Consider the following 71,811-nt stretch of genomic DNA (forward strand, 5'->3'; position numbering starts at 1 on the left):
ATAGTACTTCTTCACTCTCTGCATGTGCAGCCTGTTTAACATATTCATTGTACCCATGCAGGGATTCAGGGTTCCTGTGAGGAACCCAGGCATACAGAGTGAGTGGGCTACCCAGTGCTGCCAGTTCCCAGGAACCCCGCCGCCGCTGAACCAGCCGCTGACTGGGGAAGCAGCTGTCCTCGCTGGGTTTGGCGTAGCCACTGGGTTTCCCAGTCTTTGACCCTGGCTGCCAGAGCCTCGCTGTTAGCTGTCCTGCACCCTGCATCCTCTCCTAGCTGAAGAATCACCTTGGCCCAGGACTCACTCAACCCTGACCTTGACTTTCTTTGCCTGCTCTCTCTGGATTCTTGCCACTATCATCTTAGAGTCACATTTTTTTCCTTTCTTAAATTTCCTCTTGCAAAATAGTAAAATGTTCAGAAACATTTCAAAAAAGAGATCTTTACTATCCAACATTAATCATCAGCTACTTCCTATTGTTTTTGTTATTTTTTCTTCTTGTGAAAGTGATACATGTAGATGGTAAAAATTACAAGAAATCAAATAATTTTTTTCAGCCAGAAATAACTTCATGAATGCTAGCTAAAACACCTACCATTTTAGGCATGTATAGATGTGTGGATATACATAATATATATATATATGGTTGATAGTTAGGAAGATTAAATTTATTTTAAAATATTAACTTCAGGACCCTTCCTGGTGGCACAGCGCTATGAAGCTAGTTGCAGCCACTTCACAAATTCGATCCCTGGCCAGGGAGGTGATCTACGTGGCATGGCAGACCTCTGCTGACCCGCCTGATGCTCCCCTCAGCAGTGTATTTCGTGGATCTGCCTGTCCTGCTTCCCCCTGTGTCTCTGGTGAAGCCTCTTACCGTCCATGTACCTACGGCCTGTACCCCAGTTCTGTAGGCATAAATAAATAAATCTTTACAAAAATAATTAACTTCATAGCAGGTCTTCAAACATTTAAAGTATTTCTTTTACTAGAAAAAAAAAGGAAACTCACATGAAGACGGAGCAATATTTTAATTCCAAATATTTCTTTCCCACATGAGATATTTTGTTTCCTAAATAATTCTGCTATAGTTCAGAAAAGAGGTGATGGAGACACAGAAGGGCACCTGTTTTATTTGTAGCTTGCTCCTTTAGTGTGCAGACAGCCCCTCCCGTGAGGTCAGCAAGCTGCCTCCCAGCACATCACCCTTCGTTAGCTGCATCACCGCCTTTAAGCTGCTACCCCCCAATCTGTAGCTGTAGTTCCCATGGCTGTTGAGGATTGGACCTATAATTAATTCTGTAATTAGAGATCATGTCATGCTCATCGCCAGTCTCTCCCTACCCGACATTGGCTTCCTTATCTCCAAAGTGCCTCCATTTGCTTCTCACACAGTATGGAGACCCTTCTAAGTGCCAGGCATGTACTAGCCCCTGAATCTCCATAACGCTCCATAATCTGACTACCAAGACAGGCACAGCTAGAGGCGCCGGAAACAAGATCATCAATCGTTCAACAAAGGCGCATTGAGTCAGACAGGCAAACAGTTGCAGGCCTCACTTTCTACTGGGTCAGGAGTCACGTGTCTGCTGCTCACTGTTGCATTCCCAGGGTCAGCTCAGTAAACGCACAGAGAAGCAATGGCGGGAAGAAAGGAAGGGACATCCTGGCTTTGTAATAGCAGGATGAGGAAGGCAGAGACCCAAAGTGCTGGCGGCATCTCTTTGACACAGGCTAAGAAGGCTTGGGGGTAGGGAGGGGTCAGGGATGGGGGGAGAAGCACACTGAGCTGAAACTCCAAAAATAGGTTGCAGTTTGCCAGAGAGGAGAATGGGGTGGGGTGGGGGTGGGTACTTGGTGTGTGTCATGGGGGGGGGGGCAAGGGAGGAGTATTTGAGTAAAGAGAACATGTGCACTTGTGGAGTTTGACAAACTGCAAGTGGCTAGAGTGAGAAATCACTGTGTGATTCAGCCTTGCTGAGTGATGAGGGCTAAGACTCAGCCGTTTCAGTTGGTAGAATGATCACAGCCACTGTCCTGCAAAGAATGGTGTCAAGAGGACCTGACAGGAGGCAAGAATACCCATTGGCAGATGGCAGCAGAAATTCTGATGAAGCATCTGAACCCCATTGGGGATGGAGAGAAAGGCATGTAGACAAAGGAAACCACCAGCTCAGCTGAGCAGGTCTAGGGGAGGGGGGAAGGAGGAACTGTGGGTGAGTGCCAGGTTTTTTATCTGGGCACTTGGGGAAGTGGAGGAGAGCAAAGATCTGCTACGCCAAAGGTTTCATCGAAGTGAGAACCTCTGAGTTCTCGTCCCAACATCTATCCGGTGATTGGGGCCTATATTCAGCCACTGACTTTCATGGCCATGGCCACCTCTCTGGAATAAGCCTCCACCCTCCTTCTGGAACCATCCTAACGGGTCCCTCCAGCTTCAAGTTTAGGTCATGAAGTCCCAGGTTTCGCTTTGCCCTCCCTAGCTACCTGACTTCCTCCTGTCTCCTTTGTTTGGTTTTCCTAGAGTAGCCTCCCACAGGGCTTAGCTAGTCTCTGTTTTTGACTTCTGGACCCCGCTTCCCTCTTCCGGGAATAACGCAGGTGGCCTCTCCTGCTTGTGGGACTCTGGTCATGGTGGCACCAGCTCGCATGGCAGCCTCCCTGGAGTTACTGAGTAGGGGCCAAGGATCCAATTCTGAGGAGTCAACACTTAAGGGGGCAGCAAGAGGCAGAGGCCACTTCTTTGCAGAATGTTCTCCATAAACCTCTCACTTGAGATTTAGTTCTCTGCTGCTCTCTCCCTTACCATTCAGGCCCACATAGTGGTAAGATGGGCCCCACTATTCTGCCTCTTAGCTCTTAGCTGAGGCTTTGTTCTAATTTTCATTCACATCAGACTGGCCAAGTCACTGGTCTTTACTGGTCACACTGGCAGGCAGTGGCAGAATCCAGATGTGACACCAAGTCCACTTAGCTGGGTCCCCTTCAGCTCTTCTGCAATCAGGTGAGGGAAAGCCCAAACTGACTGTATTCCAAGCAGCAGAGATACAGAATGTGGGATCTCAATGAATTAGGTATTCTCGAACTGCACGTAACATCTCTGGCCTCTCAATGTCCCAATGTGGGGCACTTCAAAGAATCTGACTTGGGCCATCCTGGTGGCGCAGGGGTTAAAGTCAGCACTATCCAGCTATCACCAGCCACTGTGGCATGAGTTCCATCCCTGCCAGTTTGCTGACCCACAGGGCACAGCAGACCTCTCCTGTCTTGCCCACTGTTCCCCTCAGCAGTGTGTTTCAGTGGATCCACTTGTTCTGCTCCCCCCTCTGTCTTCTGTCTGGAGAATCTTCTTACCCCCTGCACCTCTGGCCTGTACCCCAGTTCTTGTGTGCATAAATAAAAATAAATCTTAAAAAGAAAAGAATGTGATTTGATTGTCCAGCTGAGTTGGACCAACTCACATGGACCTGAGCTGGAACCCAGCAGCTGTCATGTGACCCTGGGTGACTTACATAATCAGTATCTCCTACTTCTGACCATAGTGCCAGCAATCCCACTTCTATGTATATATCCAAAAGAGTACTGAAAATATCTGCATTCTTGTGTTCATTGCAGCATTATTCACAATAGCCAAGACACATAAGCAACCTCAGTGTCAGTCAAGGGATGAACAGGTGAAGAATATATCCAGGTGGAATATTATACAGTCATAAGAAAGAAGGAAGTCCTGCCACTGGCACCAACATGCATAGACTCTAGGGTATAATAGTGAGACAAGTCTAACATAGAAAGACACAATTATGCACAATCACTTACAGGTGGAATCTTTTTAAAGTCGAACATACAGATAGACCACATGGTATTAACCAGAGGCTGGGACCTGTGGAAACTGGGGACATGTCAATCAAAGGTATAAACTTGCCCTTAGAATATGAATAAATTCTAGAGGCTTCCAATGTGCTCGTGGTGACTAAATGTATTATATACTTGAAAGTAACTAAGAGACTAGATCCAACTCCAGACAACAGCATGTAAAAGCAAGACTTTGGGGAACTGCAGGGAAAACTTAGTCCTAAACAAGAGATAAAAGAAGATGGCATTTCTCTTAGTGGAAGAGTACATTTCTTTGTTGTTTAAGGCACGCGTTGCACATCACTGGGTGAGTGGATAAAGAAGACGTGGTGTCATGTACCTTTGTATGTATGCTTCAGAGTGGAATGGTGCACAGTTACTATAATAAAAGATGAACTAGACATTACAGCAACCTGGGTGGATGTACAGAGAATATTAACAGGAAATAAATTAATGGTGGCCAAAAGGGAAAGGAAACTGGTGGAGGGTAAATTGGGTAAACGTGGCCTATCGTGTGGTCATGGATGGAAACTGAGCTATGTTGATTGGCACGATCTATTATATACAGATGTTTCTTTATAAATCTGTACAACTGAAAACTAAATGTTATAAACCTATATTAGCCCTTCAATTTATAAAAAGACAGTGGTGGCCTGTAGGAGTGATTTTAAATGTAGGTAACAAAAATCCTGTTAGGGCCTCCGTGGTGGCCCTAACCCTTTGAGCATGAGCTGAAGATGCAGAATGAGAAAGACGTGATCTCTACTTGTAGGGAATTGGCAGCCTGAGAAAGGTGACCAGCTCAAAGAACACCCTCATGGGGTAGCCTCCCTGGTGGCACAAGGGGTTAAATCTCAGCACTATGAGGCAGTCCACAGCTACTGCAGCATGAGTTCAATCCCTGGCCAAGGAGCTGACCCACATGGCACAGCAGACCTCTCCTGCTTCCCTGCTTCTCCCCTCAGCAGTGTATTTCAGTAGCTCTGCCTGTTCTACTCCCCACTCTGTGACTGGTAAATCCTCTCATACACCTCAGCTCTTGTATGCATATAAATAAAAATAAATCTTAAAAAAAAAAAACGAAAAGAAAAGAAAGAGAACTGACTTAGGGCCTCGAATGAACTTTCACCAGCACCTGATTTAGGGCAAGTCTGAGTCTCTGTTCCTCATCTGAGCAATGAATATAATCACTTCTTCCTCCTGGCACATTTGTGAGGTTAAGATAAACTCTGGGAAGTGGCCTTGTCTATCTCATATACTATATCAATAAATGTGTGGCCAGTGGGCAGTCCAGTTATTTTCTTGGTAGCACATCTGGGTATTTCCTGGACAGTAAGATCATAAATAAGTTTCTGTTTTATATATGTGTCTTGGCTACTTCCAAACTCCCACTGCAGTGTGAATGCCAAGAAGAGACCTTGTCTGTCTTGCTCTTGTCTCTAGCCCCAGGGCCCAACACATAGCAGTTGTTCAATAAAACATGTTAAATATTTGTTGGCTGAGTACAGAACCTACAAGGTGAAGACTTGCAAGTCATAAGTGCTCAGCAAATGTCCATTCCCTTCTACTCCCTCTCCAGTCCCTGGGCAGGCAGTAGGCTCTTTAGGATAAGCCCTATTCTCAGCATCAGACAGCAGGACCTTACAACTAGTTTTGCTGGTACAGAGCTTGCAAAACTCAGTGCCTCTACTTTCCCTGAGTGTCCTTATCTGTATACTGAGAAGGTCCAAGGAAATGATCACGTCCAACCCTCTTAATTTACAATATTTTGATTCTGAATAAGTTTCAACCTATATGCATCAGATAGTTCACACTTTACAGTTCAACTTTCCTACTAAGGAAGAGGGGACACCTACTAGAAAGATCTGTGTCCATGGTAAACTGGCTTGGAAGGGTTAGCGTGCAGTCAGAGGAAGACCCCAAATCACCCAACCTTCATGCTCTAAATGGGTTCTGGCGTCTGCCACAAAAAGAAATGGCATATGTGTAAGACCATTAATAGAAACAGACTTTAATAGAACTAATGTGGGTAAAAAGGGAATAGAGGTTGGCAGTTTTCCAATAAAACACCCAGAGTTACCCATTTACTGATAAGGGCATGAGTAACCACCCAACCAAACATGGTGGCGCAAAGTGGGGCCCCAACTTGCCACAAGTGTTAGGTACCTTCTAGCAGGCAGCCAGAGGAAAGAGGCAATCTGGGATGAAAGAAGCAACATCAAAATACAAGCCAAATGCTGTCTTTGTCAGCCTCCCCTGGGGTTCCTTACCCCGGTTCTTCCAAGTGTCTCTACGTAGCTCGACTTCATGTTTCCTTGCATCCGGCAAGTCCAGATACAAGTCCAAAGCCGAGAGGAAGCACACCTTTCTCCACAAGTCTCTCTGCTCTGTGTCTACTTCAAGCTCCCAAGTTGTCTCCTTGTTTCCCCTTCGCTGCCTAGGTAGGAAGCGAACCTAGAGCCCTCCTTCTTTTTAAGGAGATGACTCTCTGTGATAGGAGAACCACTGCCAGTGACCAGACTTTCGTGGCACAAAGATTCCACAGAAAACTTCCAATCTGCCTCCTGTTTGGGCATGGGCTTTGGAAGTGAAACTGATCTGCCCAAGCTGACCCAGCTAGTTACAGGCCACGTCAAGACCAGAAATTGATTTTGTCACTTGTCACCTCGCTTTCCCTCACTGTGTATGCTCCAGCATGTTACAGGTATCTGAATGTGCCCCTGCCCTTTACCTGCCCACTGGTCTCAGTCCATTAGAATGCAGCAGTGTCATTCTCTGTTGGAATGAGCAGTACACCACATGTACACTTAGTTAAGGGAACTGAGGGGAGAAAGCTGCTCTGACTCTCAGACTTGGATTCTTGATTAAACATTAACTAGTCATTTCCAGAAACATGTCACTTTTCACCGTTTCCCTAACAGCTTGTTCAGTTCTGACTTTGGGGGTCTTGCTTGGCTCCTCTGTATGCTACAGATGGACTTAGTACCCCAGGGTCTCTAGGGAAATAGAATATTTTTCTTTAAATGATCTCAGGTCATTTAAAATATCTCAGGTCAAAATGGACTGCCTGGCACTTACATGTCCTTCTCAACTGCTAAACACAATGAATCCGGGCTGGGTGATCATGACAAAGATCTCAGAGCCAAAATGATCTGGTTCTGATCTGCTTCTGACATTCTAAAGTCACATAATCAAATCTAGGTCTGATTTTCAACTTTCCTCTCTATATCAGGAATTTATATTTATAATGATTTATAATGATATATAATGTATATATAATGATATATAATTTCTATTACAACATCTATTTCTATGGGATATTGAAATAGATCATTATTATTATGATATATTTTATATGAATAATAATATAGAGGGCCCTCCCTGGTGATGCAAGGGGTCAAGCCAAAGCACTATGAAGCAATCCTCAGCCACTGTAGCATGAGCTCAATCCCCACCCAGGGAGCTGACCAACGATGGCCAACAGGATACTTCTTCTGTCTCTCCTGCTGCTCCCGTCAGCAATGTATGGAAGTTGATCTGCCTATTCTGTTCCCCACTCTGTCTCTGGTGAATCCTCTCACCCCCTATGCCTCTGGCCTGCACCCCAGCTCTTGTGTGCATAAATATTTCTTTTAAAATAATAATAATATAGAATATAACAGAATAATAAAATCTATTTCACAGTTATAAAGAGGCCTCAATAGGTCTTTGTGAAAGCAGATTATGTTACAGTGTTTGGAAAGTAGTAAGCTCTTTGACATTTTCACACAGTAAGCTGTTAATAATCACTTGTTAGGAATTATCAGTACTTAGATTCTAGAGTTGATTCTAGCAAAAGGGGAAATGGAAGTAGATAGCAAAAAGGAGGGGAGATTGGTCAATGATAGCGAGTCATGGGAGCTTCGGTGGTTGGCGTGGCACGGTAACATGTATTGGAGTAGGAGTGAGCCAGTTCCCCTAAATCATATTCACTGTGTAAACCAATGTTACCTCAATCACACACACATACAATTTTAAAAAAATAAATAACTATCAGTTCTTGAATTCTCAGTGTCTACCTATTTGGTTAGCATTTCCTGGGTTTCATTTGTAACCTAACAGATGGAACTGAGCAGGGGTGGTGACAAAGATCCTCCTGACCATCAGACTGCAGCCAGGCCCTGCGGAACCTCTTCTCAGCCAGACCTCACCTTGGCCTGCAAAGACCTGAACAAGCAAACTGAAGGACACATCCCTAGATTGACCTTAGCCTCCTTAAAATACCCATGTGAAAAAACTCAAAGATGCTAAAAGAATTGATTTGACGCTCTGCTGCAGCCAACACAGCCCCTGTCTCCCAGCCTGTATGGCAGGAAAGGATCCAAACTTCAGCCGCACCAGGGAGCAAAACAAACCCAAGTGATTTCATAGGGGCCAAGTACCCCTTCCTGCTTTTTGTGACTTCTCACTTCCCTGGCTCTCTTTAGCCTACCCCCCAACCCATTACCCCTCCAAAAAGCCCAGTCTCCAATGTACGAAAAGGAAGGAAAGCCAGCATCTTGCCTTTCCAACAGCAGTTGCTGCATGAAGTCTCTTCTCTGCTATGACTCAATTCTGGTTGTTTTCATGGTTGAAAGTAACTGTCTAAGGTAGATAGATGCTCAAGGGAAGAGGCAGTTCTCCAGGCAGGCATTCAAGGCTCTAGGCTGATAACACCTCTAGATCTTTGCTATCTAGCATCCAACTTGCCTTGGAGATCGCCATGTCAGCGCCTAAAGGGGAAAAGACATTGAAGAGTGAGAATGGGTTAGACTGGAAGTGGCACATTTCTTTGGCCAGGACTCATGATTCTTGTGACCAAAGAAAGAGGAAATGACTTGGTGCTGTTCATTGCCCCTGGCATACATTTCCATCAGCTCTTTCCTACCCCTCTGCAACTCTCTTTTTCTGTTCATATTTGAAGTTGTTTGAATAGTTTCATGTTGTAGCCTTAATACCCTCATGTAGTCCACTTTAAGCTGGAGGTCTATTGTTGTTGGTAAGTAAAAATTACGTGTCAGTGAACTAGTTAGCTTTTGCTGCAGTAACAAATATACCCCAGCTTTCAGCAATTGAAAATTGACTTTCCTGCTGATGTGCAGCTTAGCTATGGCTCAACTGCTTCAGTGTGTGAGCTCATTCCCAGATGTGTTGCTCTCACAGCCCAGGGTCAGAGCAGAGGAATCCTCTTCAAACCTGGTACATGTGTTTAAAGATTCTGCTTGAAATGCATTACCACCCCACAGGCTGTTATTCCGAATAATTAACACTGCTAAGTCCAAAATCATAGAGCAAAGAAGTACACATGCAGGGCCTGGGCAAGAAAAGGAAGTGAAGACCATTAGTCTATGGTAGTCAGATGCTACATGGAAGACAAGCAAATGCCATTTCATAAGTTACAAATTCACATGTTTGAAAATAGATTTCAAGAGATTAAAACTTGCTCAACTTCTCATCAACTGGTAAATTATAGAGCCAAAATTTACCCCAGGACTGTTAGACCACAAAGCACCATAGAGTCAAATCACAAGAAAACTTGCCTAATTCTTCAGTTTGTTTCTTTTTCCAGAAGCCAAATGAAACAACGTGTCTGAAAATCATTGCACTTTCACTTCCATTTCTCCTAACTTCTTTTTTTATTAATATTATATATTTTTTACATCATTCTTCATTTTGTTCATTTTTTCATCTCACTTCTAATCCCCAAAGGCTTCCCACTCTTCCCACCTCACTTCCGATCCCATTCTCCCTCCCACCCCCATAAAATGTCTTTGGTTTATAGTTGGTCATTGTTTTCATTTTTACTCTATTACATTTCTCTCTCTCTCTCTCTTTCTCTCTCTCCCCCTCTCTTGTTCCTTATGCTCCTGCTATGAGTGAAACCATCCGGTATTTTTCTTTTTCTTTCTGGCTTATTTCACTAAGCATGATCCCTTCCAGCTCTATCCATATTGCCGCAAAAGGCATGAGTTTATCTTTTTTGATTGCTGAGTAATATTCCATTGTGTATATGTACCACATCTTTCTAATCAGTCTTCTATTTTGGGGCATTTGAGTTGATTACTTATCTTCCCTATTGTAAATAGAGCAGCAATAAACATGGGGGGTGCAGGTATCCTTGAATCAGTGTTTTTGTGTCCTTTGGGTATACATACCTAGGAGTATGATTGTTGGGTCATAATTTTACCCTTTTGAGAAACCCCCAAACAACTTTCCATAGTAGTTGCATCAGCTTGTGTTCCTTTTTCCCCACATCCTTGCCAAAATTTGCTGTTACTAGTTGTTTTAATATGCGCCTTTCTCACTGGGGTGAGGTGGTATCTCATTGTGGCTTTAATTTGCATTTCCCTTATTACAAGTGATGTTGAACTTTTTTTCATATACCTGTTGGCCATCTGCATTTCTTCCCTGAGGAAGTGTCTTTGTAGCACTTCTGTCCATTTTTTGATGGGTTGTTCACTTTATTTTTGTTGAGTTTCATCCACTCTTTGTGTACCTTTGTGATCAGTTCTTTGCCATTATTACTGTGCACAAACACTTTCTCCCAATCAGTGGGGTGTCTCTTTGTTTTATGTGATGTCTCTTTTGCTATACAGACGCTCTTTAACTTGATGAAGTCCCAGCTGTTTATTCTTGCCTCCATGTCACTGCTTTGGGTAATCTATATTTAAAGATATTATTGAGGTGTATGTGATGCAGAGTTTCGCCTACCTTTTTTTCTAGATATTTTATGGTTTCAGATCTTATGTCTAGTTCTTTAATCCATTTCGAGTTGGTTTTTGTGCATGATGTGAGATATTTTTTTACACATAGCAGTCCATTTTTCCCAGAACCATTTGCTGAACAAACTTTCTATGTTCCATTGCATATTCTTTGCTCCTTTGTCAAAATTTAGCTGTCCATAAACCTCTGTGTGTGTCTGTGGTCGTTCCTTTCTCAAAAATGTACCATCCACAGACTTCCAGAAGACCAGTGGCCACATTTGGCTATTGTATTGACTTTTGTGTCTGTTTTCATGTGTGTCACAATAATGGTCCTTAATCTGTTGGGGAGAGGTTGGTCATGCATCTCTCTGAGCAAATAATGAAGACTATTGGTTTTCCAACTTGGAAAAATATGCCTTTGCATGGACGCCCCCACATGTGGCAAGCATTCTATGGCTCTGGGGAGCTTCGATCATTGTAAAGATGTATCACTGGGGCCAGGGACTATGTCTTTGTTCTTTTGAATCCTCAGTACTTGGGACAGAGCTTGAAATTCCAAAAAGAACTTATCACATGTAAACACATGCTAATATACAACTGAATAAATGAATGTGCAATCTATGCGAAAAACTACAGCAAGGCTCGCACAGAGTTTTATTAAGTGGCACACACTGTCCTGAGTGATTTTGGTGTTGCCTCATTGAAGGTTTATAAAAACCCTTGAGGTCAGCGCTATTATTATTTCTACTTTATAGAGGAGGAAACCAAGGTATTAAAATCTGATTCAGTGGTTTGTTCAAGATCACTCATCTAGTTTTAGTGTCTATAATTGTAGCCACTAGAATATAAGGAGAAGGAGGTAAAACATTTAACTTTTGCTTGTTTTAATTGCTTTTAGTTTAAACTCACATTCAGTTGACTTACATGTCTTTGGAGGGTCCACTTGATGCCAGGTATTGTACCAAGTGCTTCCAGCTCTACCTAGAGTCTGTTGTCCCATTTTCTTAGTGTCTCAGTCTATCTAACAGATGGAAGATCTTGTAAATTCTTGTCCTACTGAGAGGGCTAAACTGAACAATTCTAGATCCAGAACCATAAGAGAGGTCCTCTTACACAGGAAAATGTCTTCATAAATGACCAAAATTGTCACCTTTTAAAATATACTAACATAGGATCCAAATATCATAGACTTGTTAGACCAGTCCATCAGGTAGGACCAAATCTTTGATGTCCTGATTATCTAGAGCAAACAGAACCGTGGACCCATCTGTCACTGCTCAAACACAAAGAGGGGTGGTTGCTTTTAAGCTGTCATCATGTAAAAGCCTAGCTACTGGGAAAATTACATATAATAAAGATGGTAGTTGGAAGTGCCAGGAAAGAGGACATCTGGATTCCATTGCTGCTATGTTATTGAACCAGACATTTGCTGCCTCTGTGACTTAGTTTCTCATCAGCAAAGTGAGAGAACTACACTGGGTGATCTCTAGAGATCTTTAAGGCTATACTAGACTGGGGGGTGGGTTTATGAATCCAGTTACCACTGAATGTCAGCAATGTGTCAAAAGCTGGAAAGAAGGAAGTGAGGATTTGACTTGACTTTCTTTGTATTCTTTCAGCAAATGTGTATTGAGCACTTGTCACTGATATACACAGTGAAGCAAACAGACTTTCCTCTTTTTATGGCGCTTACATGTATAGAAGAAGGCAGGCAATAAAGAAGGTAAATGAGTGAATTCTACTATGTATTAGGAAGTGATGGATACTTCAGAGAAGAATAAAGCAGAGTAGTGGGTTGGCATGGTTTGAATCATGTCCCCCCTAACATGCCTACTACCTCATTCTGTGTCCATATTTGGACAGAGCCGCTATAGTATATGTCTAGAGGTATTCTTGTTTGTCAGAGGGGTATGCAGAATCAAGTACCTTTGGTAGTAGAGGCCAGAGATAATTCTAAACACCTTATGCTGCATGGGGTTGCCCTGTGTGTTATCTGATTCAGATGTCATGCTGGGGTGGAGAAACCCTGCTCTAATTTATGACTGTGACATCAGTTGGCTCTTTGACCTTGGGCAAATGCCATCCTATTTCTGTGCCCCTTTCAATGGGTCTTTGCAGTCCCACCACAACCAAATGAACAGAGGCAAGTTCTGCTCTACAGCTGGCATCGCCGCAACTGGACTGGCTAACTCAGGACCACCCCATGCCAAAACCACCTGTTTGACTGACAATATATCAAGTTCACATCCTGTCTTATCACTAACATCCTCTTTCACACACACTGTAGACAAACTTTTTGGGGCCAAGCCACTGAGAACATTATGGGATGACCCAACCACAAGTCACACAGGCTGTGTCTAAACAATGCCACATAGTATTGTCATTTCGAGTTGATTAACCAAATAAGTGGATTATGAACTTGTAAAAGAGAAAGATGATTGAGAAGTCAAAATATCAGGACAGACACATTCTTCATTATTCTTGTGAGGTAAGAACACATGACCCAAATAAGTGTAATAATGTTCACCTAAATTTTACTCAAGCCTGATTCTTTGTTCCTTCTGTCTGCATCCAGATGGTTTCATGACTACAATAGAAGAGTCACTACGTGATGCCTGAGCTTAGGTCATAGAAAGAAACAGTTCCCACCTGTAGCTATTGGGACGCTGAATCTCAGAGCCGAAGCACCAACCTTGTGAGTAAACCCAAGAAGTCCATGATACAAGAACCTGAAAAAGAACCAAGTCCGTGGAAAAGAACCAAGAACCTCAGCCCAGAGTCCCAGCTGAGGTCCCCAGGGATAACTAACACCAACCATTTCACCAGCCATGGGAGAGTGCCCTTTTGAAAGTGGGTCCCTAAGCCACCTCCATTCACATTGTATGGAGAAGAGAAGAGTTCTACCTGCTGAGTGCAGTTGCAGGTAGATGAGCTAAATAAATGATGGTTGCCATTTTGAAACATTTACCTTTAGAATGATTTATGATGCAGTAACATATCATGGAGACTAATAAAAGGAGTAGAACCAGAAATCTTTATTTTACAACTGGGAAAATTAAATTTTGAGCAACGGCCAAACGAGAATTCAAATTCAGCTCTGTTAAATTCCAAAATGTGTTCCCTTAACTCCCAAACACTACTGCACACTGACGATGAGATATAATTGCTGTCACCAAGGAATGTAAACGTTCATTGGGGAAGTGAGACCTAAGCTTCAAATATCATTAATAAAAAGAAATACTAGACTTAAATTGTGTGTGAACACAAAATATCAATTCAATTCTGGGATTTATCCTGTGTTAACAATTCAAAAGGATATGTTATTTGTAATGACAACAGTACTGAAAGATCTCAACTGTTCTGTAATTAGAAATAACAGTCATAAAAAAAGTAGCTGTGAACATCAGGTGACAACTTACAAAATTGATTATAAAGTCACATGAAATGACAATATAAAGAGGAGAGAAGAAAATCATATTTCGTTAACTTTTCCTCGGCACCCCATGTATTATTCTTTAATTTCTGCTTTTTAACAATGATGAAAGAGCATCATTACTCTCATTTTACAGATCAGGGAACTGAGGCTCAGAGATATTGAGTAACTTGTGCAAAATCAATTAAATAATACATAGCTGAATCAAGGATCAGACCCAAGGAAAGGAGGATGGGAGTTAAGGTTCTATAGATAGTAGATTGAGTCAGGATTGAGGGCAGGACCAAAGCATGGGAATAAGACGTTATGAGGTCAAATGATTATTTTTGCCACTGATTGAATTCACTTTTTTTTAGCAGAAGCAGACTTAACTTTCAAATTATGGTTTCCTTATGTTCATTTCAATCAGCAAGCAACTAGTTAGCAGCTGTTGAGTGGGCACTGTGCCAAGCCCTTGGGGTCCAGAGATGAATACAGCACTGGCCCTGACTGGGAAAAAAAAATGCTGGTTATTTGAGTCTGGTACAAGCTGTATTCATTCTTCATTTCCATGGATACTCCAAAACATCAACAGGTAGGCCGACAGTTGGGTGTAGGTCAGCGAGAGTGAGGAACTGTCTGATACAGTTTGAAATGTGATAGTGCATGAGGACAGACACTGACTCTGTGTTCTATTCTACATGTTATTTAACTTTCTTCAAAGAGAAGGGTCTTAGAAGCCCAATCCTGAGATGAGAAGTCAAGTAAGCAAAAACCTAGACATTACTGTCAGGATGCTTCCTGGGGAAAAGGAAGGACAAAACATCACATTCCCTTTCATTTGAACAGCATTGAATGGATTCTGGAAGACTCTTCATGTACAGAATTAAGTTAACTGGGAACCAGAATGGCTGCCAGTATGCTTTTCCTGCTTGTAGTCAGACCTCCATCTCAGCCCCTCTGTGTTGAACAGGGTTGACTATGTAACTCAGTGGGGAGCTATGGGATGGATGTGTGTGATTACTGAGAATAAGTCAGGAATGGAACTGTCGCTTATGCCTTGTTGCTTTTTGGTACACTCCATCAGGTCACGTCAGATGCCATGTCGTAAGAACCCTCAATGTCCCCTGCACCTATGTCTTGTGGCCAGGAACTTTATAAGGTCCATTTTTAATAGTCCACAGTGGTTAAACCTTCAGATGGGGCCCTACATGGTGGCACAGTGAATTAAAGTGAAGCACTGCAAAGCTAGCTGAGGCCACTTCAGCTGGAATTCCTGGCACAGCAGACCTTTCCATTTTCTGCTACTCCCCTCAGCAGTGTATTTCAGTCAATCTGCCTGTCCTGTTCCCCAATCTGTGTCTGGTGAATCCTTTTACTGGTCCTGTACCTCTGGCCTGTACCCCAGTTCTGTATGCGTAAATAAACAAATCTTTAACTTGACTACAGCCAAGACTTATAGCTTCAATTTTTTGAAAGGTCCCAAGCAAAACCATTTCGCTAGGCTGTGGGTTACTAAATCTTGACCCACAGACACTTTTTGAGAAAAATAGTTATTATTACTTTCAGCCAATAAGTTGGTGATACAAAGGGTAATTTTTAATTTGGATAATAAAACAATCACCTCAATTATTCTGAGTTTTTCAAAAGCAAAAAAAGTTTAGAGCAAGTAGATTGGTTGTGTTCTTTTTTTCCTAAAGCCAAAAAAATATTGTTTTGTATTGTATCAGTGTAAGTTATACCTATTTGTGGCAAGCAAGTGGAAAAATTCAAACAAAAGACAAAAAATTTCCTGTGATCTGCCATCCAAGACAGCTATGGATAATGCTCAAGACTTTATACACACATTTTAGGTAGTGTAGGTACAAGGTAAAATCATCAATTCTGAAAGCTATTCCATAAGACATTTTCTTGCAGACCATCCTCCATTCTTTAGACTCAGCCACTATCTGTAGACTCTTAGATTGCCTACGAGGAGTCTTTATATGTATGATAGTATTACCTATCAGATAAATCGCTAACTTAAATGAGATGTACTCGGCATTTTAAATGCCTACACATTGCAACACCTGGACGTGTCATCATTACGTAAGTTCCATATGGACAGCTATTAGGTTGCTTGTAGTTTCCCAATACTATAACAGTGTCTTGTGCTTCTGAATCCTTGCCTATGGGTTTCCTTTGTAATACATTTCTACAGGTTCAAGTATTGAGCCACGGTATATGCATTTTAATATTCTTTCATCAGCCCTGGGGAGAGAGGTGGGATGGTATGGTGTTGTCCTCTTTTTATTGACCAGGAAACTGAGATTTAAAGTCATATAAGTGGAACATGGCAAAGCTGGGACATGAGGTCTCTGTAACAGGGTGTTTACTAGAAAATGCCTCAAAGAAGAGCAAATGTATCACCCCTGCTCTCAAACTACACAGATGCTTCTTGTTTCCTCCTCTAAGCTTCAGACTGGGGAGGGGGCCCTAGGGAAAGGGGCTGTCATTTCCTTCTGTTCCTTGAAAAAAAGCAGAAAGATGCATAATCTAGAGTGCTGGAGGGGAATGTGGAATCAATAGTTTGCTGGAAAGGGTAGGGGTGACTAAAATTCCAATGTCAGGAAGTAGTGAAAGATGTTTTGTGAAATCATACTTGTTGTAACTGTTATCCTTTCATATTTTCCATTACTCTGGGTCATAAGAATCTTGCCTGTTGGTTTTCTGGCATTGAACAGGTAGAAAAAGATGGGCTTTTGCCACCAAGAGACTGTCCAGGTTGGGGCCAGGCCCAGGTGAGCGTTCAATGCGCCCATTTATATGCCAGGGAAAGAAAGGAGCTCTCCACTTTCCTCCTATCTGCTTTCATCCTTTATGACAGGCAGTTTGGTTTTAGAGATCTAAATTATAAGCCTGATGTGGTTTAGACCTCATCTGTGAAATGGGTAAATTAGCACATTCTCTGGGAGAATTCATGAAACCTTGGCTGTGAAGAAACCTCCAAGTGACAGGTCAGGTGTCCTTTCCTATGTCTTTCCAGCCCTGGAGGTAATGATCTTCATGACCTGACAGTATTCCATATTACCTTTAAATAGTCATTTCCACAGGTTCTTGGACTGCTTCTAAGACTCTTTCCAGACTTAAACGAGACAAAGTAATCATCCTCTTCATATTTGGATACACATAAATCTCCTGGGAGGGCGTGTGGATGTGTGTGCAAGCACTTACACTTGAATGCACTCACACCCATTCATTCCACACACAAAGTAGTCCCCAGCCAGAGTTCCCCCCATCTCCTGCCCCAGTGGCAAAGCCCTTCAGGCGGATCTGAGCAAATGACTGGGGGATACCAGCTGGGAGTCAAATATACCATGTAAGTCCTAATTAAAATTATCCTCCAAGGCAGCCTGTAAATTACAAGCTTGAGCACTAAGGATCAGAGAGCGTTGATCTGCAGCTGGTGCTGTAGGCTGGTAACAAATTGCCATGTTCACCGGGTAGGGAGCAGAGGGCTTGCCTAGACTCAGTGAGCCTCAGTAGAAACGTGGTCCTCCCCTCCCCCATCCCCAACACCCCCCCACCCTACCCCCAGCCGCCAGCTAGCAGGCTTGGGCCCAGAAAGCCACACACTGCAGCTTTGTTTGGGGCTTGCTCAGGGTTTTCCTGAGTTCTCCGCCAAGCCAGGCTTTTTGTGGAACGTGAGCTGAGCAACCTCATCCTGCAGTATTTCTTAATATCAACATCAAATTTGGAAGAACACACTTAAGACGAACTCTGTTCCCTTCTGGGAAAACGATGTCAGAAAATGTGGTGAGAGGTCACGTTGGCCACCTCATCAGACCCAAGTGAGGACAGCGCAAGGCCACCAACAGTTTTGGCACCTGCTCGTCACCCAGAGCGCACCGCGGGGCAGGAGACCTGGGCATGCACAGAGCCCACGTTCACCAGGACGCTCTGCTTGGCTGTCTTAATTCTTTTAACTTGATCTTATTATTGTTTTTTAGTAAGGAAATAATAATTGCATCGTTGCTTGTGTTCTAGAGGTATAGAAAGAATCCCATAGTCCACCAGCATGTCTTAAAATTCTCAACAATATTTGAACAAGGGACCCCTTGTTTTCCTTTCGCACTGAGCCCTGCAAATCTACCTGTGGACCCCTGGGCCTTTGCATATACTGTTCCTCTGTGAAACACTTTTCCCACCTGCCCTTCTTTCTTCTTACCTTCTTCCTCTCCTTCTCCCTTTCCTTTCCTTTCCAGTTGTCTTCCACCTGTCCCAGGGGTTTCTAGGGTAGATGAACGGAGAATGGTCTCCGTTCTCATGGGGTCTGTCTACAGATTGGTAAAGGAGGCAGATAAGCAAAATGACAAGGAAACAAAAATAATCGATGACAATCATAGTCACATAGAAGGAATCATATGAAGTGCTGGAAAAAGAAAACTAAGTGTAGGGAGGGGAATGACCCTTTGGGGAGGGCATTCCATTGTTCCACCCCAGTGCTCCCTTCCTTTGGACTAGCTGGTCTTACCCCCTTGAGCCCAGCCTGGACCCACGTTCCCCACTTGCTATTGAGCTGGCCACAGTAGTGGCAATGGTATGTGGGCTGGTCCTTCTCCCCATGGAGATGTGACCTACAAGGACTAAAATGACATCATGGGTGCTTTGACCCCCCAACTCTTGGTGGGTGCTTAATAAATGTTGAGCAAGGTCAAGTGCTTTGTGACAATACCAGTGGTTCTCAAAGGAGGTGAGGAAATGGTTTGCAAGGGACATTTGACATTGGAGGCAATTTTCATTGTCATGATGTGGGAGGGAGGTTGGCTGTTAGCTTCTAGTGGGTAGAAGCCAGAGTCGGGTTTACTTCGCTTCATTGCACGTAGCTTTATCATGACTCCTAGATACTGTGCTTTTTACAGATGGAAGATTAGTGCTCATTCAACCCTGCATTGAGTGAGTCTATTGGTTTCATTTTTCCAACAGTGTATGTCTTTGTGTCACATTTGATTAGAGTGTGTATTGTTTTTTAAGACACAATGCTGTTGCCCACTTAATAGACTACAGTATAGTTGTAGACATAACTTTTATCTAAACTGAGGAATTAAATTCATGTGACTGACTTTATTGTGATGGTGGCTTTATGGTAGTAGTGTGGAATCCAACCCAGAATATCTCCCTGCAGCGCCTGTTCCGCCAAGCCCCCTGCAACACAGAACAGCCCTCAAACAGAGGACCCTCCGCACCCAGTGCCAATGTTGCTGTACTCTTTATGTCACACACAGTTACCTGGATGAACTGGCATGAGCTCCCTCCTGCTTCCCAGCAGGTCTACACGAAAGAACCTCTTCAGAGTCAGCAAGTCTGTTCTAGAAAGCATCGAAATATCTACCCGCCTTGAACTTCCACCTCCTTCTTCCCATTGTGACCCCAAGGAAGATCACGATGGTAAGAACCCAGCAAGTAGCCAACAGCAGTGGTTTCCTCTGGTCCAGCCCTATTGCCTCAGCTTCCCTCTGACCTAGGTTTCTCCTGATGCAGCAAAAATCCATTTCCTCAGTGGCAGATATTTCTGAGCTCACCGGGACACCCAGGAACATGATTGAGCAAGTTCAAAAGCAAATAGCTGCTGAAGGGGTTTTGAGTTGAGGAAGGAAGGAACTAAAATTTGCTAAGAGCACTTATGAGAGCCAAGCACTTTCCCAACATAAGTAGCACATCCAGCCTCAAGGGAAATACTATCAGTGCCCCCTCCCTTCTATAAAGAAGAAACTGAGGAACAATCATTCTTGCAGGGTCACACAGCTACTGAGAGGTCAAACTGGGACTGAAGCCCAGAGTTTTTCTTTTTTTAAAACCCATTCCTGATTTTTTTTTTTTAAGATTTATTTATTTATACATGCATCCAGGCCAAAGATGCAAGGGGTGAGAGGGTTCACCAGAGACAGAGTGGGGAGCAAATCAGGCAGATTGACTGAAATACACTGCTGAGGGGAGCAGCAGGTGAGACAGGAGAGGTCTGCTGCACGGTGTGGGTCAGCATCCTGGCAGGGGATTGAACTTGTACTGCAGCAGCTGCAGCGGGCTCAGAGTGCTGTGCTTTAACCCCTTGTGCTACCAGGGAGGCCCTCAGATTTTTTTTTCTGGTATCAATGCATGAGCTGTCCTACCACTAATGTTTACACTGTGTGTAAGTTATACACACAGAGACACACACACATACATATTAATTTATAATATTACCTTTATTATTTCCCCCCTTTATTTCAAAGTGGATTAAAGTACTTTATGGATATGTTAGTCAGGATAAGGGAAAAAATATTATAGAAAATGAAACCGAAGCCAACGACAAGGTTAGTACTAAAAATAAGTGCCATAATGTCTTGTAACCTTGCCACAGACGGACAGTCAGATCTGTCTGAGCTTCCTAGCAGCCAAGACAGAGGGGGAATTAGCATCTTTTTTTTTTTTTTGCCCTGATGCCACCAGAGTGCAAAATAAATATATTAAGATTAAAACCAGAATCTGTTTTCAAAGAGAGCTAGCTATCTTGGCACTGAAAGAGAATTCTTCCCACAGATTCTCATAAAAGTGGCTATGGCAAATCAATTCCTTATTCACATCCCAATTTTGTGACATCAAGTGATTAGGAGCAAATTTTAGTTTAGATGCAAATGTCACTCATAAATCAGGTGTACAAAATCGTAACGGTATGTATTGATGAATTGAAGGTTGAGTTAATTATAATTTGAGAGAGATTGCAATTGTCAAAGAGATATTTTGGCTTATAGTCTGACAGAGCAGGGTAGGGAAGGCTTCAGTAACAAACAACGCCAGAGTCTTAGTGACTTTCCACAGCAAAGGGCCATTCCTTACCCACAGGCTATGTGCCGCTTGGGTTTGCTGGAACTTCTTCTCTGTGATGCCTCAGACAGGAGGCTCAACGGCCAGGATTCCCACCCAGGAAAACAGGGGCAAAGTGATACGCACGTGGGCTCTTAAAACTCATGCCCAGAGGTGCCATATGTCACCCCCATTCACAGATCTTTGACCAAAGATTCACTAGCTGCACCCAATGACGTGGCAGCTGGTCTCCTCTAGCTGATGAGCCAAAGGAGAAAAAGACCATGTTTAAGAGGAAACTGTGGTCCCTAACCTCAGTAGTGACCGCTATCCTCAACTGACTGTCGTTATAGGTGAGTCACTCATCCGCCTCACATTCAGGGAAGGACTGACACAGGCCATGGCTACTCGGGTTACTGGGGGCCACCTTAGAGACTGCCCATGGGGTGATGCCAGACAAACGGTTGTCAAATCCGCTGCTGTCACCACCAATTCTGCCTCCTTGACAAGGGTCCAACCTGCCTAAGCTCCCTCATTTCTAGCAGGATGGTTGTCACAGGATGTCGGTCGCTGGGTAGCTATCATTTACTTGTCCATCACCCAATGGGCATGTCTGGCCTTGCTGCTGATAAACACTCCCTGCACTTCCGTTTCTTATTTGTGCCCTCTCTCTCCTCTTCTCCCCTCCTTTGATCTCTCTCTTTCTATTACTGAACCCTCCCCCCCCCAAAAAAGGGCAATTATAACAAGACACAGTGAGCAGAAACACATTCTCAATCGAAGGTGTAGTGCCACATACAGAAATAGCTTCTTGGGCACCCCTAGGGTGACCTAGGGGTTAAGTTTCAACACTATGACCTCTACAGCCACCGAGGTGACCCACATGGCGCGGCAGACCTCCCCTGTCTAGGCCTCTGCTCCCCTCAGCAGTGTCTCAGTGGATCTGCCTGTTCTGCTCCCCACTCTGTCCCTGGTGAGTCCTCTCACCTCCCATATCTCTGGCCTAGACCCCAGTTCTTCTATGCCAAAAAGAGAAAATGAAAAAGAAGCTAACACACACACACAGCTTCCTTATTTGTAGTCTTAGCATTGCCGCTGGATGTGAAACAACTTTCTGAGGCAGCAGGTGAGGAAGGAATGCTCACCAAGGGCATTAACCAAAAGACACAAGACTGGGTTCAACTCCTGTAGTTCAGAATGTCCAGGACACAACTGTAGGCTGTTCTCATGACTAAGAAGCCAATGCTAGAACCTGGTATTCTTTCAAAACAGTTCACTCACGTCCTGTTGCACACGATTCTAAGTGACAGAAAAAGCGCTAAGCCAAGTTATTTCTAGACACTGAGGTTGGACAGTAGCTTTCAAACCTGCACTTTAGGTTTCAGATTTTCCATTACCAATTAACGGCACTGAAATTCAATTGCACTTAAGCAGCTCCGTTCTGGGCAAATTATTTCTTGTCCTAAAGCAATGGAGGGAGCTCGCTGAGAAGCGCTATTGGCTGCCCTGAGTCTTCTATGGAGTCTCCGACTCACAACCTCCAACCTACTGCGCAGTCTACTTTCTCCTCCCCCTCACGCAGGATTGTCTCTGACACTGGCACTGCCTGCCAAGGTAAGGCCTAGGCGCTTGCTCAAGTTCTGCTTCTTCAAGATTTCCTGGTCATTAGGCTTCTGGCAGCGTCTATTCAAAACTGTTCTGTGCGTTTTGGGCTTGGCTACCATGGACTCCTGCCTGCCTCCTTGTCATTAGCTTGTGATGTTCCCTGGGCTCTTGTCCAAGGCAGACTCAGTACACTGAATCATTACTGGCAGCGCAAGACCCCCAGGGAGGTCACCCTACCCACCCCAGAATTTGGAGTTCAGGTACCTGGTTGGGTTTGGCGTGGGGCTGGGCATATGATCTTATCCTTGACAATCCTCCTTCTTTTGGGGGGCTAATTATTATTTTTCTGCCTAAAGTAAAATGCTCTTCTACCACTTTCAGTCAGCTGTCCCAACCAAACTGCCTCCCCCAAATACACTATATGGGAATGCATATTTTATTGGAGGTCCTGGAGATAGAGGAAATAGGAAAATGAGTGGGAAGATATGTTATACTTTTTCCTTTTTAAAATTTATTTATTTATGCATACAAGAACTGGGTGTAGGCTAGAGGTGTGGGGGAGAGGAGGTGAGAGGATTCACCAGAGACAGAGTGGGGAGCAAAACAGGTGGATGGACTGAAATCCACTGCTGGGGATCGAAATCATGCTGCAGTGGCAGGTGTCTGTAACCCCTGTGCCACCAGGGAGGCCAGGTATGTTATATTTTCACATTAGGACATATTTAATCCTTTGTCCTTCATTTATTTCTTTATCCAACATCTTCTATGTGCTCTCTAAGGAACTGAGCAGGTTCTGAAGATGCAGACCAGGAAAGACGTGATCTCTACCTGTAGGGAATTTGCAGCTCAAGAAAGGAGACCAGCTCGAAGGAGATACTTATGGGGTGTGAAGAGCCAACCCCAGTGGACTTCCAGCGGCTCACACCTGCAGCCCCCAACCTCCCTTTATGGCCTGCTGGTTCCTTAGCCTCTGTTCCTTGCCGTGCTTCTCTTTCCATCATCTCCTTCAGATCTCAAAGGATTGGAAAGGATTTAGATTTTGTCAAATGTGATATCAGTTCTCTCCAGCAAGATTAAAGAACACAGAGTGGACTCCTCCCCTAGACTCAGGGAGGCAAAGATGGACAATCCTGTCTGGGTCCCTGCTCAGGAGCTCATAGCCATGAAGAGTGCAGGCGGGGGGTTGGGGGGCGGGGAGGAGGGTCGTCAGCACTTCCCAAGCAGAGACTGAGCAATATGACTTGGTTTTGGGCGGGACCCACTTTGCGAAAGGTCATTGTTATGTCTGTTTAGTTTGAGAAAAAATAAATACAACCAATATCTCAAGCCATGCTACATGTTTCCATTTTTCTTCATTTATTTATCTAACAGGATGCAGTGATGGGTACTCCGTGCCTGGTACTCTTCTCGGCTCAGTGTATCCAGAGGGAACAAACAGCTAGAAATCCTTGCTCTCAGAGTTCATATTAAATTCAAGTACATGATCTAACGTTTTTAGTGAGGTGATTTGAAGAAAGGCACATGTGGGCACTGCAGGCCTGTGGGGTCTCCTCGCCTGTCCATCACGGTAAGGGTGCCTTCCTCACTGGAGCGGGCCACCCTCCCTAAGTCGATAGCGTGTGGGGCACATGTACCTGGGAATCACCAGGTACATGCTGGTTAATTCTTTAAATTTTTATTTAAAGATTTATTTTTATTTATGTATGCATCCAAGAACTGGAAGTTTGTGTATGTGTGTTGGTGGGGGGCGGTGATGAGTGGGTTCACCCGAGACAGAGTGGGGAGCAGAATGGGAGCACCTACTGAGGTACACTGCTGAAGGGAGCAGCAGGGAGACTGGAGAGATCTGCTGCACCCTGTGGGTCAGCTCCCTGGCAGGATCACACTTCTGATAGCTTGACAGCACTGTGACTTGACCCCTGTGCCACAGGGAGGCCCTAATGTTTTTTCGTTTTTATTTTTTAAGCACAAGATAAAAATTTCTGAAGATGAAGCAATGACTCAGGTCTAGGAAGCTCGTCCCAGGACTTCCCAGCATCTTAGAGAACTGGTTGAGGTGCATTTTCCCAAGCTCCACCCTAGAGAGCCTGACTGGTCGGTGTGGGGCCAGGCCCAGGTGGAACTTCCTTCCCCCTCCTTGCCAGTCCTTGAGCTGTCAAAAGGCAGCTCCAGGCCTCAGAGCTGGATTCCTCAGACTGGGGGAGGGGGAGGAAAAGGGGGTCTGCCCCAAGTGGACAAACTTGCTGGGGCACTGGGAGAGAAGGTGCAAGGAAGTAGGACAGAGGGGTTCCCTCAGGAAAGACACAAAGTTGGTCCTGACAGGTGGGGGTGGGATGTGAGGCTGCTGCTTTTCTGTGATGTCAGGGTGAACCGTGTCCTCAGTGTGCCAAGCATGCTGAATCAAGCTGAATGGAAAGCAGCCAATATGAGCTTTTTGAAATTGTGATTAGTTTGCATTTTGGGGATTAAGTGATTGCACCCAGAAGCCCAAAGCAGCTGTGGTGAGAAAAACTGATTCCAAGAGAATTTTTGATAAGGCTGTGCAGGCTGCCCCTCCCTCCCCTTGGGCAACAACCCCACCCCACCGAGACTGCATGCAAGACTGGAAATGTGAGCCCTCCGTTGGGCTTCAGTCCATCACCGGAAGGATGAAAAGGGCATCCTTTACCGTTGTCTGGAAGCAGTTTCGAAGGGATGCAGTGTGCAAGCCTCTCTCTCCTCAACTCAGCCTGAGCAGAGGAAGGGTTCTGGAGTCTGATAGACAGAGATCAGCTCCCTCTCTCCCTCCCTCTCCCTTCTTCCTCTCTCCTTCCCTGCCTTCCTCCCTCCCCCTTCTATTCTCTCTCCTCCGCCCTACCTCTCCTTCTCCTTTTCCCTCCCCTTCCTCTTCCTTTCTCCTGACCCTACTTCATCCCAGTCTCTCAATCCTCCTCTGATTCTAAGAAACAGCAATGTAGAAAAAGCTTTTTAGATTTAGAATATATCTCTTCAGATACATTCAACACAGAGACATCAACGCGAATGGTGCCGGACACTCCCCACCTTCTCCACAGTAGTCCCTGTGGAGGCCCACAGTCTGTTGACAAATGGGGCCTGTGGATGCTGAGGTTCCAGGAACTCCTCAGAAGGCACCCCCTTGTCTCTCCACAGGCCCTGACTGCCACCACCAACTGTGTGACCTCTGCAAATACTGCCTTTGCCAGAGGCCTGGCTGTGCCCTGTGTGATGAGCACCTGGCTGAGTGTCAGCTCTCATGAAGGGTTGGGGGCACTGCTTGGCACCTACTGACAACACGCAATTCATTTTTAGTCTTGAGATGTGAACTGGCATCCTCCAAGAAAGAGGAAGAGGCTGTCTGCCCCAGTCAAGAGGAAACTTCACTTGGGACTTCTGGAGAAAAAAAATATCGGAAGGGTGTGTGGCTAAGAGAGGATCTTTGACTAAGAACTGAGAATTTATTTCAGCATTCTGAGAGACACTGATGGTCTTGCACCCTGAAAGCAGAGTTGAGAAATGTTTGGTGGGGTGAATGAGCTTGAAGTGAGGGGAACAGGTGCTCCCGAATGGGGTGGGATCTCACTTTGGGGATGCAGGCATTTGAGTCTGCACACACATACACACATACCCTCCCCCACACTGCCCAGAGATTTTGTGACTAGGAGGAGGAAGGAAGGATAAAAGGGGATGAGGGTAGGTGGTGAGTGGGAAAAGAAAGCCAAGTAAAAGGGGAAGGAAGAGGACTTGGGTGTGGCGTCTCTGGGACAGAGAAGCCCAGTCATCGGGGAGCTAAGTTCACGACTCCCTTCATCTGGGCTGCCATTGAGAGCAGCCTAACCTTGAGGATCTACCTGTGTGTGGCCACCTTTTGGGCATGGAGGGTGGTGCTGATGTCCTACTCATCCAGACTTAGGGGTGCTACCCAGAAGCCGTGCTGACAATCTTCCCCAGAATTCATGTCCAACAAGACCTCTAGAATGTGACCTTCCTTGGAAAGAGCGCTTACTTACTTCCTTTGTAAGTGTAATTAGTTGAAATAAGGTCATGCTGGTAGAGGGCGGGTCCCCATCTAATGACAGGCGCCCGTCTCAGAAGAGGAGACATGGAGGTGATCACACATACTCTGGCGATCAGAGTGGTGCCGCTACAAGCCAATGACTACCTGGCCTGCTTCAGCCACCAGGAAGCAGGGAGCCAAGGAGGGTCGGCAGAGCCTGCAGGGCAAGTGCTGTCTGCTGACACCCGGCAGAAGAAATTTCTGCTTTGATCAGCTAACCAGTTTGGGGAATTTGTCATGGCAGCCTCAGCAAACTCGTAGACCGTCCACAGGAGAGAACCAGAACACAGGTACTTCTCATTTCACAGGCATCATGCTAACAGAAACATGCCTATCAGAGCTGTGGTTTGCTGAGGTTTCACTCGACATGTTCGTTCTGTAGTAGCTGAGTTCTGGCTTTAGTCACTATAGAGACATGATTAGCAAGATGGCCTCCACACACTCACACACACACACACACGCACGCGTGTGTGCGCGTGTCCCTCACAAAACACAAAGTAAAGATGAACTCTTGCCATGTGTGACAACATGGATGGGACTGGAGGGGATTATGCTAAGTGAAATATAAGTCAGAAGGAGAAAGACAAATACTGGATAATTTCATTCATATGTAGTATAGAAAAAACAAAGAAACAGACAAAACTAAAGCAAAACACACCCTAGAAATCTGAGCTTAGAAAACAATTCCTGAAATCTGCACAGCGGAGGCTACCAGAAGGGAAGTTGGCCTGCAGGTCAAAAGGAGGGGGTGTCTAGATGGTCCAGTGGTCCCACACGCCCCCAGGCACCTCTTTATTTTCTTCCCTCCACCCTTGCACATTGGGGAAGCCAGGCCCAAAATAGGGGACAGCATCATTTGCCCTGGGCCACATAGCTGGCTCTGGCTCGGGATGCAGCCGGCTAGAAACTCAGATCTGTGTAGTTGTCTAAGCCAAGGCCATGCTGCTAGGGTATTAAATTCCCAAAACTATTCGTTCACTCCTTTCACTTGTAGAACTTAAATATCTCTATATGGGCACCAAGCTCACAGCCTCTGGACATTTCTGCTTCTGTAGCTCTGAGGTAGGCTCTGCAGATGCCTTCATCAAAGGTCCACAGGCCGTGTGGACAATTGGTCAATGGGTCAGGTTTTTAAAGATGTCTGGGGCATTTTATCCCCTGCAACCTTCAGCAGCTTAGCACCATAATTACCTGTAATTACGAACACCTGTCTTTTTTGTGCGTCTATCTTGGTGTAGGAACTGACTAGTCCGGGGCCCCAGCTAGACCAAAGCAGGGGCCTGGGCACTGAGCTGATTAACCAGCCTCAGGGTGGGCTTGTGACCCCAGGAGACCAGTGAGGAACCTGTTTGGGGTTTTCACCTTGGGGTGTGGGAACAGGGATTTCCTGCCTTGAGGAACCAGTCTTGGCAGTTATCTTTGTCCCTCATGGAGAGATTCTCACTGAGACAAAGAAAGACAAAGACTTCTGAAGTTACTGTTGGAGGCTCTGGATTCAGCCACCCCTGGACTTTTTTGGTGACCTAAGATAATATGGATTTTATTTATGTTACTGCTTTTACCAGCTTAAGCTGCATTTCTGTCACTTGTCTCTGGGAGATGCTGCCTGATAGACTCAGAGGAGTTGTTGGTGAGGACTCTGCGGCCTGGAATGAATTAGGTAGAATCCAGAAGGTAAGTAAATTGGGTGTGAGCTGAAGACAGAACATCAGACAGAATGGTGGTGGTGATGGAGGGGGGTGGGGGTGGAAAAGTAGATAATCACACAAAGCAGAAACGTAAAATAGATGACAAATGGGTACACCGGACACTGTCCATCTTTCCAGGTACAATTACAGTGAAGTTTAGAATCTAACGAGGGAGAAAGGAAATTAGAGGGATGATTTCAACACAGATGAATGTGGCCCGTAATAGAGCAAGAACAGAGGGCTCTGGAAGCCTAAAGAAGAGAAGAGACCTGCTGGGTCTCTCATTTCACTCCCTGGAAGAATCACTTTTGGAGGAGTGATACAACTCAGGAATGCATTGCTCACTTATTCCATACAGCCCTTGCAATTCCAGGTAATGGGGTTGACACCGAAGATGCCCCTTCGCATATAAACTATCTCTTCAATAAGATAAAATCAAAATCCATCCAAGCAAATTGAATCAAATACAAGTCCCTGTCTTCACCTCTGTCTTTCCTTATCAGCATCGTTAAACTTCTTAAAAGAGGTTTGCTCTGAAGAGCTTTGCTCTGCAACTCCGGGTTGAAGGAGCATCATTCCATTAAAACAGCTCTTCCTCTGGTCACTCACCAAGGACATATTTAGTGACCACTGGGTGTCCGGCATTTATATTGGCACTGAGGGAGGATGCACTGGTGAATAGCATTGAGGTGAGTCTAACTCTCTGGTATGATGGATGGTTTAAGAACAAGGAGTGTTAGGGCAGGCAATGTCAGCATCCTAAGGAATCCTGTCCTGTGGTCAGATAATATTGGAAGGGAACCAGGGAGGACCAAAAGCATGCAGGTTGGTGGTCATGGTTTAGGATGGGTGATAGGTCAACTGTGTTTGGGCAGAAGAGACAAAGTGTCTGAAAAAGCTCATAGGCAGATTTTTGAAGGGACCTAAGGGCAGAAGCATACTGGTGTGTGGCTGAAAAGGAGGCAGTCATGGCAGAGATGGCAGAGACTGGAAGACTGGTGAATCGTTCCCCTGACCCTGTATCTGTGATTCTAATTCAAGACACTGTGAATTTGCATTTGTAACTTATTCATGGGTGATGTTGATGCTACTGGCAGGAATTATGCTCTAGGAACATCCAAAGATGGTGTCTTGGTCGCCAGGGTGCTAGGAGAATGATTAGATGCTGTTTCAAGTGATGCACTGTAGGAAGGGAATGGAGAGGGGGAGGATTCTGGCTGGAGCAGGTGCTGTTCACAGGTTTGAGGAGAGACCAAGGAGATGCCTCCATCTTGCTAAGTCTAAAGACTGTTCAATCTTTCATAGCTTCTGCTCCCCAGAGCAGTGTCTGTAAAACAACTCCAGTGTGATTGCATGCCTTTTTCCTTTTTTGTTAGTCATTCCACAGGGCTTAAGCCTTATCTGTTCCATTTATCTTGGCACCTCTCCCCATCCTTAGCACAGGGTGGGCACATAGTGATGCTCAGGAGGTATTTATGAACAAGTGAGTCATTCCCACTCACTATTTTTCAGCCCTAGGAGCACACACAGTCAGATTACTTAAACTCTCAAATTTTCAGTCTTCTCATGTTTAACTTGGGGATTAATAATAGATTTTACATCCAAAAAGTTGCTTGGGGGATGAACTAAGAGAATGTGTGTGAATGTGTAGGGTCTAGCGGAATAATGTATAACCAAGGTTGATTTTCCTTTCCGAAACTCTCCTCTTACCCAGCCCTGGAAACCCCAGACAGCACTGTGGTGTTTTATCCCCTGGATGGGCTATAGGAATGACAAAAGGAAGAAAGTGTTGGGGTTTGTGGCCAAGCCCTTAGGCATTGTTTCAAAACAAAGAACATTCCTTTAACCTGGGAAGATCAACATCCCATTAACACTTGTTTCCTCAATTGTGTCTTCTTAAAGAGGTTAGTGTAGACGAATATTGAAAGAAAAAAATAAATAAAATAAATGGGAAATCAACTCAGAGTCTTTTGGAATCACCTCGAATTGGTCTGGCAAAGCAAACTTTGGGTGTCTCTCTAAATTTGGAATTACTCTAACTTTTTTCTTGAAGGCTCTAGACTAGACAGAGTATTGCTACCTTTCTAGTGGTGGGTAGTATAGAGTTTAAGTTTCATTTCTAAAAACCAATCCTTATTCTCATCCTATTGTTTATTTTTCCAGTCTCCTCTTTTGAAACAGGCTTTAACGGTTTAGCTTAATGGGGTGCCTTTGAACAGCTATCTAATGCATTTATAGTGTCAGGAGACATCCTTCAGTATCTTGTAGCCTAAGGCCATTTATTGCTGGGAAGAAACGCTCCTGGGATCATAGCTGCATACCAAGAAATCATGACTTACATAGTCAGTCATAATCTATTGCAAAAACCCCATAGAACTCCCGCTTCCCATGCAACTTTTTGACAGGGACTTCTTCCCCAAGCTTTGTGCCAGTTTGTCTTAAAGCCCAACTGTATTTGGGCTTTAAGAACTCTACTGACATAAAGAAGCTATGAGAAGCTGAACTATTAGACTGAGTTTGGGAGTACTGTGTTCATTTAACAATTTGATTGCTTTTCACCCCTTCTCTGTTTCCACACGGCAATGTTGCAGGGCACCCCAATGTGAACGGGGTTCCGCGTAGTTAAGATTCAATCGTACTGCGGACACACACACAAAAAGGGGTTTATTTACAAGGGGAAAGGAAAAGGAACACCCCAAGGAAAGAGAGGGAGGTGCAAGTTAACTAGAGTGTCCTACCAGTTCCGCTGACTTGGAACCTCAGTAACACAATGAAAGCTAATCAAGAGCTAAATGACCAGCCACCAACAGAGAAACCAGCCTTGAACCACCAGGCCAAGAGCCCCCTGGAGCCCACATGTCTGGTTTTATCTCAACGTGTTCAGCTCCACTCTCAGGTCCCAGTCTGCTTCTCATTGGTATTGATGGGATTTGTAGTTCCAGTATCTGGGGTGGGGGTGGAGTTCATGAGGCCTGTATCTGTTACAGCAGCAGAAAATAATACTTCCTTCCTCTTTATACATTCCATTCCTAAGCAAAACCACTCCAGACTTCCCTGGGGAATCTCCATTCATTCCTGGACAGTGTTCTGGGTAGAAGGCAGCATCAGTATTAGGTAATCCTTCCAGCAGATCCCTGACCAAATTGCAAATTCTGGATGGGGGTCATCTACTAAAGACATTGCTGGGTAGCATAGAATTGGGTGCTCTGGGCTTGCTCTGGGGATCAGTGAGTCCTGGGGTCAAGGCTGGCCTGACTTTCTGGAAGAAGGAGCCGTTTCCAGAATGTTTTCTGGCTCAGGGAGCCTCAGAGGGGAAACGCTGAACAGGCTGCTGGAACGGTCCCTTCTGTCCCCAGTGACACTGCCTCCCTCAGCTGTCTCCCATCACTGGGATGGTACTGTTGTTTTCCTAGCGAGGAGACGCTGTCTTACTCCACAGGCTTGTTGGGACTTAGTGATTCAAGCTAATACCTTCTGGTTCCCAAGTGAGTCACTCCAGGGCTGCACTCCAGCCACAAAGGGTCAAAGAGTGAAGTGTTTAAGATCACCCCCGCTTGATTTTGTAACACTTTGAACTACTCAGTTTATGTGGATTGTATCTCCCTTTGAATTTAGGATCTAGGGTGTGACAGCTTGAAGCTATTAGGGTGGGTCTTAGGACCCAAACTGAAGGATCAAGAAAAAGACTTTAAGGGCTTGAATAAATTATTTTAGGGGTCAGAGCCAAAGACAGTAATTATTTATTGATTTATGGGTGGTGGTGGTGATGGATTAAAATCCCAGAGAGTCCAGGGATCTGAAGATCTGAGGTTCTATTCTGTGGGCGAGACAATGAGGTAATTAGAACAGCGATAGTAACTTCCACTTACCTATGTGGTCAGTGTTCTGTTTCTCTTTCGGGCCCGTGGGTTTTCAAAGGCTTATAATTAATAATATCTACACTCGGAGATCCCTTTTCATGTTCTAATGAGGAGCATGTGTCAGGAGTAACCAGGTATAAGGTTGGAAGGAAGGGGAGCAGGTAGTTTCCTAAAGAATGATTCATATGACAAAAAGCAAGTGTGTCTGATTTTACGATGCGAACAGTAGCTTTCTCAACTGGCTGCTTCCCAGGAGCAAGTGTGAATCTCATTTAACGAGTGACTGAGGTGGGTGGGAATGAGCTGTGGGCTTCTCCATGGGAGAAGGAACAACAAGCCAGAAAAACAAAATACGCGGAGAACTGATGTTTGACCGGACTAAGTGCTGAAGCTGAAGGTCCAGAAGCCACTAGCTGGGACTCCTCTGATCCTGAACAGCCAGGTCAGCTCCACTGGAGACTTTGCAAGGTGTTCTAGCACAGGGGCACTTGCGTGAGATGCTCTGTGCCTCAGTTTCCCCTTTTGTGTGTACATCCCTAAGTACCTCCTTCAGAGGGTTGCTATGCAGTTAAAATACCTGGAAAGTAGCTAGTTTCTTAATGCTATCACTTGAGTGATTGTATCAGACTCCAGGTCGATGCCTTCATTGGGAAAACTTTAGACACTACAGAAGGCAAGAGGGAAGGTAAAGTGCTTTTCAACAAGCAGCAGACTGGAAGCAGTGTGCTGTGTGGCCTCTGAGAAGTTACATAACCCCTCTGAAGCTCTGCTTTCCTCACTTTTATCATAGTTAATCATGCGCCTCTCAAAGCTCTTTGGGCTTAGGAGGCAACCAGAGAAAGGGCTGGCTCCAGGCCCCTGGCTTTCGGTGGACAGAAATCCCCAGGTTTCCCCTGAGAGGGGGAGGCATGGGTTAACCAAGAGTAGAGTTCCTCTTCATCTCCCTCCCAGCCCCCAGCCCCCAGTCCTGGCCCTTTGTGGACTTAAGTGTTATCTTTCACTTCTGGCATCCCCCCTTTTCCCTACCTCTAACCTCATCAAGCCTCTGCCCTTTCATTCTTTCAAGTATCAGCTCCAGCCCTTATCACCTAATCTCCAGGAAGTCTTCTAGCCCTGACAGCTTAAAGGCCAGAAAGCCCCAGACCCATTTTAACAAAGCAAAGCCCTTGCCCCTTCTTAAACAACCACTGTTCCCATCTTCCTAAGCTCATTCCTGTAAGGGCCAACTTTCTGTTAATTTGTAATTGATGAGGGGCGAATAAGAAAAGAAACCAAACACCACTTTAAGATTTGGCTCTGTGATATATTTGCCAGTTATTTTATTTTTTTCTAAAAACAATAGAAAAAAATCAACTTTATAAAGGAAAATGTACTTAAATAAAAAAAATCATGGTTTATAATACAGGGTTTGAAATCTGGTATAGCTGCTATAAACGTTTTATTAAAGTTATTTACATTTAATGGCCCTATTTACACAGGAAAAATTGGGTAAACTTTTAAGATTCTTTAAAAACAATTCTTAAATACAAATCTGTGAAAGGAAAAAAATGGCAAGCATAAAAATGTCCTTTTATGCCCGAGTCCCAGTTGAGGCAGTTTACATTATATGGCTAACCCTTTCAGAAGACCCAGCCACGGTTGTGAGGTTGCACTGACCAGCATGCACTTGAAGAGAAGTCCATAGGTAATGGGTTGCTGCGCTCCTGTCAGAGGGAACCTTTCCCGCACTTTCCAACAGTAACCAGTGAGAAGTCTGAGCGATTCCAGTTCCTCCCTCTACCAGGTCCACTCAGGCGCAAGAGTTCCGGAGCTGCTCGAGTTTCTGTTTCAACTGTTCTCGCCGCTTTCGCAAGGAGTCCTTTTCAGAAGTGAGCTTTTGCTCCTCTGTTTGCACGGACACGATGTAGGCAGTGGCTTTTTTAAGGATAACGACCTTGGGGGCCTTTTCGTTGTTTTCCAACTCCGGGATCTGGTCCCGCAGGGCAAAAAAGCTCCGTTTCAGCTCGTTCCTCCGCTGGCGCTCCAGCACGTTATGTGTCCTGCGCTTGTCATTCTCCTCGGTGTCAGATGACCGGGGGCTGGCACACTTGCGGTTGTTGCTGATCTGTTTCAGGACTCTGCCACTGTCCAACTTTGCCCTCTTAGGGGCCGGGTAGTCTTTCCTGGTGGAGGGGGGTGCTGCGTAATTGTGCTGATGGGTAGACACGTGGCATCTCTTAAGGACCAGCGGGCTGTGAGGGGGTTTGCTGTGGCCACCGCTGGAGGGGGATCCCGATTCTGACCTTTTGGCAGGGGGCTGCCTCTTTTCCACAGAAACGACATCAATTTCTTCCTCATCCTCTTGTTCTTCCTCTTTAAGAAAGGAAATAGAAATCACCTGGTTAGCATTGGTTTCCTTGAAATCAGTCAATGAGATTAAATTCACTCTATGCAAATGTAAGTAAGGCTGATTCTGCAGAAAGGTACCTGGCACAAAGTTATCTACACAGAGAACTCACTAGCCTATCATCTCTGCTCTTCTCCCATTTAGGCAGAGTTTCAGAAGGGAAGGAATGACAGCTGGCTTTATGGCACAGACAAGAAGAATTACAACTTAGCATCACATAACATGGATGCCAGTTCTTACCTAAGACTTAATGAGGCTCTGGACACACCCTGAGTAAAGCACATTCCCAAGCACCTCCTATTTTTAAGGGACCTTCCCCAGAACCCTCCAGGTGTTGCAAAGGACCTCCCCTATGATTTTAGCAACTCTCCGTTTTACTGGAAGTTAAAAAAAAAAACCAACAAAAAACCACCTTGGAGCTTTGCCAAAACTTCTGGGAGGTGGAGGCAGATAAAAAAGAACTCCAGTTTTGGCCAAGGATTGGCTTGTAAGTGTACAAAGTGGACTTACAAGATCCCAAGTCCTCAGTCCCTCCACTCAAGGCACTTTCACTAGCTCTGGGCACCCAGAGGGAGTGGCCCATTGGGTCTGCAGCCCTGTCCACATTTCTGGAGATCTGTGCTCCCTTCAATTCCAACAACTTCTCAGAAGTTAAGGGAAGAGTGAAGCAATTCATACGCTCTTTAAGACATCAACTCTTACTCTCATTCACACTGCTCTCCACCCTCTGACCGCCCCCCACCCCCTCATTAAAATGCTTAGGAAAGGTAAGAGAGCGGGTTGCATTGCAAGATAAGCCAGAAGATTAAAAACCCAATGAAATTCCTTAGGGGTGGGCGAGAAAGGAGTGGCTGGCCACCAGGGCGGGTCTGGAGAAGGGATGGGAGGAGACACACTAAAGTTCAACGATCCCGGGAAGAGCTCCCAGACCCTTTGGATCTGACATTTCTCTTTCCAAATACAAGAAATAGTTAGGGGGGTGGTGGGGGTGGGGGAAGGGCAGGTCTACTGAAGTGGCTAAGTGAGTTGGCCGCCAAGGGGAATAGGAAAGCCAGCCAGCCACCCCCTTAATGGGCCCGGAGGTGCCCAGCTCACCCGAGTCGCTGCTCGTAGTGGGAGGCGTCTCCTCGTGGAGCGCCAGGGGCTGGGGGCTGGCTCTCGGGGAGGACTCGGCCGAGGACAGCAGAGAGTCCGAGCTCGGGGAGAAGGCCGTGGAGTCCGGCGAGGCGCAGGATTTGGGCGAGCTGCTGTCGTTGAGCGGGTAGGGGAAGACCACCGAGGGGTCGATGCATTCGGAGGCGGCGGCGCTCATGTCCTGCAGGTACAAGCTGGAGGTGGAGCAGCCGCCGTGGCCGCGGGCGGGGCTCGGGTTGCCGTTGTCTTTGCGCGCAGCCTGGTAGGAAACCAGCTTTTCAGAGACCAGCTTGGCGGCGGCCGAGAAGCCGCTCCACATACAGTCCTGGATGATGATGTTCTTGATGAAGGTCTCGTCGTCCGGGTCGCAGATGAAGCTCTGGTTCACCATGTCTCCCCCTAGCAACTCGGTGACCATCTCCAGCTGGTCGGCGGTGGAGAAGCTGCCGCCGCCGCCGTCGTCGTCTCCCCTTGGGGAGAAGGACGCGACCGCAGCGAAGTAGGAGGGCGAGCAGAGCCCAGAGCGGCGGCTCGGGGACAGCGGCGGCGTGGGCAGCAGCTCGAATTTCTTCCAGATATCCTCGCTGGGCGCCGGCGGCTGCAGCTCGCTCTGCTGCTGCTGCTGGTAGAAGTTCTCCTCCTCATCGCAGTAGAAATACGGCTGCACCGAGTCATAGTCGAGGTCATAGTTCCTGTTGGCAAAGCTGACGTTGAGGGGCATCGCTATAGCCTGCAGAGAGGGGTGCACAAAGGGAAGGGCAATGTTGAGCCGAGGGGATCGTGGTTGCTGCGTAAAAACCTGGCGCAGCGCTCCCGGCACGCCACCATCTAGAACCACTCCCCTTCCACCGCTCTCCCCCTCACAGGGGCCTCCGGGGAGCGACGACACAAAAAGGGCACGCTTGCTTTCCCCCCTTGCGGACCTCGCGGACGCCGACTCGGTGAGCCCGCAGTGTAGCGCCCTCCGAGCCGCGGTTTCCTGGAGCTCTGGGCTCGCGCGCGGCCCCGGAGTCGGCCCCGCGACCGCCTCCAAGCAATCGACATCGGTTCTGGCCTCCTTAAGAGGCCGGGGGAGGCGGCTGCTGGCAATCCAATCTGCCAAACGCCAAGCGCAAAGTTTTGCGCCACCTGAAGGAAGAAGGTGGCGCCGCGGCGGGAGCAGTCGCGCGCGGACCCCTCCCATGCGGGGGGCCCCTCCGCGCCGCGTCTGTTCCCACTCGAGCCCTCGCCGGCTCCTCACCCCGCCGGCGCCACCGCCCCTCCCAGCCTCCCCTTCTCCGCCTTCTCCATCCCCACCCTCCGCGCGCCCCCCTTCCTTCCTCAGCCGGCTTTTCTTTTCTGTCGCCGGCTGGGGTGGCAATCTCAGCCTCGGGTCTTAACACTTTCCCCCATCAATAAAAGGGGGGGGGTGTTAAAAAAATAACAGGGGCACCTCCTTTCAACACCCACGTCAGAGACCCCACTGCGCCAGAGACCCTAATGAGATTCCGCGGCCGTAGCCCGGCGCCTTCTCCTCGATTGCCAGGGTAGCAGCTGTTCCGGACGAGCCCAGATCCCTGCTCCCCGCGGGCCCTCCGCATCTTCGCGGCGCGGGATTACCCGCGGGGGGACACCAGGGGGCCGGGGGAGAACAGGTTGCCCGCGGAGATCACCTTCATTCCCCCAAATCAATGATTCCAGCAGAATCCGACTCATCTCTGCCCAGCTTCCCTTTCCCTCCCCCTCCCTCCGCGAGCCTCCCCAAAACCACGTCCTACCACCTCCGTAGAGCCAGATCTTTAATTTTATTATTCTTTTAAAGAGCCTAAATGCCAACTTCTGGAAAGGAGCTGGGGGAGAACTGGAAATGCCGCTCGGATTGGCGGGCGGGACGCGCTGCAGTGTCTGTCAGAAACGCGAAAGCCGAAATTTAAATGCCCTTTGCTAGGCTGGGAAAAGTCAGCGGCCGGGTGCTCTCGCGCTCACACACGCAGTATATAATATTTACTCCGAGGAACTCGGCACGCCTAAGGCTTTCTGTCCACCTTCAAGCAAAGACTCCGTCACGTCTTCCCTCACCCCCAAAGCAAAAGGCAAGAAATGCAATAAAGCGAGCGTACAGCTGGCCAGGGTCGGTCCCAATGTGTATGGCAAAAAAGAAAAAAAAAGAAAAAAGAAAAAGAAAAAAAAATCCCTCAGTTCCAGTAAAAAAATCCACACACCGCCACCACACACACAGAAGTCACACACAACAAAATGCTCCCCGGCTTCCCTCTGCCTCTTCCCCGCATCTTGACAAAGGAAGGGATCGATCAAGAGGGATTTCTCTACCCTCGATCCAGTTCTGGTTCATCCCTATCCTGTCTCGACCTACTTCAACTATTCTGGTGGGTAAAGTGTCAGTGGCTGGGGACTGGGAAAAGACACCCCGAGTTGGGGTTGCGCGACTCAACGCAAAATTAAAGTGATAGAGAAAATAATGAAAACACAAATAAGATCGGGGTGCTTACCGGCGTTTAAACTCTCCCAAGTCCAGCGTCCGAAAAGCTGCAAGGAGCGCCTTTCAGGAGCGGGGTGAAGCGTCTCCCCAAATGGAAAGAACAGCCTCTCCGCTCCGGAGGTGACTTGCTGGCTTGTAAGTTCCAGTGGAAAGTGCCCGCCCGCTGCAATGGGCAAAGTTTCTCGGAGGCGGTGGGGGTGGCCCACCGCTGGCAGGGGTCCTCGGCCGGCAGGGTGGGGTGGGGGCGGCTGGACCGGAGGCGAAGCCTCCCTTTCTCTCGGCTCTCCCTTCCCCGGGTACCCGAGCGCGTCTGCACCAGCTCAGCAAGCTCTGAGGCTCACCCTCGCGGGCCCTCCCGCTCGCTTTCGCTGCCTCCGTAGGAATTACTACAAGAAGTCAAAGTACTCGCAAGCTTGCTCTATTTATATTATGCAAATCCTTCCCCCGCCTGTTCTTTTCCCGCCAATGCTCCCCGCTCCCCCGGCCAGAGAAGTCTGACGGCGTTGCTGAGACCGCTGCGGCTGCCGCAGCGCCAAAGAAGAGCGTAGCTCGGGGGTCCTCCGCCGCTCAGACCCTACCCTATAAAGGGCTGGTGGGCGGGGATTCTCCTGAGAGGATCTTTTTTCTTCCTCCCCCGCCCTCTCTTTGGGAAATGGGGGAGGGGCTGCGGGGAGGAGGCTCAGTTTTCGCAGCCTGACACTCCAATGCGCCGACCTCGGATGTAAACACGGTGAGAGCGCAGCTGAATTCTACGCGCCTACCATTTTCTTTCGCCTGCGCTTCATCTCGCCCCTTTCTGTAAGACTGGCGCAGTGCTTGCTTTGACAAACTGCATACTTGTCCTGCGTGCTTAAATCATCAACGAACGTTAGTTAACAGCTGAGCCCAGAACACGGAGAATACTGTGCGTACCCACCGCCACGCCACGCACGTCCCAGGCGGGCGGGCGCCTCCCTAAGGCCGCGAAAGGGCAACGTTTGGAAAATAAGTCTGAAGAGAGGAGCTAAGAAGGGAGGGGAATTTATGGACTCGCGGTCCGAGTGTGTATGTGGGTGTTAGCGTAGTTGGGGATAAGTGATGGAGGTATAGGGAGGAATATGATGCCTGGAATTATTACAATAACTCAGCCACGCCACGCCACGTATACCTGCAGAGCGCGTTATGAATAAACACCCAGTGGATTTGAAGGGGGGGTAATGAATTATGCATCATGTGTGTGCAGCTATTTCCATTGGGCATCTTCCGCCCAGGATGAATGCCTGAATTTGCTGCCGTAGCATAAAGTACCCCCACCCCGCCTGCGCAGACCTAACCCTGAGCTCCCCACAAGTCGGCTTTTCCCCCAGGTCGCTCTAATCCCTGAGACGTCTGCAGGTTCCGGAATTGGAGTTAGGGGGGAACGCGGGTGCGTTCCGCGGGGGTCCCTCCCCATCTGCTCTCCGTCGGTTTGCACCCCTAGTCTACCCCTGCGCCTCTCCTTCGGAGTTCAGAGACAAATCCTTTTGGCTTCCCGCGGCGCCGGTTTACACCAGTCTCGGGCTCCCTGGTTTGGGGGGAATCAAAGGCGCTAGACGGGGGAATACTGTGAGGGGGGTAGTGAGCTGCGGGACCGGACTCCCCAGAAGGGGGCGAAGAGGTGAGACCGGGGGAGTCTGCCTCGGGAGTCGCAAAGAAAACCGTTAACTCTTTCCTTCTCGGAAAACCGGACGTTTACTTCCTTTCCGAGCCTTCCTTTCCTTTAATTGGTGGAATCAAGATCGTGTACATAAAAAAGCACCGATTCTGATCAAAGGGAAGAAACCAAATATTACTCCCGAGCCTTTTTTTTTGGGGGGGCGGATGGGTGTAGGGGGGCGTCTTGAGCCAATTAAAAATAGGTCGAATTTCAGGCATTAATTTCCTAGTTCTGACTAGCGTAGTGAAAGTGCTTTATGTATAATCTGCTCGCAGCTCTACACCCGGTCCCAGAATGTTGCCCAGTACGACACCTGATTTGTTCATTCCCTCAACGAATCTCTATTTCTTAGGGAATACAAATTCCCTCGGGGTTTTCAAAATTTTATCAAAGTATTTTATCCCATCCCTGGCCCCTCACTCAAACGCATTTCAGACAAACTTTCATTTCAAAAGATAAAAAAAAAAAAAAAAATCAGGGGGGAGGGGTGCGGGTATAGCGTGTTTGTGCCTAAGATAAATTATTACCCGTTGAGTTTGTTGCTCAGCCTCAGTTGTAAATGAGTAGTAATTTCCTCCAAATCTGGCGCACAGCACTATTCGGCTTTAAGGATTGCAAATTACTCCAGCCACTAGGCCCTTGCTCTAAACTCAGGGAGCGACCAATCCCAGGCCACGGTTTTGCTGCAAAGCTTTGCTCCGGGGTCCGCTCTCCCGCAGCTCTGGTGCGAGGGTTTGCGAAAGTAAAGTAAGTGTGCCCTCTACTGGCAGATCACCGCGTCGGAATGCCCGCCGTGGGTGGGGGTGGGCGCTGGGGGACGGGCCTCCGCAGTGCCGGATTTCTAGCCTGCGGAACGAGGATCCAGGATTTCTAGCCTGCGGAACGAGGATCCAGGATTTCTAGCCTGCGGAACGAGGATCCAGTGTTAGGATTCCTTCTGGCCCTCTGCGGAAAGGCGGACGGAAAAGTGCTTCAGAGCCGGCCATTCAACGGCTCCAGAGGTGAAAATGAGCTCATCACTGTCTATTGACGACGAACATCACCCTATGGAGAATTGACGCTACTTATGCGAAACGAGTAACAATTAACAAGTAAACACACGAAGACAATTTCCAGCCTAACCCTAAAGCAGCAAAATAACTTCAGCTCCCACACACCTCTGCGAAACACATCTAATCACAAAGTTTAAAAGCAAGACCCTGGATTTTTTAGGGGAGGGGGAGGCCTGGTGAAAGGGGAGGGACATTTGGATTTGCTGAATCCTTTTAAAACTTAAAAAAAAAATATTGGGCTGTGAACTATAGCCAGATGGATGCTATTGTAAGAGGAGGGGGACATTTGAAAAAATAAAAGTGTAAAGAACCATTTAAAAAAACAAAAAAACTAACAAGGAGCAAAACACCCACCAGTACTCATTAAACCTCTTCCACACTTGCTTGGAACACCTCTCCACCTCTGGCACCACTCTGGGTTTTCAGTGTCCACTAATTTATTAAACAGACTAATTAAAAAAATTATTTGTTTATGCATACAGAACTGAACTGGGGTACAAGCCAGAGGTGCAGGAGCTGTGAGAGGATTCACCAGAGACAAAATGGGGAACAGAACAGGCAAATGGACCAAGTTCCAGAGACACAGGAGAAAGTTTCAGAATGTGGGATATAGAGGTCCTTTATCTTTGTTATGTCTCCTCCCATCCCTCAAAAACAGTTTTGATAGTGCACAGATAAGAACATTAACAAATATGGACAGAAATTGAACCAGAGGATTAAACACATTTTAACAACTCCAGAAGACAGACAGTCCCCCAGGATGGTGGGCAGCTACTACTGATCCCATTTAAGTCATCAAGGGCTGTCAAGAAGGGAGGCCAGGGCAGAGTATGATCATGCGTACCTCGGGCAGAAAGGTGGTTTTGAAAGATGGGCCTTTAGATTCAAAACCACGGTAGCCAGGGAAGCTTAAAGGAAGAGAGAGCCCTGGGTCTGTCTGGCCAGCCAGGTATCCCGGGGAGGGAACAAGAGAGCGCTTCTGTAGACTAGGAAATAAAATTCCACATTACTGGGCCCAGGATAACAAAGAAGACCGGAAGGAACTCTTTCTGCACTTAAAAAATGGCATGTCAGATTTTGGAAATGCTGGCTCCCCCTTTGACTGCCCCGGGATCATACTGTGTAAATTAGAGAGCTGAGAAGGAAAAAGAAGGAGCTGATGTTTGGCCACACTGAGTATATCCCGCTGCTTCCTTACCCACTGCCCTCAGGCCCTGGAGGAGGGTCCTCGGGCCGGGCTGGGTCAGGTCTCCAGGCCCGAGTGTCTCTCGGTCTCAGTCCTGCATTGAGATCCTGCTTCCCTTTGTAGTTGCTGCAGTGGACAAATGGCTCGTTTGTCACAGCCTTCAAAGCTTTGGTTTATGGTTCCAAAAGTGCCAAACCCAAACCAAGCTCAGAAGTTTCCACACTTTTGCTCATTGGGCCTGTCTTTTCTGTGGCCCTTTTGGGCAACATCTGTCTCTAGGATGGACACTTCGGCTTTTTTTTTTTTATTACAAAAGTTTATTTTTACATCATTTTGTACATTTTTTTTCCATCTCAATTGTAATTCCCGCGGGTTTCCCATCACCAAGTCACCTGTGTGCCACCACCATAATCCCGTGCATTTCCCCTCCCCCCCCACTTCGGCTTTTTAATCTTCAGTCCTTATTTAGAAGCCACAATGACCCGAGAGCCCATTCCTCTTGCAGAGATCCAAAACCAAGGCTTCTGACTTCCGGAGAGTAGCTGCTCCTTGCTTGCTCTCCTATGAAAATGTCCTGTACCCTGGACCATTCCTTCAACAGACTTGTCTTGCTGCAGAAGAAACTTTCTGGAAGGTATCTGGTAACCTTGGATCACCAAGCCAAAGGCCACTCCCATTTTCCCCTCTGACTTGTCTGCTGAGGTCACCAGTGCCTTTGGGAAATGATTGTTTTTTTGATTCCCATAAACGAGTGGTTCTTAAATGGAGGTGATTTTGGTCTCAGGGACAATATCTGGAGACATTTGGGGTTCTTATAAAGGGGTGGAGGTTCACTACTGGCATCTAGTGGGAAATGTTGCTGAATTGCTTGTGATACCCGAGACAGTCAGCACAGAAGGAAGCTCTTGAGCAGAGCCTGAGGGGCCAATCACTGGGTGTACCCCCACATTATCCCAAGGTCACTTACACATATCCAGCAGGTTCTTCCTTTCTCCTTGTTGGTGATTCTTCCCCCTTTACCCTCCTTTACCCATAGCTGATGGAATCACCTTGCAGTAGGTTCTAAATAGTTACAATTCTCAAGCTCCAGCTCTATTGAACTTTGGCTACAAGTCACTTTCTTTTTATTAAAATTCTTCTGTAGGTGGCCCTCCCTAGTGGCGCAGCGGGTTAAAGCACAGCACTAAGAAGCTGAAACCACTTCCGCATGAGTTCGATCTCCGCCTGCCCCGGAGGAGATCCACATGGCGAGGCAGACCTCTCCTGACCCGCCCGCTGCTCCCCTCAGCAGTGTACTTCGTCAATCTGCCTGTTCTGCTCCTGACTCTTCTATCTGGTGAAGTCTTTCACAACCCCTGAGTCTCTGGCCTGTACCCAATTCTGTATGCACAAATAAATAAATCTTTAAAAAAAAAAAATTCTTCTGTAGGTTGGTATATCTCTGTCCCACCAATATTGTAATGAAATGACATTATTTGAGGGTCTGCCATGGAAGGATTGAGAGAGGCTGGGGAATCTTGGGGCCCATTCTGTTACCACCTTGGAGAAATCTGACAAGTAATATGACCCGTGTGAACTCTTCTCATCTGTAAAATGGGGTTACCGTAATCATTGCACCTGTCTTTGTTCAAGATGTGAGAATTAAATGAGATAATGCATTTGCTACAGTCTGGGATCTGATCTACCTCCCATAAACACTAGTGGTTGTTAGTATGGGCCCCTGATTTAGCGGAAAATTATGTCGTGAGTTATTTTAACTTTAATGAATCAATATTTCACGCTGCTCCACAGAGAGTTCTGTGACAATATGTCCTCTGTCACTTCATCAAGCATGAAAAATGGTGCATGAGTCTAAGTTTGTCATTGGACAGATGAAAAAGTGAGGCCTGGCATCCCAAAGAGATTATCTAATGTTTGGTGACTAATTCCTAACCTTTTTCCTCTCTCCATTTGCTGTAAGACTTACTCTTTCAAGTAGATGCCATGTTATAGATACCTTCTTCCAGAAAAAGCAAAATACCACAGCTTTGGATGGTAAAATTATGCATTATTCCCATTTTATATAACTCAAGGTATTATGCTAGAATTTCCCTCTAGTGGGAACCACAAGGAGAAGGTCCCAAGAGATTCAGTTCACAGGGGACTACATGGGTACTTGACCAGACAAAGTATCTGATGGAAACTGCCCCTGTTTTCTTGCTCTTACGGAGCCACTGTGGACATTAGAAACATTTCTCCTTAAAAGCATAGACCAACACCCAGATATGAAAACTTTTTCTAATTTACAACTCAAATTTCCTCTAACATAGTTTAGATCAAAGGTTGTAAACTCAGATGCCCACAGGGGCCCAAAAGGGAATATAAGTGAGTAGACAATAGGGAGTGGTGGGGACTGTGGCACAGAGGAGCCCATTTTCGTGTGTTAAGCTGGCAGTTATTATTCAGCTTGTTTTTTCTTGTCCTTCAATATAGGCCCACTGGGGGCAACATTTCCAGTTTTACATGCAAGGTGAACATCTAAGTTTTAAAATGTTGGCAACTAACTAAAGAAATATGTGAAGAAGCAAGGCATGTTTGCAGGGTAGGGTCAACTCTCAGGTTGCCAGTCTGAGGTTTCTGCTTTTGGAGCTCGACAGCCCAGCTCAAATGTGTTCCTTTAGCAGCTATCCCTGATGACTCCTCCCTTCCCTTAAGAGTTTAAATCATTCTTTCATTCTTTTGCGATAGGAAATCTGTTTACTGTTTTTGTTGGTTTGCATGTCTGGCTCTTTGAACAGAAGCTTCTGTGGTCAGGATGGGCTAAGTCTTATTCACATTTGCTTCTGCCAAGGAAGCCTCCATGTTGCCTGACCTCAGGGGCATTGTTCACAGAGTACATTGTCTTCAGATCCTAGCACATTGCCGGGGCATGGTAATCCTCAGTAAATGTTTATTAAATGGATGATATTTAGAGGAAACTTTCAAGCATAAGTCACCCTGCCAAGCTCAGAGTTTTTTTTTTTTTTTTAATAAAGGATTTATTTTTATTTATTCATGCATACAAGAACTGGGGTGTAGGCTGTAGGCCAGAGGTACTGGGGGTGAGAAGATTCACCGGAAACAGAATGGGGGGCAGAACTGGCAGAGATACTGAAATGCACTATTGAGGGAGCGGCCGGCAAGATAGGAGAGGTCTGCTGCACCATGTGGGTCAGCTCCTTGGCTGGGGTTTGAACTCGTGCAGCAACGGCTGGCTATAGCTTGATAGTGCTGAAACTTTAAACCTTGTGCCACCAGGGAGCCCACCAAGCCGAGTTTTAATTAAAAGAGAGATGAGCTTTGAGGATTCTTTTTTGCTTCATTTCCATCTAAGGGAAGGCCTTTGGCAGTTAGAACTGGGGTATTGAGGATGGGAGACTAGACAAGTAGAGTTGAGCTTATTGAGTAAAAAACAAATGCAATGAAATAAAAGCCAACGCCTCAGCAGTTTAAACAGCACCCCCCTGAAGGTCCCCGCCCTCACAGTTTTATAATCCCACTCAGAGGAAAGTCCTACCAGAATTAAAGAGAGAAAGGCAGCTGTGAGAAAATGGTCACAGGCTTGGGGCCAGAGAGAAACTTACTGAGTCAGAAGTTTTGAATGGAATGTGAGAACCTATGACTGGGTCATGAATTCAATTTGATAGGTTGTGATTTGCATGTTCACAAAAATGGGTTAGCATGGAAAATATTAAAACAATTAAAATGGGGCCTCCTTGGTGGCACAAGGTGCTAAGGCGCAGCACTATGAAGCTCTCCACAGCACTGCAGCATGAGTTCTATCCCCAGCCAGGGAGCCAGGGAGCAGACCTCTCCTGCCTTGTCCACTGCTCCCCTCAGCAGTGTGTTTCAATAGATCTGCCTGTTCTGCTCCCCACTCTGTCTCTGGTGAATCCTCTCACCACCCCTGTTCCGCCACCCCCTCCCCGCCCCTCTCCTCCCACCCCCACCGCTCTTGGATGCATGCATAAATTAAAAAATCTTAAAAAAAGTGATCGAAACGCCTTACCAATTAAGCGTGGTTTCATGAATCCTCTCGTAAGTGTGGTTTCATGGATCCTCTCTGTCTTGCTTTGTGTATGAACTTGGGCATGATGTGATATTCAACTCTGGGTTTAAAATGTTAGAAAGACACTGCATTATCTAGTAAACCCTAGGTGGTATAGATTAATATTCTAATTTACAGATGGGAAAATCTAGGTGTAGAAATTTGACGAAACTTATAAGAGGTAGAGTTGGGAGCTAGCACCCAAATCCTTTGATTCCACACCTGGCTTGAGTCTGTTCTACCACAAGCCTCAGTCAGCCTGGATGCCACACACTTGCTATTTCTCTGCTGCTGCTGTTGACCAAAAAGGTCAAAAACAATGTGAGAGTCATGACAATGGGTACAGATAAAGGAACCAGTCCTTGCTCTCCTAGTAGCTTAAAAAAGCCCATATTCTCTTTCCCTATCTGCTGAAAGATATCACAAGACAGATTTGTAATGTGCTGGTAGTGATGAAGTAGACTTTTGTTTTGCTGAGGGGATGAAGGCAGAAACAGGCACTGGAGGGCCACAGGGTAGAGAACACCATGTGACACCTGTGTATTGGACTCCTATGAATCCAAATTTTGATTTGGATTCAAATTTTGATGCTGACTTTGAATGTCACACATCACTGAATCATGGCTGTTTCCCCATCAGTAGAAAACAGCAACAACCATAACGGTCCCTCAAAGTTGTCCTGAAGATGAAATGAGAATGTGTCCTTAAAAAGGGACAGCTGTTTCTAGGTATCTACCCAAAAGACACAAAAACACTGATTGAAAAAGACACCTGCACCCCCATGTTTATTGCTGCTTTGTTTACAATTGGAAAAACATGGAAGCAGCCCAAATGCCCAAAAGTAGATGACTGGATTAAAAAGTTGTGGTACATAGACACAATGGAATATTACTCAGCAACCACAGAAAAGAAACACATGTCTTTTGTAGCAATTTGGAAAAAGGGACAGCTGTTTCGTTGTTCGGGTTAGTAATATTCTTGAACATTCAGCTTCCGATTTCCTTATTTTTTTTTCAAGTTGGAATGCTTGGGCCTCCCCCAAAGTTTATGTAAGTGTTCCCTAAGCGCCTACACAGGGAAGTCCTGTCTCGGTGCCCTCGTCGACATCTTGGTGGGCATCTATATATGGTAAGTCTCCTTATTGAGGGAGCAGTGGAGGCTGGGTGTCTCCGTTCATCATTTACTGCTTGTAGCCGGGGGGGTCTCTGCACCCAGACTCTGGTTTGCAAAATAAAGTGACCTCCACTCTGTGCTCCAGTTCAAGAGGCTCTGGAGCGTCAATGCCTAGCCTTGCCCGCCCACTGCATGTGGATTCTTACCCTCTCGCTGCATCTCTGCCAGAGGGGGTAGAGGTTGGAAACCGGCCAGGGGACTTCACAGGCCCAACAAAGAATTTTTTAAAAAGGGTTGATTTGGTAATAGGCAGAGGGGAATTCCACAGATAAATAATAATTTATGCAAGGAATGCCATCTGCTTCCCTGTTGAAGCATTAGTGCATAATTGCAGGCTCAATTCCCTCCTCCTTCCCTGCCCTTTACCTCTCAACTCCTTAAATAATTATATTGACACCTCCTGTAGCTGTCGGGGTGGGAAGAGACACAGGGGTGCCCAGCGTGGATGCTGGCTGCAGACAGTGCCATAAAACTCAAATAATTAATTTTAATGCATTAGAGGATTAAACACTAAATAAGAACATATTGAAGTCCTGGCCAGTATATTTGAATGTTGTGCTGGAAATTAATAAAAACTAGCTTCACTAGAGATATAAAATTGTAAATTAAATTTGGGCTTTGAACAAAGACCCTGTTATAGGGCTTTCTGATTAGATTAGGAATGTATATGCCCCAGTCCTCCTCCACACCACCCACCCTTTTCTTGGCATCTAGGAGAATGTTTTGGGGCTCTTTATTTATGTCTGAATTCTTCTGTCTCTCTTTGTAGCTTCGCTGCATTCTGGCAGAGGCAGTAAGGGGGAAACCTGCATTTAGGGAAAAGGGTTGGGTGGAGGTAAGAGACTTGGGCTTGTCTGTGAAGCAGACGCAGTAAACTGGCTGGAGGATGAATCTCCTGTTGATATGTTGGCCTCCATATAGGTTTTGACTTTCTCAGCAAAATTTATATCTTAAAGTAGGTTCCAACATTTAAATGGATTTCAGATAAAAATATGAATTTCTGCTTTCCTTGGAAAGGAATAGCTACTTTGGTCATCATGGGCCTGCATCCCCGTATAGAGGGAGGCTGAGGACAGCTAGTTTCTTTCGAAAGGCCTCACACTTCAGTTTGCCACATTCTCCACTATTCCTGTATGTTGAACCAACTATTCTCATTCATGTCCCTTTTTGTCTTCTGCCTGATTTTTATAGGCACTTGAATTTATGACCTAGAGTCAGAAAATTTCCCGATCAATTCATATCTTTTATTGTAAGGTATAATTTCACCCTCAGAAAGGAGGTATTTATGAAGTATTTATGGAATAATAATGACACTAGTCAGCATTAAGTACACATTATGTGCCCATGTGCCTGGCCCTGTGTTTTTTTTAATAGCAGCCTTATTGAGATCACAGTCACATCCCATAGAATTCATGTATTTCAAATGCTGTTTTTTCAGTATATTTGGTTATGCAACCATCACCACAATCTATTTTAGGACATTTTCATGCTATTCCAAAGAAACCCTATGCCTACTGACAGGTATTTTCCATATTCTCTCAATGTCCCAGCCCTGGGAACCACCAATCCACTTTTTGTGTCTATGGATTTACTATTTTTAACTTTTTCATTCAAGTAGGGTCATGCAGTATGTGATCTGTTGTGACATCCTCTTTGACTTAGCATGATGTCTTCAAGGTTCACCCATGTTGCAGCATGTGTCACTGCTTTCTTTTTAATTGCTGAGTAATATTCCATTGTATGGATATACCACATTTTATGTATCCCTTCATCTACTGATGGCCATTTGAATTATTTTCATTTATTGTTATTGCGAATAATGTTGCTATGAACATTCTTGTACAAAATTTTATGCGGAAATGTTTTTTCATTTCCCTTGGGTATATATGAAAATTTTGGATACGATAGTAGTTAGATTAAGTCTTTGAGGGACTCCCAAACTTTCCCCAAATGCCTTAACCTACTAGCTGCATATAAGTGTTCCAATTAATTCATATTCTCACAAATACTTGTTATCTCTCTTTTTTTATTATAGTTGTGTTAGTATCTCATTGTGGTTTTGATTTGCATTTCCCTGATGGCTAATTAGATTGAGCATCTTTTCATGTGCCTATTGGCCATTTGCCAGGCTCTTTTAAGTGCTAAGTGTGGTAATTCTTTGTTCTACAATAGCCTTGGGAGATAAGAGCTATTATTATCACTCTTTCCTATTATGTACCTTTTTGGGGATGAAATTATTTCCTTATTACATATAAGAGAATTTTAGTTCCTGGTTCTGGATAGAGTTACTAATGGCAGCAGCAAAATTATACTACACAAAGATGCATTATTAGCATGTGATGGTCAATAGCTCAGTGACCTTTATTTATCATTCTTGTCCAGGCCCAGGACATGTCCACATGGTGTTTCCACTCCCTGGAATAGTCTGCATATGTCTAACTTTTGTTCACCTTCCAGATTCTCTGAGAGATTCTCCTGAGCCTCCAGTTTAAATCTGAACAATTATTACATAAAGTGATTATAAAATAGCTCATTTAAACTTTTTACACTTAAAAAAATAGTCTTATTGCTTTGCTATGGTAAATAATACCTGATGGGAACATCTTGGGGCATAAAGCATTTTTCTATTTTTAGAATTATTTTCTCAGTGTGGAGTTCAAGAAGGGAGCTTATTGAGTCCGAGGCATTTGTTTGACCCTTAAAGATTATTCTGAAGTGCTAGTGGACAGATGTTGTAGAGATTTAGACTTTCCCAAATATGCAGGGCAGTGTCAGCACGGGGTTTACTATCATTCTAAAAAAAAAAATCTGTGCCTTCATCTGCATTTATGTGATTAAAAGTGGGGACAAATCTAATAATTATACAAACAAGGGCAGTGCATCTTAATTGATATGCCAATTAAAAAAGTAGATACGACATTATAGGGGCACTTTCCTGAAAAAGCCCAAGCAAGACTGAATGAGTGCATTTACTGGTGAGGATAAGAGAATTTAGTGGCCTCCAATAGCATCAATAAAACTGGCAGATAAGGCGGAAGAACACATGACTGGATGATTGCTCTGAAGCACATTTTTTATGCCTTATCAGAAAGGACGCCTGCTCCTTATAAAGGATGGGTACACCTGGCCTGTAATAAAAAGCTCTGTGTATACAGGTGGCTAGAAGGAGCTGCCGGAGACAGCTCCCGCTGTATGACAGCACAAGTGAACTCTGGGAGATTAGGGTTTTCAGACATTTTATTTGACTTTAACCTACCGGTAGAATATTTTTTCCTGTCTGAAATCTCCACATAGAAACTGGGCTAGGGAGTGGAGGGGGGAAGTGGGAGGGCCTTTTGGTGGGTTCTCTGTTTAGCAAAGGGCATGGAGATGTTGGCCACTGTCTCCAGATGAAGATGCAAACGCAGTCTTAGAGACTGGCTTAGGGGATCCAGAGAATTCTATCCTCTGACTTCCCAGCCTTCCTCTCTGTCTTCCCTGTACCCCCAGTGGGATGGATTCCATGTTCATTTACATCTTGCAAAGAAGGTAACCCACAACATGGGGGATTTGCCTAGACTCAAACAGGTCATTTGAAGAGGAGGAAATGGAGACTTTCAACTTGTAGGGCACAAGCTATCCAAAGGGTCCCTGGGAGAATGTTGGGGTGTGGGGTGTCTCCAGATTTTTCTCTTTTCAATTGCAAATGGACTTAGGCAACCTTGACTTCCTAAAAGATATCATTTCAATCAAGTGGTACAAGCCAGGGGATCTTCAAGTCAGGAAAGGGGACCAGCTCCTCACTCGGTCTGATCTGGTAAGAGTCAGAACTTAGTAAGTTGGGGCATTCCTGAGAATGGCTCATTCCATTCACTTGTTCCTCCTCACATTCAGGATTCATGAAGTGCGCCTTCCGGGCTTGCAGATTAGTGGCCCTCGGGTTCAGGGCCTGCTGCGCTTGCTCTATCCTCTGATCATCTGGGCTATCCCAGCTCTCTCAGCCTCAGTCCTTTCATCTTAAAAGTTGGGATACTTTATTTTTACCAGCATATCCTCCAGTTGGATGAGCTACACAGTGTTTAGCCTTTTCAAATTGACATTCTTTGCTTAGCAAAGTGCATTTAAGTTTTCTTCTTGTCTCATTTCGCTTTAGCGCTGAGTCATAGCCCCACGCTGGGACACGACAGTTTATCCTTCTCCTACTGAAGGGCATCTTGGTGGCTTCCAAGATTTGTTGATGATGATAAAGCTGCTGTAAATATCTGTATGCGGGTTTTCGCGTGTGCGTAACATCTCATCTGCTTTGGGTAAATCCTAAGGGGTTTGAGTGCATTCATTTCATTTTAATCTGCAGTGTTATCATCTTTATTCCCATTTTGCAGATGAGAAACGTCAATCAGAGAAATCATGATTGACTTAGAGATACACACTTCAGAGTCAGCGTCAGACTGTCACCTATGTGATGGGCAAAGAGGCAGGAGTGATTCCACCCCCAACTCTGCTCACACTAGCTGGGCACCCCGATCTGTTAACTCAGGCTCTTTTCTGTAAAATGACAACGTGTGTTCTTCTTCATCACAATGTCCTTGTCAAATGAAATTCTGCACAGGAAACTCTTTCAATTTCTCATTTCCAGGTGGTGCTGTGGACAGATCAGCCTGTCTCCTTGGATTTCACTTTTGGCACCCGTGGACTCTTTCTGGCTCTGGAGTTTAGGGTTTTGCATCTTCCCAGATCTCCCCATTCCTCAGTGGTGAAGTGGAGATACTGACTATCCGGAGAGGATGGGGAGCTGTGAATGTGCGCAGTTGAGCTTTGGGGTTGAGTAATGTTGGTAATTTTAGAGCCTCATTATCTTACTCCCTGATGTCTTGCATCTCAACAACTATAGTTCTTGGGAGATGGAGGGGAGTGGCATAACGATGCTGGAAATAGTTCCACTGGGGAAGGTGAAAGGTATTTGGAGTTTTTAATTTAGGACCTCAGTGACCAAATGCTGCTGAGAGTTTGTCCCTGGAGTGTCCAAGTCTCCATTCAGGGGTGTACAGTGTTTGGAATTGAGACAGTTAATCAGTGGGGGCTGGGCATGGGCAGAAGGTAATACAGCAAGGGGTGGGACATTACACTGTAGTTGCCGGCTGGGGTTTGAGGTTCAAAAGCCTGGGGTTCCTATCCCACTCTCTCTAGCTATGTGTCCCCAAGCTCTCCATGACTGGCTCTCTGCAAGCAAGAATGATTGCACCCTCTGAACTGGATGTCTTAAGAAAGAAAAAAAGGGTGAAAAGCTTGAGATTTGGTATCTAGTTAACTGTATCCAATTCAGAATCTACGGAGGGTGATCTGTTCTTTTGGGAACTTGGTGGGACTGTTCTGATTCCCCCTTTTAGGGCAGAACAGTGATGTCTCAGTGAGTCGGAAACATCTTGGATAAGAATTACACCTTAGTGGACTTCTCCTATAGTCAAGTCTAAGCTGAGCAAGGGGGCTGGAGAGTCAGACATTGCCTTACATACCACTTCATCCAAAAAAAAAAAAAAAAAAACCTAGTAGATCTACACCTTATTTTAAAAAAGATGTATTTTTTTACTTATTTATGCATACAAGAACTGTGGTGTAGTCTAAAGGTGAAGGGGGTGAGAGGATTCACCAGAGTGGGGAGCAGAACAGGCAGATCGACAGATCGACTGAAATACACTGCTGAGGGGAGCAATGGGGAGACAGGAGAGGTCTGTCTGTTTACCATGTATGTCAGCTCCCTGGCTGGGGATTGAACTCATGCCACAGTGTCTGGCTTTAGCTTGATAGCACTGGCTTTAGCTTAATTCCTGCACCATCAGGTAGGCCCCCAGTATTGCTACTCTTGTGTCCATTTTATACCTGTGGTATTGAAGCCAGAGGGTAAAATTTGGCAAAGAAGACTGAGCTAGTTTGTGGAAGAGCTAAGATTCAGGCCAATGTCTACAAAGTCTGTGTTCCGCAGATACCCGGAGTCTTGGTGAGAATCACTTAGCTAGACCATCCCAAGCCTCTACCTGCCAGTGGCTGCAAATGTTAAAAATCTGTTTCACTGAATTTAACTTTTGATTATTCACAACAACTCTAGGTTCAAGAGGATAGGATTAAATGACTGCAAGAGATAGTGGTTGTAGACATGGCAGGAATTCCTGCACTTTGCAATGTGACCATGAAGTCTCTGTATCAAGAGGTCATTGCCAAGGAATGGCAGGTGAAAAAGGAAGCCTATGACTGTTGGTGAGAATGTAAATTTATGTAGCCACTATGGAGAAAAGCATGGAGTTTCCACAAACATTCATAAAATAGACCTATCGTATGATCTAGCAATTCCTCATCTGGGTATATGCTCAGATGAAGTGAAAATAGGATTTTGGTGAGATATATACACTCCCACTTTTATTGCAGCATATTCCCAATAGCCCAGATATGGAAACAACCTAAACACCCATCAGTGGATAAATAGACGACAGTGACACTGTATATCTGTGCATACACACAATGGGGTATTATTCAGACAGGAAAAAGGATGTGTCCTGTCATCTGTGATGACCCACAAGGACCTTGAGTATTTTATGCTAGTGAGATACTCTTACAGTGAAGTATAAGTGTGGCATGATTTTGTCTATATGTGGCATCTAAAAAGTCAAAACTATAAATAAAACACAACATAGTAAAATGTCCTAGTTATGCGGGGTTATGTGGGGCTGGAAGTGGAGAAATTAAATTGATAGTGTTTAGGGGCACACACTTGTAATGAGTGATAAATATGCCTTATAAATCTAAAATGCAATAATACTAGATTGTAAATATGTAATGTGATAAGTATTGCTATTACATTAACATTACAATATATAAATTTATCAAACTGACATGCTCTATTTGTTAAATTTGCAACATTACGTGTCAAATGTACCCAATTAAAAAAGCAGTTCTGAGTTGGTTTGTGAACTGATTTTGTCACTAAAATCGGAGGAATTGATGCTCATCCCAAGGTCAGGTGTCAAGAAACTCTGTGTATTTTTGTTTACTCTCCTTTAGAAGCTTTCCCAGCCATTGTGAAGACAAACTCAGGTTGGAATGCCAAAGGGTGAGAGATCAGGTGGGGAAGAGCCAAGGTAACTGGGCCCCAATCTAGCCAAGCCCTGGGGCTAGAACTGCCTCCTTGACCACAACTGACTGTGGGTGGCGAGTGAGTCCAGCGAAGACTAGAAGAACCATCCACCAGGGCCCAAGCCAAGCATCTACCCTCATGATTGTGAACTAAGTGAATGTTTGTTTTTGAATCGTTCCATTTTTGTTCAAATCAGTGTTCATTTTGGAATAATTAAAAAAGCGATGGAAGAATGGAAAATCTAATCTACCCATTACTCAGTTTTAATTTCCTCTAAATTTCTCATCTTCTATTATGGTGTATGCTTGTCAAAACTAACCAATCAGACTGATTTATTACTATGAACTAGATTGCTGGTATTATTTGGATCATACCAGTCTTTCTATTAATGCCTTTATTCTATTTCAGGATCTGTTCCAACATATCAGGGTGAATTTAATTGTTTCTTTTCCTTCTCTGATCAGTGTTCTTTGTTTTTATGATTAACAATTTTGAGAAGTACTAGTTAAACACTTTGTATCGTGTCCCTCCATTTAGTTTCTCTGCTGTTTTCATGATTAGGGTAGGGCTATGGGTTTTTGGAAAAAAAATATCCCACATGTGAATTGTCCTCACGGCAGCATGTCACATGAACTCCACTAGCTAACACTGCTGATGTTAACCTTGACATTTGGTTGGAACAGTGCTGCTTTGTCAACAATGCTTAAACAGAGTTCTGATTTCACCTGTAATAGTCCAAGACTAACTTCTGGTCAAATGTTACTACCTTCAAAAATCTCCCATGATTCACTTTGTAAACTCTTAATATGTTCATTCATTTTATCGCACACCAGTTTACATACGGGTTCTCTTTTAGGTCCTGGGCCAAGACCAGGAACCAGAGAAAGTATCTGCTGCAAGAAACAGCAGGATGAGATACCTAATGGATCTAGTTGTCAAATAATGGAAAAGAAAGGGCCCTCCCTGGTGGCACAGTGGGTTAAAACACACCAGGATGAAGCTAGCTGCAGTTGCTTCAGCACGTGTTCCATCCCTGGCCCTGGAAGGTGACCCACATGGCACAGCAGTCCTTTCCTGCCTTGCCCACTGACTGCTCCCCTCAGCAGTGTACTTTGTGGATCTGACTGTTCTACTCCCCACTCTGTTGCTGGTGAATCCTCCCACTGCGCCTGAGCCTCTGGCAGTTCTACATGCATAAAAAAATACATCTTAAAAAAAAATAGGTAACTTTGGTTTTCTCTAGTATCCATGTTCTCATGTGAAAATGATTAGGTTGTAATCTCCCCATAATGCTCAGTTAATCAATGAGTCAGAATTAATTCAAGAAATACACATTGCACATGAACCAGGAGCCAGGAATTATGGGTTGTCTACAATAGGCCCTTTGATGTTGCTTTTTGAGTGGTGTTGTATCCAATGTGTCCTATTGTGTAACTCCGAAAGAGGGTCAAAGGAGGGATGGTTTATTGGTGTCAGAGGTGAGACTGGAACACAGGTAGTTCTATTTTGGGCTCCTGTCCACTATCTTCTTCTGCTCTCTTGGCTAATGAAACATCTTGGCAAATCACAAATTTACTGCTTGTTTTACTCTGTTTCTTTCAGGCACTGTGGATCAAGGGATTTGATTAATTTTTGGAAACTCTGTACTCTTCTGTCTTGTTACTTCTTTCCTGTCAGTTTAATTCTCAGGCAGTTTCTTTCATGAGGCAGCTTTTATTAATAGTTACATGAGTCACAACATTCTTTAAGATAGTTTGAGTTGAGTTTCTGTCACTTGCAGAAATAAAGTCTAATACTCTTTCACCTAATCACAGCATGGATTGGTGTAGATATAGTGGGTAAATAAAGAAGAAATTCTTCACCTTACAGTGAAGAATCTGGCTTTGCTAATGACTTTGTAGCAACAGACCTGGCTTAACTCCCAGGTCTGGCACTGACTAGTCACGCAGGCCAGATGCTTCACCTCTCTGCCCTCTATTCTTCTTTGTAGCCATTGTCACTTCATTGATTAACAAAAATTTGCAAATAATTGAGCTTATTGGGAGGTTCCATTGCTTGTGCAACATTCAGCAATCTGCCCATCTTTCTAAACTCCAGATTCCTCATTTGTGGAAAAGAGAATAATATTCTGTCTCTCAGAGTCACCCAAGGTTTAAGTGAGAAACTATTAAGAAGCTACCTTGGGGCTGGCACAGTGTAGGCACACTGCATGTAATTCCTTTCCAAGCCATTCCGGTCTCCTTATTTTTTCTTTTACTCTCCTACTTTATTCATTTTTTTTCTTTCTCTCCTTTCCCAACCAGTATGTGCATGCAGAGTGGTACTTTCTCCTTAAGAAAATAGAGACTCTTTTTGGTGGGTTTGGTGCCACTGGAACAAACTGGCCCAAGTCACTCGGAGCCAATGTGTGTGTGTGTTTGTGTTTAAACCATGGACCCTCTAGTTGTGGGAAGGAAACAGCCGCTGGAAGAGAAGGGCAAAGTTGAGCCCACACCTACATACTTCAATACGCGATAAAGACGGAGGAACTAATCATTGTGTGAAGAAAACTGAAACAGCCGCACTGATAAAAACCATTTGAGAACAATTAAAATCTCAGTCATTTATCTGAAGCCAAACAAGAAGTACTTCAGGGAGTTTGAATGGGAGAAGTCTCTTAAGCAGGATGCTTTGAGGAAGTAGACATTTATAAGGATGCCACACTCCGAATAGAGAAGCAGAGCTTGCTCTCAACAAAGGACTTTGGGTGGGGGTCCTAGGTGTGCCAGGTTGGGTGAAGGTTGGGGGATGAGAATGACACAAACCACTCCAGATAACAACCCATCGGGTTTATATACAGGCTCTTTGTATTCTTTCCTTTTTCATTACGTTGACTTGAACTCTGTGGTTTTCCTCGGAGAGATTGGCGCCCCAGAATGAAAGGTAGAAAGAACCAATTGACTGTTCTCAAAACAAAACAAAACTCAACAAAGCCTCTTTCTTTCTCAAGGACTATTCCCATGGAAAGTAAAAAGTGAGCCCACTTGGAATTACCTGACTGCCAAACAATGCCACTTTTATTACAGGGAGTTACTTTTTCACTCACCCAATTCAAGTATGGCTCCATAGAAATTGCCAAGTCTTCCAAAGGGATATGGTACTCAGTTTAGGGACCAAAGCACACAAGTTTAAGGCTGAAAGAAACATTTTTTGTGCAAACCCAAAACAGGAGTGTAGAAAGAAGCCACCCTTCTCAAATTATGTGCATAGCAAGATATGCTGTTCAGATAGCCACTAACAAGCAGACATTTCTTCAGGTTTCTGGAAGAGGGGAAGTGCTTTGGTTCTCAGAATACTTTAAACCTGCCCAGCAATAAAAAGATTTATTTTTATTGATGAATCTAAGGACTGGGGTGTAGGCCAGAGGTGCAGGGGGTGAGATGATTCACCAGAGACAGAATGGGGAGCAGAACAGCCAGATCTACTGAAATACACTGCTGAGGGAAGATAGAAGAGGTCCGCTGTGCCATGGGGGTTAGCTTCCTGGACGGCCAGCGTTTGAACTACACCGCAGTGGCTGGTGATAGCTTAATAGTGCTGTCTTTAACCCCTGCGCCATTAGGCAGACTTCCCAGCAAGTTTTTTTTTTTTTTTTTTTTTTTTTTAATTACAAAAGTTTATTTTTACATCATTTTGTACATTTTTTTTCCATCCCGATTGTAATCCCCGTGGGTTTCCCATCACCAAATCACCCGTGTGCCATCACCATAATCCCGTGCATTTCTCTCCCCCACCCCCCATTTTTGATCCCATTCCCCACTCCACCCCCACCCCAGCAAGTTTTTTAAGTATATTTATATTTGGTGTTGATTTCTCCCATTGCACGTATCCCATGTGTGTTGAGGTGGGGAGGTTTGCTAGCCTCCCTATAAAAATGCGTATCACTGAGCTCCTGAGCTCAGTAGGGAAGTAATATTGTGATGTCATGGGGAAGAGCTCCATCCTTTCTCAGTGAGGAGAACAAGAGAATGCTTCCCACCCACACTCATTAAAGCCAAACATGAGGAGTCTGTTGTAACTTGTTTTTAGTTTTTCATCCCATAGCTCAGGAATGCACCCGGAACACAATAGCCTCGGAGGGTACTGACGCTTAGCCCACAGAGCTGCTGGCAAATACAAGGTGAGTGCAGGGAACCCCAAAGCTTGGGTGAACTACTCTACAGGGTGTGCTTGTCCCCTCCCCCCAGGAATTCACACTGTTCTCAGGTTCTTACTCCAGGTTTCCTTGGTGAGAGAGTAGCACGAAAGGTTTGGGATGGCTTTTGACTTAGATGTGTGGGCCTTAAGCTGCTATGTGTTTCACAAAAGAAAGAACTGGAAAGAAACACAGCTCATTGTTAAAGGGATTCAGAGAGATGGTAGATTTGTGGAGACAAAGACCTTGTCTTGCTCACCACTTTATCTTCTGTGCCAAGTACACCAGCCTCGGAGAGACTATTGAAGGGGTGGAGAGGAGATGCCGCCACCTCACACACACCATCCATCCTGAATGCTGTTAGAACTGCCCAACAGAGAGAGGGATGCAGGTGGCTGTGTCGTTTTTCATTCTCTGTTGTTTCAAGATGAACTCAAAGGATATTAAAAAAAATATATATATATATATATATTTATTTATGCATACAGAACTGGGGTACAGGCCAGAGGTGCAGGGGCGGTGAGAGGATTCACCAGAGACAGAGTGGGGCACAGAACAGGCAGATCGATGAAGTACACTGCTGAGGGGAGCAGCGGGCAGGTCAGGAAAGGTCTGCCGCGCCCTGTGGTCACCTCTGGGTCAGGTGGGGATCGAACTCATGCTGATCTTAGTGCTGTGCTTTAACCTGCTGTGCCACCAGAGAGGGCCTCAAAGGATATTTTTATTTGCAAAGAGTTGTGTCACTCACCCCTATGGGAAATGGCCAGGAGAATTCCATCGCTGATAGGATTGTTGACCCAATTTTGAGATATTTTGCAGTCATTGCCTCTGTCTCCTACGTTGAGCCCTTCGTGATCATGGAATGGGATGTTTCTTCTACCCTGGCTTCTTTGCATCTGCACCCAGCTGCCAGTCAATCTGGTTCTGCAGCCATTTGCATTTCTCCAGGTGTCCAGACTCAAAGCTTGGGTGAACTACCATCTTTTCTCTCCAGCCCCACACGTCACCCCCAGAGTACCCCACAGCCTAGCACTGTCATTCTCCCAGTCATGTATGAAATATGGCTGGGCTCTTGGTACTGAGCAGAGTGCTTGGCAATGATGCCTGGGGGGGGGAATGAGACATGGGTTTTTACCCTCAAGACACAGGGTGAAAGGGAGAAAGGCACTTGTAGACACGTTGACAACAGGCAGCAGTCAACGCCAACAGGGGCTCAGAACAAAGCAAGTCCTGGTCATTGTTTCCTGGTGTTGGTGCTTAGTCCTAGTGGAGGCACATCCTGGATTCACGTCAAAGACTAGATGTTGTAGGACTGTGATTTGATGCACATACGACGTGTGTCCTTTCTGGAAGAATCCTAGAGGCAGTTAGTTGCCTACCTGGCTTCCGAGTCAGCAGTTTCCTGGCGGTTCCAGGAAACTGGTTCCTTTTCACCTTGACCAGGACAGGACCAGGTGCCTGTTTTCCTACCAGCTGCTGGTGAATTCAGAGCTAAAGTAGTGACTCTCCCGCAGCCTGCCAAAAGGGAGGGTGTGCAGGCTACCCGCTTCCTCTAGCTTTGCCACCTACTCTTAACATTGCTTGAATATCTGCCCTTCTTTATCCATACCTTTTAGTTTGTCATTGCTCTATGATTTTTCCATTTCCTCGATTATTCCTGGCATAAAGCAGAAAAAAATATATGGTGTAACGGTAATGGCTAATCCCGCTCAGCCTTAGGAGGAGGCCACAGGCCTGACAAGTGACACAGGGGACTTGTAGGCAGAATCATCAACATATGAAAAAACAAAAGGTGTGAAATGCACAAGAGTTCTAACCTCCATTCCAGAGGATTAGAAGTGATTCAGATAACAATGCATCCTCCCCACCAACACTGTCTTCTACCCTAGCACATTCTGGAATCTTCCAAGGTTAGGTTAGGTGGAGCCAAATTGACTTATGGGAGGTAGTGCTAAAGGGGCTTTGTCTGGTCAACCAGCCCGCCCCTTTAAGTTTATTCCAGGAGCCTATTAATTCTTAGGGTCCTAGAAGAAAGCTCAGGCAGCCCCCAGCTGTCCTGGTCTCACTTCACTGTATCAGTGAGTGTCTCCACAGAGCAACTAAAACGTCTCATCCAACATCATTTTTTTTCTTAAAGATTTATTTATTTATGCACACCGAACTGGGGTACAGTCCAGAAGTGCAGGGGGTGAGAGGATTGACCAGAGACAGAGTGGGAAGCAGAACAGGCAGGTCGAAGAAGTACACTGCTGAGGGGAGAAGCGGGGTGAGACAGGAAGTCTGCTGCACCATGTGGTCAGCTCCCTAGCTGGGGATTGAACTTGGGCGGAAGCTGCTGCAGCTAGCTTCATAGTGCTGTGCTTCAACCTGTTGCGCCATCAGAGAGGGCCTCCAACATCATTCTTAATTGATGGAGGTCAAGGGTTTTGCCTTCCCCTTGCTCAGGAGAGAAGTGTGCAGTTGAGGAAGACAAGGAGTTGGCTTCTGGCAGCTTTTGCTGGTTCTCCCCTCTCCGTCTCACTTCATGGCCCCTGAGCCCTCCAGGTGGGAGTTCAGGAAGTGGAGCCTGCTGCTGGCCTGGTCACTGCCGGCCCCATGAGCCCCCTTCTCTGTCCACTCCATTGTCCATCTTTTGCTCCTGCAACCATTTGCGAGCAGGAAGAACTTGAAAACACAAGCTTAATTAGCTTTCTGCCTTAGGACTTCTTCCCTGCTGCCCTGCAGGGTGGGGAGGGAGTCTGCCAAGCTTTTCTCTTGTGCTAAAGGGATCTTGAGAACTCGGGGAAGCTTGACCAAAGAGGAAGACAAAGGGTCCTCTTTGCTTGTCACAGATCCTGACGGGCCGCCTGCGAAGCAGCTAGAGGATGAGCATTGAGATGGAGGGGGCCTTGTTTCCAGCAGAAATCGCAGGAGTCAGCCATGGCCCGTGTTCCCCTCCTCCCTGCTGTCCTCTCCCGAGAGTCCCAACCCTGTGTCTGGCGGTCATTTCCCAAACCAGATTATGTGTATTGCAGGCCTAGTCTTTGTTTTAGGTGGAGGGATGCACACCAAATTAGACCAAATTAGAAACCCAGCAATTAGATACCTTTCTGGGTTTCTCCAAGGTTAAGAACTTACTCTCTGGTAGGTGCTTTTGTGGGTTCTTTGGGGAACCCCAGCCTTGGGGAATCTCTCACCCACACTTCACTTCTTGACAGGGCAAGGAATGTCCACAGACCATTACTCTCTCTTTGAGCCTGTAGTCAGGACATGCGACATAATTTGGAAGGCCCCTTGCAAAATGAAAATGGCAGACTCCTTGTTTAGAAAGTACTAAGAACTTCAAGATGACCACAGCAGTGCAGCAAGTCCGTGGACGGGGCCTTCCCGAGAGCAGTCCTGGCTGAAGCCAGTCCTGCCCCCAGCCCCTGACACTCAGCGGGCTTCTGCTGCAAGATGCCGCACGATAGGGCATTCAGGAGGTCCTGCAGATGGCTTCACACAGAGACTGGCCTCAAACCAGCACCCACTTGCCAGCCATGGGATTGAGCCACCTCGGGGTGATCCTCGGGCTACAGTTAGGGCTTCAGATGATGCAACCTGGGATGACAACCTTGCCAGAACTGGCCAGTGAGGCTGTGCCTGAACTTCTCATGCTCAGAACCATGGAAAATCATGAATTGTCGTTGCTACTTGGAGTCACTAACTTTGGAGTGACATGTTATGCAACAAAGGATAACTAATACAGTGATAGAAAGTGCGCCTCCCTTTGGCGGGGCAATAATTCTCAAAGAACTCTTCATTTGACTGTGTTCACTCTCAAGCTCCATCGTCTTCCAGACCAGACATGGTTCCCTGTGGATGACTGTCTTGAGCATCATTTTACATCCTGAAGCACAGAAGAGAAAAGCTGTAGTTTTTTGAGTAGCACTGACCCTGTTTATACTCATGTTTGCATGAAAGATTAAAAAATAATACAGAGATCTTTGCCACCTATTTTGAGTTTCTTTTGCAACTTGTTCAAAGAAAGACCTCATTTTAGAATATGCTTTAACTTCCATTTTCATCTCTAGTTATATTTTCCTTACCTAATTTGAAAATCAATGGGACGAATGTCCTGGCTAAGACACCCCCTCCTCCATATCCTCAGTGATACCATCTCTGTGAATTGGTTTTGGGAAACATTCCGCATTGCAGACCTTAATTGATTTAGTGTAACGACATTCCTCCCACAGACAGATTGGGTAGCCGTGGCCTTGGAAAACTGAGAAGTCCAAAACAGTAGGAATATTCATTATAAAACAGGAGTCTGGAGACTTGCCCATGTTCCGGGAAAAACCTTTTAGCTAAGGAACTCAAATCCCTGTTCAGATTTGCCTGAGTCAAATTCTGACTAGGAGGGAGAGGGGGCAGAGAGAGGGAGGAGGGTGGGAGAGAGCTAATATTGTAGTTCTGACCTAATTCTGCCAATAAGGAATTTATTGCTAAGGACCAGATCATTTATTTAGCATCTAATCACAGATGTTTTCCACTCAAGGACCTCGGGTAGTTGGGGCTTTTCAGGAGTTAAAGTGCTACTTACACTCTTTCTTTAACAAACTGTGTGACCTTTTGTAACACACCTGACCTCTCTGGGCCTCAATCTGTGTGAATCTGGACATATCTGTTGACCAGAGATCAAATATCAAAAGCTTTGAAATGCTGTAAATGCTTATTCTCTCTGAGATTTCATTATTGCCTTCACTTTTATTTTTAGAATAATTTCTGGAAGAGGGGAGAAAAATGGGTTATATAAATTATATTATAAAATCATTGAAAGTCAAAAAGCTGTCCAATGCATGATGACTGTTAAACAAGTTTCTGTTAATTGAATCATATTTCCCCATTGATTTGCATCAAGAATGATGATTGGTTTCCGTGGAGGTAGGGGCTTGCAACAAAGCAAAATCACGCTCCCATGTGTGTACAAAATCTCTAAACAGTTACTAGAAATATCAGAATCAGGCCAGGACTGTGAGGGATATTTGACAGTGAACATACTGGATTCTTTGAAGAAGGGAGCTGCATATATATTTGAATAGCCAGAAGGTTCTCCCAACTTGGACAGAAATGAAATTCTTCTGCTTCCTATGAGAATAAGATTCTTATGGGGAGGGAGATAAGCAGATGTGCATGGTCAGTTTGTTTGGAAGAACAAAAGCTATTCTACAGGTTGCTGGGAATATAATTGAGATTTTTAGTAAAAGCAATTGGAGGTCTCTGGAATGAGTAGAAAAGCCCGGCGAGAAGACCTCGGGGGAAACATCACAGCTGATCTCAGCCTGGTTTCCCATGGACTCTCATTATCAAGAATGTCTGAGGAGCTCTCATCCGGGGTTCATGCCTTGGGCTGGACAGTAGCTGGTTGTCTGGGACCCTCTGAGAAGTTGCTGTGAATCTCACAGCTCCTGGAAGCTACTGCCTGCAAGCAAATACCTCTTACCTCTGTGCCTTTCTTCTTTAGCCCACTTTCTCTGGGAGCCCTGGGGAAGAGAAATAGGGCAAATAACTCTTCCTTCTCCTCTTTTGTTTTTTTCTCCAACAGGACAGTTTAACATTATATGTTTCAGGTGTGCCTCACTGAGAACGAACCCACATCTATACTAAATTCTGTTCTCTGCTAAACATCCAATTCTATCCTCTGCCTTACTATTGTTTTTTTTTTGTCCCCTGTCTGGTCATAATTACCTGGTCTTATAGTCTAAAATATTTTTGTTTTATTTAGTTTACCTGTTTGTTTTCTCTTTATATCATATTGCAGTAAAATCCTATGATGCTTGTTTTTTTTTCTTCCTGGCTTGTGTCTGTAGATCCATCCATTTTGCAAATAGTAGGGCTTTATCTTTTTTATAGCTGAATAGTATTCCACCACGTATATATCACATCTCCTTATCCTTTTGTCTGTAGATGGGCCTTTAAATTGGTTCCTGTTCTTGCACACTGCTTCTTCTTAGAAAGGCAGGGGTGATGCTGAAGCAACAGAATACACCCCCATGCCATCAGGGAGTCCACCAATGCTCAGGGCTTTCTCTAAAACACTGACCCCATCAGCAACTTTAGGAAGGAGGTAGACTTCATCTTCTCATTTTTTATTAAGAAAAAAACAACAAAAGTGAGACCCAGAGAGGTCGAATAGTGAGTTTGTGTATATATTTTTTTTAAAGATTGATTTATTTATTCATACAGAACTGGGGTACAGGCCAGAGGCTCAGGGACGGTGAGAGGCTTCACCAGAGACAGAGTGGGGAGCAGAACAGGCAGATTGACGAAGTACACTGCTGAGGGGAGCAGCGGGCGGGTCAGGAGAGGTCTGGCTCGCCATGTGGTCTCCTCCGGGGCAGGCGGCAGGCGGGAATCGAACTCATGCGGAAGCGGCTTCAGATTCTCAGTGCTGTGCTTTAACCCGCTGCGCCACCAGGGAGGGCCGAGTTTGTGTATATTTTAAGTGTACAACCTCAGCAGGCAATCCTACAGCTAAATGAAAAGAGATGGGTTCATATTTCTGAGTACGAACGAGAGTGCCTGGTACTATGTACACTTACTTGATTGAGCCAGAATACCAAATTAAACTTGGGAGTTGATGACTTATTTATTATTTCATTGTAAGTTTTTAAAAATCAGCATTTGATAAGTCAATGACCCAAATCTTCCTTTGGCATCCGTGTAAGTAACATTAGTCTTGATGAATTATTTGCTCATTCATGGAATATGTAATTTAATTCTATAGAAATTGCATGGCAATTTAGCATGCATTAATAAGCAGATACTGTCTCATAGCTTAACGAACCTGTATTCCTTCTAAAGTAGGGGAAACATTTAAGGAATTAACAGTCCCCCCAGTTGGGAAGAAGACTACAGAGATTCGATGGACTCAGCCAATACTTAGGAGCCGTCTTAGGTACAGATGTACACGATTTCTAACAGCCAGGTCATACCAGGGCCAGCTACTAATTATTTGGACAGAATCATTCCTGAGTGTGGACTCAAACACTACCTCCTCCTGCTCGGCTCATACAACTCCTGGGAGTCTCCTCCTGGGCATCCTCATTCTTATCTTACAAGATCATGGTCAATTAAATGTGATAATGAGTGGATGTGGGGATTCTGAAATGCAGTTGATTCTCAGCAAATTATTATGATTATCATAATAATATAATGCTACTCTTTACTTAGTAACAGTTTTCTTGATTTACTCTCCTCCCTCCCCCCTTTCCCTTCCTTCTTTCCCCCCTCTCCACCCCTCCCTGAGATGAGGGTGGAGGAGCTCTATGGTGGGGTCAGGAAGGGTGCAGAAGGGGAGTCAGAAAGCCTGATTTTAGACCCTGGACTTAGTGACCATGTGATGGACTCTCCCCAGGTCTTAGATTTTTCACCTCTAAAATAGGTTTTGCTATGTTCTTGGAAGCATTTGATAAGAATGTGCAATCCTCACCTCTGCCTGGCATTCAGCAAGTGCTCAGTCTGCTGGGACCCACCTGACGGTGGGTTGGGGGTGGAGCTGGCCTGCATGCTGGGGGGTGTGGGCTCTAGTGAGCAGGGGCAGAGGCAACGGAATTATCAGGGTTCCTTTGCTCCACCTGCTGAAGAAAGAACAAAGTGAAGCTCAAGTGAGAACATACCAGCTCAGGGACTGGAACTGGGCTCCTGTCCTGACGTCCCACAGTCCTCCACATCTAGTTTCCCCTTCTCGGTCCAAGGCGGCTGCCTAGGAGCCCACAGAAGGGGCCAAGAGATGCACTTCTGTGCCCATATGGAATTCTCTAGAAGACAACTCATTTCTACCTCCGTCCCTTAGAGCAGAGCTTACATTCTATCCACACCCTCGTGCCTCTGTGAACAGAGGTTTTGCAATTGGAAGATGGTGCAAGGATTCGTCTCCATATCTAAGGACATTTAGGGGCCAGTGGTGGTTACAGCCTGCAGTTTTGATGAACATCTATGAGGTGCCAACCCTGGGTATTACTGACTTTCTTTTATTTTCACAGCTGTCCTATGAGGAGGCCATGATTGGTGTCATGTCTCATGGATGGATGAGGTGGATCTGGGGCCGAGCCCTGAAGGCCAGGCCTGGAGGCCACGGCATGATGCTATTCCACAGGGCCCAGACAGCTAAGTGTGCTTTCTACTCACGTATTGTTACTGAGTCGGTACTGGGCTCTGTTTTGCCTCCCAGGTCCCTGTGTTCCGATCTGTAAGATGGGGCCAACATACGCTGGCAGGGGTTGGGTGGGAAGCAGGACCAAACGAAGCTACAACTCGAGATTGCACTTTGTCAGCTGGAAAGTGCTGGGAGCTAGACCAGCTGTGAATTCTTCAGTAATTATGGGACGTGGAGGTCTAGTGTCTTTCAGGGTGACCCTCAGGCACAGCTTATCTTCCCCAGTTTGGTCCTGATTCCGTGTGGGGCACCTTACCTGGGCTTGCTTTGCCTTTCTGTCCTACTCAGCAGGCAGACCATGGCCGGCAGGGACCATCACCACACTGCCTCGGCCTCAGGCCAACTGCTCTTGCTGCCATCCCAAGGTCACCTCTCTTAGAGACACAGAAAAGCCTTTGTTACTCTGCTCGTTATGGGTGGAGGACCGAAGCCAGCCCTCAGCAGAGGTGGGTAGTCTCACACTGGCCCTTGGCTTAGGGACTCATGGCAGCTCTTGGCTTTGTGGCCAGGAGGTTTCTCCACAGCCTCTGCTGAAGTGGTTCTGCCTGGCACTGTCTCTGCAAAGTGGGTCAACGGGTCAATTGCACTTTTTACGTGCCAGCCAGTCTGCTTATATTTACATGCTGGGTCAGACCTGGGGCAGAAAAATTTCTGACTTAAAAGAAATCCATTTAGAACATTTCTGTGCTGACACTGAGCAGTCTATCTATAGATCACACCATTGTGTTTTGTACAGTGACCCGATGCGGGCATAAGAATAAGCAAAGGATAAGAGAGGAAAATAGAAATGCATTGATTTGTTCTCTATCCTCAAATGAAAGGTGGATGTAACCATTTTATATATGAAGACTCCTGGCTGGCACATCACCCAGACAGCAGGAATTAGAATAGATTTAACTCACTAATCCATACTAATGGGGGCAATAAAAACGCTGTTTATTAAATTTTTCTTTTTGACGTTTGGATATATTCCATTGCAGCCTTGAAGCGTCAGCGTTGAATAATGGTAGTACTTAGCATCTTTTGAAGGTTGCCTGTAATTGTGCCAGAGTCCATGCTAACGGACATATATGACCCCATTCAGTCCTCACCACAAATGTGCGAAAGGCATTTATTTTATCTCCCCATTTACAGGTGAGCAACTGGAGGCACAAAGAGTCTTTAAAGATTTATTCATGCATAGAAGGACTGAGGTACAGGCCAGAGGTATGGGGGATAAGAGGATTCACAAGAGACAGAGTGGGGAGCAGAACAGGCAGATCTACTGAAATACACTGCTGAGGGGAGCAGTGGGTGAGACAGGAGAGGTCTGCTGAGTCATGTGGGTCACTCCCTGGCCAGGAATCGAACTCATCCTGCAGCAGCTTCAGATAGCTTCATAGTGCTGTGCTTTAACCAGTTGAGCCAGCAGGAAGGGCCACAGAGAGTCTTGCCTTGCTAAATGATGTAACTCATGAGTAGGAAAGCTGGGGGCTGGCCTGGCACTGTCTTCTGTGGGCTTGTGCCCTTGATGATCACACTGTATGGGATGGTGGGTTCCTGGTGGCTGCGATTAAGACCTGGGAGCAGAAGAGGGGGCAAAGCCTGCCACTTAGCATTTTTTTTTAAGATTTATTTATTTATTTATTTATTTTTACATACAGAACTGGGGTACAGGCCAGAGGCTCAGGGGTGGTGAGAGGCTTCACCAGAGACAGAGTGGGGAGCAGAACAGGCAGATCTACGAAGTACACTGCTGAGGGGAGCAGCAGGCGGGTCAGGAGAGGTCTGCTGCGCCATGTGGTCACCTCCAGGGCAGGCGGAACCGAAGTCATGCGGAAGTGGCTGTAGATTCTCAGTGCAGTGCTTTAACCCACTGCGCCACCAGGGAGGGCCCCACTTAGCATTTTTTAAAAGCTAAACACCCACTGCAGGTCCAGCACAGGGTCAGAAGATCTTACTGGAGCTTATCTGGAAGAAATGCTCACAGATTATATGCCTATTCATGTTTCTAGTACCTTTTCCATAAACTGAGTATCTTGAATTTTCTTGATGGATAGAAAAAACGGCAATTTTTCTGTCCCCAGGTAAAGGGAACTGATAAATGAGTCAGTTCATTCATTTCACTCTTGCATCCTCACGTTTTTCTTTGAGCACCTGCTGTGTTTTCAGGTGAGATTTCAGGGAATAAGGCAGATGAAGCTTTATTTTCTCAGGGAGAAGCCAGAGTGAGTGAGGAGCCAGAGACAGGCAGCAAACATAACACAGAGGTAATTGATATAGCTAACTGTGCTCTGAAAAAAATGGGGAGTAAGAATGTTTTCAGGTGAGGTTGATTTGGTTCAGTTGCTTTTTTGCATAAAATGTTTGAGCTGTACTTGAGGGATACGATGGGGTGAATTTTGGCTATATCCAGGGAACAGCGTTCCGAAAAGAAGAAAGAACCTATGAGAGGAACTGGGGAGGTGTGCTCTGGGAAAAGCAGCACTGGTGACGGGGAGACAGAACAAGAGAAAGTCAGAACGGGGTGGGGCTGACGGTACAGACCATTACAAGAAATTTGACTTTTACTCCTAGTGACATGGAGAGAAACTGGAGAGTTTTGCAGAAAGGATTGATATTAGATACTTTTATTGAACAGTTATGATTTGCTACTATTTGCTATTCATGATGTAACTCATGAGTAGGAAAGCTGGGGGCTGGCCCTGCACTGTCCTCTGTGGGCATTAATCAGACAGTCCCTTAGTGAGCCAGTTTTCCTGGGAGAGGTCTCAAAGGCAAAACTACAAGGCCACCTGAAAGGGGCCTTTCATCTCCATCATTACCCAGAGATGCTCAACACCTCCGGTTTTATACTCCATGTCTTCAGTCTCTTTTACAATGATGTAGACAACATGGATATTGCAGAAATGATTTGTGTGACTTGTAAGACTGGGTCAGAAACACCTTTGTGGTTTTTGCCTTTTTTCTTGGGTCACTTTTTGTTTGTAGTACTCTGTCCAGCTGCCATGTAAGGACACACAAACATGGCGTCAGAGAGTCCCATGGTGGAGAAAGATCATGCTGGAGGACTAGGGTGCTTTGATGTTGGGAAAACCATGATAACGGCATAGAGAGGAGAAATCCTCTATTGTGAAAAAAACAAGCAAGGATGGAAAGAAATAACATATCATTAATAATAACAATAATAAAAATCCCAGGGCCCTCCCTGGTGGTACAAGGTGTTTAAGTGCAACACTATGAAGCTCTCTGCTGGTACTGCAGCATGAGTTCAATCCCTGCCCGGAAGTGGCCCACATGTGCAGCAGACCTCTCCTGACCTACCCGCTGTTCCCCTCAGCGGTGTTTTTCAGTCAGTCTGCCTGTTCTGCTCCCCAGTCTGTCTCTGGTGAATCCTCTCACCCCCCACCACCGGCTTGTACCGCAGGTCTTATATATATATAAATCTTTAAAAAAATAAATCTCATGTGGGAAGAACTGATACCAGCAACCAATGGCTAGGACCTGTTGCTATCATGAGACTGAGCCATCTGGGAAACAGATTCCAATGTCCCCATCAAGCCTTCAGATGATTGCAGTCTCACAGGAGACGGACCCAAACTAGAGGCATCCATGCAAGTTGCCCCAAATTCCTCTTCCCCAGAAACTGAGAAGATTTATACGTATTGTTCCAAGTCCCTTCATTTTTGAGGTCATTTGTTTCATAGAAGTAGATTACTGAAACACTCAGGAACCCAGTGGAGCGAAGGCTTCCTGGAGGAGGCTGACTTAGACTGAAGGATAAATAGGAGTCCCGTGTATGATTCTGGGTGCCAGGTGGAGATTGCAGGGTGGTAAGGGATTTCCAGGAAGAAGAGGGATGTTTACTAAGTCCTCAATCCTCATCAACTAGGGATAGAAAATACAAGCTCCATCCGGGCCAGGCAAATGAGTGGAGCAGATGGTTTATGCTATGTGGATTGTGCAGGAGGGCGGAGGCCTGTGGGAGGTGGAGAACCCATGTTCCTCAGCACCAACTGATTGCTACTGGTGCTGCTGCTGCCAGATAGAGCCCCACGTCTCCCAGGTCTCCCAGTGTGTCAAGGTCTTCCAATGTGTTACGATAAGCCAGAAATAATATTTTAATAGCAAGCCTGATTTTCAAGAGGCAGCTGACTCTAACCCCTGAGAGGCCCGCTGCCCCCAAGGGCAGGCTCTTTGTCAGTCTCTGGGAAACAGCTTCCCTCATTGGCTGACCACCAACCTTTGTCCTCTGCTCCCTGTCAGCCTGAGGCCCTGTGTTGGTTCAATGATTAACTTGGTGGATGCTAAGTGGTGGGGAATAACACCCCAGCTCCACTGAGTGCAGAGAGAGAAGTCAGTCTTAACTCACGTGTGGAATTCCACAGGCTCTCAGCAAAGCCTTCTGCAGCCTGATACCTTTATCATGAATTTGTCCAAACACAAATGCAGAAGGAACAGTAGTGATGTGCTGTGGCTGGTGACCCCAGAGCGCATTGTTGAAGGCCACGTACCCATAGTCAGACTCCAGCACTGGCTACTTAGTGCAACTTTTCAATCTCCACATGGCCGTGGGGCTGTCTGTATTGTGGAGAGAGAAGCCAAAGAGTTGATATAGTCCTTACTCCATGGCAGACAGAGACTGGACAGACAGCAGCTAATTTAATCCTCTTGGGGCCCCTGAGAGATGGTGCTGTCTTTGTTCCCATTTTATAGATGAGGAAACCGAGTCCCAGGGCTATTTACTGACTCAACCACGGTCCTGCAGCCAGCTTAGTGGGGGCAGGGCCCTGCTCTGGGTCTCTTCAAAACCCATGTTCTCTCTACTCTCTTGCACTTTGCTTCCTGGAATGAAAACAGCGTAGAGCAGCGTCTCTGAGGTTGGGGGTGTCAATCTGGTTGGAAGGGGGCCAGGGAACTTGTGAGTCAGTATTCACCTAGCCCACACAGTTTCTTCTTTTTAAAATGCAATGCTCTCCCTTCCTCTTGCACCGACCCCAAGTTGCCCTGTGGTGACACTCCTGATAGAGACCTAGTTATGACAGGAATTTCAAGGACAACCCAGATCAGATCGAGCCACCTGGTTTGCACTGAGCTTGTGGGTTGTAATCAGGTGAGTCAGATTGTATCCCTGTTGGACCACATGCTTTGGTTTGTCACGGGAGGTGGCAGAGTGGAGGAAGCACTATGGGGTCTGGAGCCTGGAAAAAT

At 45.7% G+C, this 71,811-nt stretch overlaps 1 protein-coding gene across 3 annotated transcripts; it reads right to left on the bottom strand.

Moving 5' to 3' along the window:
- Positions 1-33,381: 33,381 nt before the first annotated feature.
- Positions 33,382-40,269, bottom strand: MYC (v-myc avian myelocytomatosis viral oncogene homolog). 3 transcript variants are annotated; one of them, XM_012722821.1, is made up of 3 exons: positions 40,217-40,269; positions 35,497-36,265; positions 33,382-34,367 (listed from the first exon to the last, which is right to left on the bottom strand). In XM_012722821.1, exons 2-3 carry the CDS (start codon positions 36,254-36,256, stop codon positions 33,805-33,807), a joined length of 1,323 nt encoding a protein of 440 aa, XP_012578275.1. In that variant the 5' UTR covers positions 36,257-36,265; positions 40,217-40,269; the 3' UTR covers positions 33,382-33,804. The 3 variants fall into 3 exon arrangements, with proteins under 3 accessions (XP_012578275.1, XP_012578274.1, XP_004679651.2); XM_012722820.1 differs by lacking the exon at positions 40,217-40,269 and adding an exon at positions 38,025-38,094; XM_004679594.2 differs by lacking the exon at positions 40,217-40,269 and adding an exon at positions 37,188-37,220.
- Positions 40,270-71,811: the final 31,542 nt, after the last annotated feature.

The sequence above is a fragment of the Condylura cristata genome, unplaced genomic scaffold (genome assembly GCF_000260355.1).
Source record: "Condylura cristata isolate star-nosed mole 26May11 unplaced genomic scaffold, ConCri1.0 scaffold00009, whole genome shotgun sequence".
NCBI classification, from domain to species: Eukaryota; Metazoa; Chordata; class Mammalia; order Eulipotyphla; family Talpidae; genus Condylura; species Condylura cristata.

Bases quoted from the DNA above. Each gene is read 5' to 3' on its own strand.
- MYC (XM_004679594.2), bottom strand. The intron at 34,368-35,496 runs GTGAGCTGGGCA...CCTTTCTTAAAG, and splicing joins CACTACGAGCAGCGACTCGG to AGGAAGAACAAGAGGATGAG.